General features: G+C 39.1%; 3 protein-coding genes and 2 pseudogenes across 3 annotated transcripts in view; 1 reads left to right on the plus strand and 4 right to left on the minus strand.

The window, feature by feature from the left end:
* Positions 1-123, minus strand: part of LOC140523360 (olfactory receptor 5B12-like) — a 954-nt gene extending 831 nt beyond the window's left edge. Inside the window, exon 1 of the mRNA XM_072638274.1 lies at positions 1-123. This exon is cut by the window's left edge and continues 831 nt beyond it. Within this exon, the coding sequence (XP_072494375.1) occupies positions 1-123 (123 nt within the window).
* Positions 124-20,431: 20,308 nt separating this feature from the next.
* LOC140523361 (olfactory receptor 5B21-like) lies at positions 20,432-21,468 on the minus strand. Its single transcript, XM_072638275.1, has one exon. It carries the CDS (start codon positions 21,433-21,435, stop codon positions 20,497-20,499), a length of 939 nt encoding a protein of 312 aa, XP_072494376.1. The 5' UTR covers positions 21,436-21,468; the 3' UTR covers positions 20,432-20,496.
* Positions 21,469-23,122: 1,654 nt separating this feature from the next.
* On the plus strand, positions 23,123-24,764 carry LOC140523362 (origin recognition complex subunit 4-like; annotated as a pseudogene).
* Positions 24,765-41,768: 17,004 nt separating this feature from the next.
* Positions 41,769-50,675, minus strand: LOC140523363 (olfactory receptor 5B21-like). Its single transcript, XM_072638276.1, has 2 exons — positions 50,666-50,675; positions 41,769-42,736 (listed from the first exon to the last, which is right to left on the minus strand). Exons 1-2 carry the CDS (start codon positions 50,673-50,675, stop codon positions 41,769-41,771), a joined length of 978 nt encoding a protein of 325 aa, XP_072494377.1.
* Positions 50,676-58,106: 7,431 nt separating this feature from the next.
* Positions 58,107-60,458, minus strand: LOC140522067 (OCIA domain-containing protein 1 pseudogene; annotated as a pseudogene).
* Between the last annotated feature and the right edge of the window lie 490 nt (positions 60,459-60,948).

Consider the following 60,948-nt stretch of genomic DNA (forward strand, 5'->3'; position numbering starts at 1 on the left):
CACCAAAGTGATGAGGTAGATAATAGTGAACATTATGAAGAGAGGGACCTGAAGCTCTGGAGTATCTGTTAATCCTACAAGGATGAATTCATTCACTTCTGATCTATTCTCCATAATATCCATTTGGAGTTGAATCATTGACCTGTGAAAAGAATGAAAGTATCAGAAGAATCAAATCTGTGAAATGAATCATGCCTAGACATAAACCATTGCCAGACACATGCTTTGAATGAAGAGTATGTGCATGTGTCTGAGGAATGAGGAGGATTGAAGTGGTTGCAAAAGTGACTCTCACATACTCCTCCCCATTTTTTATCTACTAGATTTAACCATTCAAAAACTGCTACATCACAGCTTAAGGTAGAGCTATGCCTTGTTTCTGGAGAAAGTTAACCTGGGGAGAAGTATGCTGATGGGTAGGATGAGAGGGCTATTTCTTTCTCATGAATGTGCTTCACATTGATGAAGAATGTTGTGACAAGGGCCTAAGCAATGAATCCCATCTTCATGAGCCTGGGCTGAAGGCTCATCTGATGAAATTTTTACATGAACTTTGGAGCATTCACAAATATTTTATAACTTGTTCTGGTTTGGTTTTCATGTGTGTTTGTGTTTGTGAGTGGTGTGTGTGTGTGTGTTGTATGTCTGGTGTGTGTGTGTGTGTGTGTGTTTAGCTATGGAACTGGAAGGGAAGTGAATTCTAAAGGTATTAGCCTTCCAGGATTAACCTCAGAGTGGGGTTTTGAAAGGTCAGGAGAGTGAGCCACCAGAAACCTGGGAAATCTGAGTTCATGCTACAATTTTTTTGGAAGCCAGATAGTGAAGAGAAAATTCCTGAATAATTTATGTGTCATGATTTGGAACAATGTCAGAAGAGACATAGATTTTTGCATTCTTCATCCACGTTGCATCAGGAAATAAACTTGGTGGAGTGAATACTGCTTATAAACTACATTAACCTGGAGCCCAGTCTCCCCAAAGACTGAGATGGTATAAAGGAGTGTTGCAAAGAGGGAAATGTTCTTACTACAGTTTCCAAGAAAATATGCTTTTGAAAAAGCCAATTGATGTTAATTCATTAAATGGAACTTGGAAACTCATTCCTGATGGATAACATCAGGAGGTAAATACTGGGATAGGGGCTTGAGCTGATAGAATTAAAGAATCACTCCATCATCCCTCTTGGGTACCTTGAGAATTCTGACCATGAGATATAGAGTGAATTTGGAGTATCATTTCTCATCTGACTGAACTACTTTGATACTTCTCTGACTTTTCCACCATGCCTCTGCCTTGAGGACCTTACCTGATGCATCCTCCTACCTCTGCTTTTCACCTTGCTTTTGTATTTTGCCTTCTCTCATTAGATTGTAAGCTTCTTGTGGTCAGGGACTGTCCTTTTTCATTGTTGTATCCTCAGCACTTAGCACAATGCCTGGCACTTAATAAAGGCTTATTGATGGAGTAGCAAAGCTGATATTGCCAGATGGGCTATAACTTTACTTCCTGTTAAATAAGCAAAATATTATTTGAATAACCAAATTACTCTCCCCACCTTATTGCTTTCTTCTTCAATTCATCCTACAATCATCTGACAGAGTGATAATCCTCAAGCACAGCTCAGGTCATGTCTCTCCTTTGTTCATGATGCTCCTCCTACTGCATCCAGGGTCATCTCCAGTCCTCCTGTTCTATATCTCACCATTGGATCCAGATGACTCTGAAGGAGGCAGAGAGACTGGTCTCTCTGCACTGCTCTCCCTCACTTAAATCCAGTTCACTTACAAGTCATGACATCACCACCCCACATGGGACTGGAGCCTAGTTTTCTGGACTGTTTTCACATCATGCTTACTCAAATATTCTGCCCTCTAGCTGAACTGTCTAGTTACACCCTCCCCTCCAATCATGCTGGGCAATTTGCTATCCCTTCAGCAGGACATTTCACCTCTCATGTCTATGTCTTAATAACAGCTCTTAGCCCCAGTGCCTGGAACCAATTCTCAACTCCTCTCCACCTCTTAGAACCTTTTTCTTTCCTCTTTTCAACTCCAGTGCCCTCCTTCCTCCATGCGGTCTTTCAGTATTTCTAGGACCTCTGTGGTTTCTCTAACACCAATTAAGTTGTATTGACTTCACATAATTCTGTATGAATTTAAGCAGGGTGCCCCAAAACTCTTAGTTTAGATTCAAGTTATCAAAGCTTAAAGTAGTTAAACAATTAAAAATTTAAGCTATTAAAGTTAAAAAATTTACTAAGACTTTTAGGGCACCATATGTATATATGGTGTCACAAATATATATATATATATATATATATATATACACACACACATATATATATACATATATATGTATATATATATACACACACACACGTAAACATATATATGTGTGTACATATATAAGCATACGTGTGTGCGTATGGAGAGAGGAGAGAGAGGGAGGGGGGAGATTTTGTGTTTGTGAGTTCTATTAAGAAAAGAAAAATTTAGTAGTGAATAGAAAGGTAACCTCAGAGATAAGACCGGAGTTCAATTTTCACTTCTCATACATGGCAATATAGGCATACAGCAACTTTAAGACAGTCAGTTGCAGATTCCTATATCAACAAAATGAAAGGTCCAATATCTAGTGTTAGTCCTGTCCCTAGTTCCTAGCAAAGTGTCTGTCACAAAGTAGATGTGCCTGACAAATAATTGTTGGTTGAGACAGATAGATAAATAGGTAGCTATTTCTACAAGTATATATTGTGTCTATAGAAATATAGATATTTCAAGGTAATTTCAAGGTTGAAGAGGCTTTAACAATTAAGGGAATGCAGAAAGGCCTTATGGACAGGGTTGGTTAAGATCTCTAACATCTCTTCTAGCTATAAATCTATTATCTTATTATGAATTTTTTAAAAAAGAATACACCAGAGGAATTTTGCAAACACTAACAGCAACACCATGATGATGATCAGCTATAAAAAAATTATTTCAGTCGATACAGTAATGCAAGACTATTCTGAAAGACTCGTGATGAAAAATGCTATCCACCTCCAGAGAGGAAAATGATGAACTCTGAGTGTAAAATGAAGTATACTTCTCACTTTATTTCCCTTCCTTTTAAAAAAATGACTAATATGGAAATAAAGTTTATAAAATCTGTTTTACATGATTTCATATGCATAATTGATATTTTTTGCCTTCTCAATGAGTGGGGAATGGACTGTAGAGAGGGAGAAATTTAGGAACTCAAAATGCTTTTAGATGAGTAATAAAAAATAATACAGTTCAAAAATGAAGTGTTTCCTCTATCCTTCAGTGTTAGAGAAGCCTAGGTAGCTTCCATTACCAAACAGAAGATTTTGGCCCTTGAGAAAGTTACTGGCTGAGAAGCAACAGCGTAAGGCTTGTCACAGTTATGGTATCAAGGATCCTTAACGTTCAGTGACCCAACCTAGTCTCATCTTCCTTATGCAATAATTATCCCAACAATCACCTGACAGAACTCTGCTTGCACATCTTCATAGGCAAAGCTTTCACTGCCTTGTTAGACAGTCCATTCCATTGTAGGACAGTAAATGGTCACCAATTATTTCTTTATGCCAAATTGACTCTGACTAATCACCATATTGGATCTTTGTCTTTGGATCCATCTTCCTTCCCACCATAACGTTGATATCTTCCAGTCCCTTAATTATACCAAGATTTCCTGAGTTCAATGTGTTGTTTTGGATCATCAACCATCCAAAACCTTAACCTGAGTCACCATCAATGCATGTCTATACCAAACCATGTGAAAGATCTATGAATCTTAAAAATTGAAAGGTAGATTAAATGAACTCGGAACATTCTTATCCAGGACCTCAGATGTCATCACAGTAGGAACTTTCTCAAGGAAAAATTTCCTCCATAGATGCAGGTCAGAAACTAATCTGTTGTTATCGAATATACTGAGACATTAAATATGGTCTATTATCACACAGCTAGTATGTGTCAGATATGAGGCATGAATCAGGGTCTTTATTACTCAAAGGACGAATAAGGATGTAAAGCAAATCATGGAAAGAATGTTGAATTTGGTTTGAGTCAAATAAATCAATTCACTCCTTTGAGCCCAAATGCCTTCTCTGTAAAATGACTGCTTTACACTCACTGACCTCTAAGGTCCCTTTCCAGTTCTAAATCTAAGATCTTAGCTTCTGCACCTACATCTAAGATTACTGTCAACCTACAATGGAGTGATTCTCAAATTCTTAGTCAGAAAGTGTCATCACTAATGGTAAATCTTGTGATTCATTGAAGAGTGACACTTAAGTTTCCATCTCTTTAGCCTCATAAGCCAGCTAAATAGAATTGTTATCATGGTGCTGGCCAATCCTTAAAGTCTTGGCTCTAAAATCAGCTCATCATATCTCCCAGTCTCCCCCTGTCTTGCCCTCTTCTCGTTTGGCTTCTCCTAGCTACTCCACATGCTCACTTTGTCTTTCCTCAATTTGCCCCTCTACTTTCTCTCTCTTACCCACATAATTTCTATCTTCTCTCCAGTTCACATCAGCCTGAAGCAGCCACCCCACTGGATTCATAATTGTTTGAATTAACAATAGAATCTATGTTGGTGGTGTCAACGTAGCCTTAAGAAAATGAGCTGTTATTTTGATCAGATGGAAAGATATATGTGACTTGAAAAGGAGACCTTTCTGTGGGTATGAAAAATACAAAGTCTCATTTTATTCTGTTTTGCTTTGAAAATGCCCTTTCTGGATAGAGCACTAGCCCTGGAGTCAGGAGGACCTGAGTTCAAATCTGTCCTCCCACCCTTGTTAGTTGTATGATCCTGAGCAAGTAATTTAATCGCAATTATGAAGAAGAAGATAATGATGATGATAATGATGATGAAAGTGAAGGTGAAAATGAAGATGAAGAAGATGAAGAAGAAAATATCCTCTCTGGAAAAAATTAAATAAAAATAGAAACAAGCTAGCAAGGTCATTGAAACTGCTAAAACTAATAATGGGTGGGGGAGAAATAATATATGCAAATGTGTGTAGGACTTTATTGTAAGCAACGAATATGTGCAAACACTGGGAATGCTGTCTGCCAGAGAAACCACAAGCTACTTTTTGTGTAGCCCTTGGCATCAAGTCTTTTTTTTTCCCCCAGAAAACTTCACTATAAACAAATCAAGTCCCTTTAGGCTTAATTATTAAGCAAATGAATAAGCCTATATCACCAAACTCAAGTAACATTGAGTAGAAAGATCATGTTGGCTTTGCAGAGGTAAAAATAAATGGCTGTGAGCTATTACAGATATTGTCAGACATCAATGACATATTGGTTGTTGTTCAGTCATTTCTGTTGTGTTCAATTCGTTGTGACCCCATTTGGGGTTTTCTTGGCAAAGATACTAGAGTAGTCCTTTCTCAGTTCATCTGATAGATGAAGAAACTGAGGCAAACAGAGTGAATGACTTGCTCAGGATCACATTGCTAGAAAGTGTCTGAGGTCAGATCTGAACTCAGGTCTTCCTATATCCAGGCCTGGCATTCTATCCTCTGTACCTTCTAGCTGCTTAATATGTTGCCAAGTTTTGCTGAACTGAACATTTTTGTCCTCCTTTTTTTTTATTCTTTGTTCCAACCATAGCCTTCTGGGGTGGAAAGAAGGGAACTATTTTGGAAAGGAAGATGACATCTAAAAGCTCAATTTTTTTTTAAGAAAAAAACAGGAAACACCTTATAATTTCTAATGGAGATGAATGATTTACACCAATGGTACTAGGAGATAGGTAGCAGGCTGTAACAGAAGACTTAGCAAGTTCTGAGTTGGGATATTTGGCCTTTGCCGCTAATTTGCTGTGTGGCCTTGGGCAGGTCACTCCCTCCTCTGTGCTTCTCCTCTGGGCATCCATAAAATGAGAGTATTAGACAAAATGATCTCCTCCATCTCTGACACTGGACAGTATGTAGACAGCTATGTAATCAAGTTGGGAATGACCTAAGGTGAGGTCTTCTACTGCTAAAACCAGAACAATACCACTTAAAGTAGCAGGAGAGGAGTCAAAGAATTCAGACTGCAAGATCCCTTATAAAACATTTTGAAAGACCTAAATGAGCGCATACCAATTGTGTGGATTAAACATTACTAGTCAAACACAAGACAATAGCATTGGGGATGAACATAGGTTCAAATGCTAGCTCAGCTCCCTGTTACTTGTGTAACCTTCGGTAGGTCACGTAGTATGCTCTAGGGCTCTGTTTTCTCATCTCTAAAATGAGGAGATAGGACTAGATGATCACTAAAGTTTCTTCCAGCTGTAAACACTATAAACTGGGGGTGGGGAACCTGTGGTCTTGAGGCAACATGTGGGCCTTCTAGGTCCTCAAGTTTGGCCATTTGACTGAATCCAAACTTCGCAGAACAAATCACCTTAATAAAAGGATTTGTTGGGTAAAACTTGAACTCAGTCAAAAAGCTTCACCCAAGGACTTAGAAGGTCACGTGTGGCCTCAAGGCAGCAGGTTCTCCACCTCTCATGCAATGATATCCACATGGTCCCAAAAGGATGTTGTACATGCAAGTTCAGATGCCTTCCTGAAGTCATGGCTACTTCCTTTGATCTCTTACTAGTATTATAAATATAGATAAGATCTACCACCTGTGTTCTGATCTATGGATAGAATATTACCAGGATTATAATAACTGAGACCTACCTGGGTCCTTTAAGGGAGGGAACAGGACTCCAAGGGAGAGAAATGCCATGACACCTTCACTTAGGGGTCCTGAATTTACAAGTCAGTCCAGGAAAGAGGAAAGAGGGCTTGTTGTATGAGGTCCACCCTAGCGACCAGACCAGAGCTAAATGCTGAAAATTCTCCAGGTCCTAGATTCTGATCCACAGCCACAGTTACTGCATGGCTTTTGGTCTGAGCAAAGTCATTAACCACACTGAGGTGTAAGGAAATTATTTCCAAATGAACAAATAAATGATCTATCAGAGACTTCTCATACCATAAAATTGAATCCAAATGGTGACATAATGAAATTTTCATGACTAGAGAACAGGGTTATGGCTACCATGGGAGAGTAGGTGCTCTGTAGGAACAATGGTTCCTTTGAGGACAACCCCTTTCCTTCCACTCTAGCTACTCTGCAGAAGTACTTACATGTCCTAGTCTAAGGGGACCCACCAATGATTGCTGAATGAAGGTATGGATATAGTCATAATTGTTATCATTAAATATTCTCCATGGTGCACAAGGATGCTGGCTATTCTGAGAAGAGTCAAGTAATAAAGGACATAAGCTAATTAGGTAGAGGAATGAGGTAGTCACCATATAGGCAACAGAAACAAAGGAAAGGGGACAAGTCTCATAAGCTAAGGTGGAGGCTCAACCTGGAATGTATCCTAAGAGTATGTGCCATTCAACATCAGGGCAGCTAACTGGTGCAGTGGATAGAGCACCAGTGCAGGAGTCAGAGGACCTGAGTTCAAATCTCATCTCAGACACTTGACATTCACTAGCTGTGTGACCTTGGGCAAGTCATTTAACCCCAATTGCCTCATCCTAGGTCATCTCCAGTCATCCTGATGAATATCAAGTCACTGGATTTAGATGGCTCTGGAGAAGAAGTGAGTATGGTGAACTGCACGGCCCTCCCTCACCCAAAACAAAGTCAAGTGCAACTCATGTCATTGTTTTTCTGATGGCATAGAGTTCTTCGGCAACGAAGGACAAACACACACATTCAATATCACTGACCTTCAGAACAAGAGATTCTCTAAGAGTTACAAGGAACATCAGGGTCCCTCTAGCTAGTCCAGTCCATAAATATATTACTATACCCTTAAAAATATGCCTAAATTACCATCCACTCTCTATTTGAAGACTTCCAATGAGATCTTTTTTAGGAAGGCTACCGCACAAAATATAAGCGATTGGCCCACTGCATTTTCTGGTCATACATGCCCTGATGTGAATTCAAAGAATTCTCAAAATTCTGTCAATTCAAACCTGGTCTTGATGTGAATATCACTTTCTCTTAATAGTGTTTACTGGCTAATTACTGGGTGATTAACATAGTTCCTACTGCCTAAGCTGTTTTGTTCTATATGACAAAAGACAATGTATTTCTGAAAGAGTTCACTATTACTAATAAGTAGGAACTTCCAGTTTAAAGAGAAACTAGGTGGTGACAGTGAATAAGAGTGCCAGTCCTAAAGTCAGGAAGACTCATCTTCCTAAGTTCAAATCTGGCCTCATACACTTGTTGTGTGACCCTGCCCAAGTCCCTTAAGCCTGTTTGCCTCCGTTTCTTCATCTATAAATTGAACTGGAGAAGGAAATGACAAACCACTAAAATATCTTTGCTAAGAAAAGTCTTCCCAACTCCACGCCCAAGACCCTCTCCACTGAGCCACCAAGTTGACTCAGGGAAAATTTTAGTGTCTAATAAAAGAGATAGTTAGCAAACAGTAACCACCAAAAATCACCATGGTTTCTTCAAGAACAATCATGCAAGACTAATTTCATTTCTTTTTGTCAAGGTTCCTAGATGCACAGATCAGAGGAATGTTACAAGATATAATTTACCTCCATATTTATAAAATATTTCATGAAATTTTATAAACAAAAAGAAAAGATATCATCTAGGGTTGATTGTGGGATATAATTGATTGAAAGCCATACAGAAAAAGTAAAAATTAATGTTTTAATGTCAACTTGGCAGATCTTTGTCAAAATGTCTCAAAAACTGCTCCACTGCTATTTAGTATTTTTTCAGACTTGAAAAAAGACAAATGGGGAATGTGTATCTCATGGAGTAATAGTGTTCTCTCAGTAATAAAAAGAAATGCTAGGGAAGATGGCCTTGCCGTACCAGTTATCAAAGCGTATTATAAAGCATCAATCATCAAAACCACTTGGTATGGGCTAAGGAACAGAATGGTAGACCAGTGGAGTATGTTACATACTCAAAACACAGTAGTCAATGAATATAGCAATCTACTGTTTGATAAACCCAAGGACCTCAGCTTCTGGGATAAAAATTCACTTTTTGACAAAAATTGCTGGGAAAACTGGATAGCAGTGTGGCAGAAACTGTGCATACACCAATGAATAACACCGTACACAAGAATAAAGTCCAAATAGATGCATGATCTAGGTATAAATATTGATACTATAAACAAATTAGGGGAGCAAGGAATAGTGTATTTGTCAGATTTATGGAGAATAGAAAAATTTTTGACCAAACAAGAAATAGAGGACATTATGAAGTGCAAAATGGATAATTTTGATTACATTAAATTAAAAAGGCTTTGCACAAATAAACCCAATGGAACCAAGATTAGGAGGGAAGCAGAAAACTGGGAAAGAATTTTTACAACTAGTGTCTGTGATAAAGTCCTCATTTCTAAAATCTATAGAAAACTGAGTCAAATGTACAAGAATATAAGTTATTCCCCAATTGATAAATGGTCAAAGGATATGAACAGGCAGTTTTCAGAGGAAGAAATTAAAGCTATCTATGGTCATATGAAAAAATGCTCTAAATCACTATGGATTAGACAGATGAAAATCAAAACAATTCTGAGGTATCACATCACAAGTATCAGATTGGCTAACACGACAAAACCAGAAGGTGATAAATGTTGGAGAAGATGTGGGAGAGTTGGAACAGTAATTCATTACTGGTGTAGCTGTGAGCTGATCCAGCCATTTTGGAGAGCAATTTGAAACAATACCCAAGGGGCTACAAAAATGTTCATGCCCTTTCTCCCAGCAACGTCACTTCTGGGACTGTATCCCCAAGAGATCATAAAAATGAGAAAGAGTCCCACATGTACAAAAATATTTATAGCAGCTGTCCTTGTGGTGGCCAAAAAGTGGAAATCAAGGGGATGCCCATCAACTGGAGAATGGCTGAATAAATTGTGGTATATTAATGTAATGGCATGCTATTGTGCTGTAAGAACTGATGAAGAGGAAGACTTCAGAGAGGCCTGGAAAGACTTAAATGGACTGATGCTGAGTGAAAGGAGCAGAATCAGGAGAACGTTGTACACAGCAACAACACAGTGTGTGAGGACTTTTTTCTGGTAGACTTAGAACTTCATTGCAATGCAAGGACTTAAAAACTTCCCAATGGACTCTTAAGACAAAATGGCTTCCAAATCCTGGGAAAGAACTATGGAATCTGATCACAGAACAAACCAGATCATTTTCTTTTGTATTATGTTTTCTTTGTTTTGTTTTATGATTTCTCTCATTCGTTTTAATTCTTCTATGCAATGTGACCAAGGTGAAAATGTATTTAATAGGAATGTATGTGTAGAACCTATATAAAATTGTATGCCGTCTCAGGGAGGGAGTGGTTAAGGAGGGGGAAGGAGGGAAAAACATCTAAGATACATGGAAGTGACTGCAGAACACTGAAAACAAATAAAATAATTTAATTAAAAAAGACATTAAAATCTGTCTAGACTCACCACTAGCACTATAATATGTAATGTAGAGTGTAATATTTAATATATAATATAATAAATACTATACATAATATGTAAAAAAAGAAATAAAAATAGTCATCTTAGTTCAAATAGCTTCTATCTCTTATTTTCCGAACCTTTCATTTTTATAGTTAGTATGCTTCGGTTTCTGACATCTGTTCTATTGTAAAGAACTCTAATTTTGGGGGGCAGAGCCAAGATGGCAGAGTAGAAAGACACACATATGCTAGCTCCGAACCCACAGCCCATAAAGTATCTGTAAAAAAAGAACTGCCAACAAATTCTGAAGCAGCAGAAGCCACAGAACCACGGAGCGGACCAGATTTCTGTTCCAGAGATCCTGAAAACCTCTCAGAAAAGGTCCATTGCACTGCAGACCTGGAGCCGAGCCCAGCCCTGCCTTGGCCGCACAGCGCCTAGAGGAGTGGATCCAAGCAGGCTTCAGGGACAGAATCTCCAGCAGCCAAGCCCATCCCTCCAGCCACAGGTGACAAGGGTTGGTGAGAGGGTCTCTTTGTCAGGTCAAGAGGGGAGTGGGGTGCCCCCATAACTCAAGCCCCCTCAGGAGGCAGCAGTAGAGGCAGCAGCAGACCAGGGCTCCCCAAGTAGGCAGGAGCTCAGATCCATTGTTGAAGGTCTCTGCATAAACCCCCTGAGGGAACTGAGCCCTGAGTGGTGGCCCTGCCCCGACCTGAGCACCTGAACTTGATCTCACACTGAATAGCAGCCCCACCCCCACCAAAAGCCCTGAGGCTGGGAAGCAGCATTTGAATCTCAGACCCTAAGTGCTGGCTGGGAGGATCTGGAGGCAAAGTGGGTGTGAGGAGAATATTCAGAGGTCAAGTCACTGGCTGGGAAAATGCCCAGAAAAGGGAAAAAAAATAAGACTATAGAAGGTTACTTTCTTGGTGAACGGGTATTTCCTCCCTTCCTTTCTGATGAGGAAGAACAATGCTTACCATCAGGGAAAGACACAGAAGTCAAGGCTTCTGTATCCCAGCCCACTCAATGGGCTCAGGTCATGGAAGAGCTCAAAAAGGATTTTGAAAATCAAGTTAGAGAGGTGGAGGAAAAACTGGGAAGAGCAATGAGAGACATGCAAGCAAAGCATGAAAAACAAGTAAACACGCTGCTAAAGGAGACCCAAAAAAATGCTGAAGAAAATGACACCCTGAAAAATAGGCTAACTCAATTGGCAAAAGAGGTTCAAAAAGCCAATGAGGACAAGAATGCTTTCAAAAGCAGAATTAGCCAAATGGAAAAGGAGGTTCAAAAACTCACTGAAGAAAATAGTTCTTTCAAAATTAGAATGGAACAGATGGAGGCTAACGACTTTATGAGAAACCAAGAAATCACAAAACAAGACCAAAAGAATGAAAAAATGGAAGATCATGTGAAATATCTCATTGGAAAAATAACTGACCTGGAAAATAGATCCAGGAGAGACAATTTAAAAATTATGGGACTACCTGAAAGCCATGATCAAAAAAAGAGCCTACACATCATCTTTCATGAAATTATCAAGGAAAACTGCCCTGAGATTCTAGAACCAGAGGGCAAAATAAGTATTCACGGAATCCACAGATCACTGCCTGAAAGAGATCCAAAAAGAGAAACTCCTAGGAACATTGTGGCCAAATTCCAGAGTTCCCAGGTCAAGGAGAAAATATTGCAAGCAGCTAGAAAGAAACAATTCAAGTATTGTGGAAATACAATCAGGATAACACAAGATCTAGCAGCTTCTACTTTAAGGGATCAAAGGGTGTGGAATAGGATATTCCAGAAGTTAAAGGAACTAGGACTAAAACCAAGAATCAACTACCCAGCAATACTGAGTATAATACTTCAGGGGAAAAATTGGTCTTTCAATGAAATAGAGGACTTTCAAGCATTCTTGATGAAAAGACCAGAGCTGAAAAGAAAATTTGACTTTCAAACACAAGAATGACGAGAAGCATGAAAAGGTAAACAGCAAAGAGAAGTCATAAGAGACTTATAAAAGTTGAACTGTTTACATTCCTACATGGAAAGACAATATTTGTAACTCTTGAAACTATTCAGTATCTCGGTACTGGGTGGGATTACACACACACACACACACACACACACACACATAGAGACAGAGTGCACAGAGTGAATTGAAGAAGATGGGATCATATCTTCAAAAAATGAAATCAAGCAGTGAGAGAGAAATATATGGGAGGAGAAACAGAGAAATGGAATGGGGCAAATTATCTCTCATAAAAGAGGCAAGCAAAAGACTTATTAGAGGAGGGAAAAAGAGGGGAGGTGAGAGAAAAACATGAAGTTTACTCTCATCACATTCCACTAAAGGAAGGAATAAAATGCACACTCATTTTGGTATGAAAACCTATCTTACAATACAGGAAAGTGGGGGATAAGGGGATAAACAGGGTGGGGGGGATGATGGAAGGGAGGCCATGGGGAGGAGGGAGAAATTTGAGGTCGACACTCATGGGGAGGGACAGGAAGCAAAACACTTTTGAGGAGGGACGTAGTAAAAGGGGAGAGAGAATAGATGGGGAGTAGGATGGAGGAAAATACACTTAGCAATAGCAACTATGAAAAAATTTCATCGGTTTTTTAATGTTTTTAATACTTTTAAAAATTAATTTCTCTGATAAAGGCCTCACTTCTCAAAAATAGAGAACTGAGTCAAATTCATAAAAATAAGATCCATTCCCCAAATGACAAATGGTGGAGGTGATATAGGAAAAATGAGATAATGCAATTGTTGTGGAGTTGTGAACTGATTCAATCATTCTGTAAAGCAATTTGCAACTAAGCCCGAAGGCTTATAAAAGCATGTATACCCTTTGACCTAGCAATATCCCTACTATGCCTGTATCCCAGAAGAGATAAAAAATCAAATAGGAAAAATGACCTATATGTACAAAAATATTTATGGCAGCTCTTTTTGGTGGCAAATAATTGAAAATTGAGGGGAGGATCAATTAGGGAATGATTGAACAAACTATGGTATGTGATTGTGATGAAATACGATTGTTCTATGAGAAATGATGAACAAAATGCTCTAAAAAACCTGGAGAGATTTGCATGAACTGATGGAAAGTGAAATGTATTGTGTACAAAAGAATAGCAGAAACCCATGATGAAGAAAAGAGTCTGGACAATATCTTCCAGGAAATCATCAAGGAAAACTGTCCAGAAGTACTAGACTCAGAGGGCAAAATAGTCATCGAAAGAATCCACCGTTCCCCTCCCGAAAGGGATCCCAAACTCAAAACCCCAAGAAATATAGTTGCCAAATTCCAGAGCTATCAAGTGAAGGAGAAAATAATACAAGCAGCCAGAAAGAAACAATTCAAATATCAAGGACACACAGTCAGGATCACACAGGACCTTGCAGCTTCTACATTAAAAGATCGAAAGAATTGGAACCCAATATTCCATAAGGCAAAGGAGTTGGGACTTCAACCAAGGATCAACTACCCAGCAAAGTTCAGCATAACATTTCAGGCAAGGAGAAAGTCATTCAACGAAATAAGGAATTTCCAGAGCTTCCTGACCAAAACACCAGAACTCAATAGACAATTTGATCTTCAAATGCAGGTCTCCAGAGAATCATAAAAAGGTAAACAGAGGGGAAAAAACAAAAACAAAAACTTGCTACTCAATTAGGGCAAACTGTTTACCTCCCTATAAGGGAAGATGATACCTGTTAATCTTGAGAACTGTGCAGCTATTATGATAAAAGGGATATATATAGAGGGAACGGGCATAAAGTAAATGATGTCATGTCAAAAATATGATTTAAGTATGAGAAGGGAATGTAATAGGAGGTGTGGAAAGGGGGAAGCAGAAAATGGCAAATTATATCACAGGAAGAAGTACAAAACTATAGTAGAGGGAAGGAGGGGAGGGAGATGAGCATTGTTTGAGAGGTACTCTCATCTGATTTGTTCAAAGGAGGGAACAATAATCTTAAGTAGATAAGCCTAACTAGCTCTATAGGTAGTAGGAGGGGAAGGGGGAAGAAAGGGGAGGGTGGCTAAAAGGGAGGAAAGAAGCAATAAGAGTAAAGGGAACTAAAAGGGAGGGGGGTCAAAAGAAGGAGGGGAAGGCTGCAGGAGGAGGGGGAGAAAAGTGAATACTATTGAGGAGGGGAAGGGAGACGGGAGAGCTAAAAGCACAAATGGTGGGAAAGAGGTTGGAGGGAAATACACAGATTGTAATCATAACTGTGAATGTGAATGGAATGAACTGTCCCATAAAACGGAGACGGATAGCAGAATGGATTAAAAGCCATAATCCAACAATATGCTGCTTACAAGAAACACATTTGAAACGGGGGGATACACATAGGATAAAGGTCAAAGGATGGAGCAGAATATATTGTGCTTCAGCTCATGTAAGAAAGGCAGGAGTAGCAATCCTAATCTCAGACAAAGCAAAAGCAGAAATAGATCTAATCAAAAGGGATAAGGATGGAAAGTATATCCTGCTAAAAGGCACCATAGACAATGAAACAATATCATTACTAAACATGTATGCTCCCAGTGGTATAGCATCCAGATTCTTAGAGGAGAGGTTGGGGGAGTTGAAGGAAGAAATTGATAGCAAAACTATACTAGTGGGGGACCTCAACCTCCCCCTCTCTGAACTCGATAAATCCAACCTCAAAATAAACAAGAAAGAGGTTAAGGAGGTAAATAAAACTCTGGATAAGGTAGATATGATAGATAGATCTTTGGAGAAAATTAAATGGGAATAGAAAGGAATATACTTTTTTCTCAGCGGTACATGGAACATTTACAAAAATTGACCATGTACTAGGACATAAAAATCTCACAATCCAGTGCAGAAAGGTAGAGGTAATCAATGCATCCTTTTCAGATCATAATGCATTAAAAATTACATGTAATAAAAGGCCATGGAAAGAGAAACCAAAAATCAATTGGAAACTAAATAATCTAATTCTAAAGAAGGGTTGGGTTAAAGAAGAAATCATAGAAACAATCAACAATTTCATTCGAGAGAATGACAATAGTGAGACAACATACCAAAACTTATGGGATACTGCAAAAGCAGTTATTAGGGGAAGTTTTATATCTCTGAATGCTTACATAAATAAAATAGAGAAAGAGGAGATCAATGACTTAGGCTTGCAGTTGAAAATGCTAGAAAAAGAACAAATTGAAAATCCCCAAGTAAATACCAAATTAGAAATACTGAAAACCAAAGGAGAGATTAATAAAATTGAAATTAAGAAAACTATTGAATTAATAAATAAAACCAATAGTTGGTTTTATGAAAAAACTAATAAAATTGATAAACCTTTGGTCAATCTGATTAAAAAAAAGAAAGAAGAAAACCAAATTACTAATATTAAAAATGAAAGGGGTGAACTCACCTCCAATGAGGAGGAAATTAAAACAATAATTAGAAACTACTTTGCCCAACTTTATGCCCACAAATTCGATAATCTAAATGAGATGGATGAATATTTTAAAAAATACAAATTGCCCAGATTAACAGAAGAGGAAGTTGATTACTTAAACAACCCCATCTCAGAAAAAGAAATTGAACAAGCCATCAATGAACTCCCTAGGAAAAAATCTCCAGGGCCAGATGGATTCACAAGTGAATTCTATCAAACATTTAAAGAACAGTTAATTCCAATACTACATACACTATTCTTGAAAATTGGGGAAGAAGGAGTCCTCCCAAATTCTTTCTATGATACAAATATGGTTTTGATACCCAAACCAGGAAGAGACAAAACAGAGAAAGAAAATTATAGACCAATTTCCCTAATGAATATAGATGCAAAAATTTTAAATAAGATTCTAGCAAAACGAATACAGCATCTTATCACGAGATTAATACATTATGATCAGGTAGGATTCATACCAGGACTACAGGGCTGGTTCAATATTAGGAAAACTATTAGCATTATCGATCACATCAACAACAAAGCTAACAAAAACCACATGATTATCTCAATAGATGCAGAAAAAGCTTTTGACAAAATACAACATCCATTCCTACTAAAAACATTGGAGAATGTAGGAATAAAGGGAACTTTCCATAAAATAATAAGCAGTATCTATCTAAAACCTTCAGCAAGCATTATATGCAATGGGGATAAGCTAGATGCATTCCCAATAAGATCAGGGGTGAAACAAGGTTGTCCATTATCACCACTATTATTTAATATGGTACTAGAAATGTTAGCTGTAGCAATTAGACAAGATAAAGATATCCAAGGAATTAAAATAGCCAAAGAAGAAACTAAGTTATCACTCTTTGCAGATGATATGATGATTTACCTAGAGAATCCCAGAGATTCAAGTAAAAAATTACTAGAATTAATAAACAACTTTGGCAAAGTTGCAGGGTACAAAATAAACCCACACAAATCTTCTGCGTTCCTATATATTAGCAACAAAGTCCAACAGCAAGAGATAGAAAGAGAAATCCCATTTAAAGTTAGGGTAGACAGTATAAAATACTTAGGAGTCTACCTGCCAAAACAAACCCAGGGATTATATGAACACAATTACAAGACACTTTTTGCACAAATAAAGTCAGATTTAAGTAAGTGGAAAAACATTAGTTGCTCATGGGTAGGCCGGGCTAATATAATAAAAATGACAATTCTACCCAAATTAATATACTTATTTAGTGCCATACCAATTAAACTATCAGACAATTACTTTCTAGAGCTGGACAAAATAATGTCAAAATTCATTTGGAAAAACAAAAGGTCCAGAATATCAAAGGGACTAATGAAAAGAAATGCTTGGGAAGGTGGCCTAGCGCTACCAGACCTCAAACTGTACTATAAAGCAGCAATTATCAAAACCACTTGGTATTGGCTAAGAAACAGAGAGGTAGACAAGTGGAATAGACTTGGCACTCAAGATGCAGTAGGCAAGGAATATAGCAACCTTCTGTTTGATAAACCCAAGGACCCCAGCCTCTGGGATAAGAACTCATTGTTTGACAAAAATTGCTGGGAAAACTGGATAACAGTGTGGCGGAAATTAGGCATAGACCCATACCTGACACCATACACAAGAATAAAGTCCAAATGGGTACATGATTTAGGTATAAAGATTGATACCATGAATAAACTGGAGAAGCAAGGAATAGTGTATTTATCAGATCTATGGAGAAGGGAAGAATTCTTTACTAAAGGAGAGATAGAATGCATTATGAAATGCAAAATGGATAACTTTGATTACATTAAACTGAGAAGTTTTTGCACAACCAAACCCAATGCAACCAAAATCCGGAGGGATGTAGTAAATTGGGAAAGAATTTTTACAGCTAAGCTCGGGGATAAAGGCCTCATTTCTAGAATATATAGAGAACTGATCCAAATGTACAATCATACAAGTCATTCCCCAATTGATAAATGGTCAAAGGATATGAACAGGCAATTTTCAGAGGAAGAAATTAAAGCTATCTATAATCATATGAAAAAATGCTCTAAATCACTATTGGTTAGAGAGATGCAAATCAAAACAACTCTGAGGTACCACATCACACCTATAAGATTGGCAAACATGACAGAACAAGAAAATGATAAATGCTGGAGAGGATGTGGGAAAGTTGGAACACTAATTCATTGTTGGTGGAGCTGCGAGCGCATCCAACCATTCTGGAGAGCAATTTGGAACTATGCCCAAAGGGCTACAAAAATGTGCATACCCTTTGACCCAGCAATATCGTTACTAGGACTATATCCCCAAGAGATCATAAAAATGGGAAAGGGTCCCACATGTACAAAAATATTTATAGCAGCACTCTATGTAGTTGCCAAAAACTGGAAGTCAAGGGGATGTCCATCAATTGGGGAATGGCTGAATAAATTATGGTATATGAATGTAATGGAGTACTATTGTGCCATAAGAAATGATGAACAAGAAGACTTCAGAGAGGCCTGGAAGGACTTATATGACCTGATGCTGAGTGAAAGGAGCAGAACCAGGAGAACTTTATGCACAGCAACAACCACAGTGTGTGAGAGTTTTTTCTGGTAGACTTAGATTTTTGTAATAACACAAGAACTTCTTACCAAAAAAAAAAAAAAAAAAAATCCCAATGGAGGATCTCAAGGCAAAATGCCTGCCACACTCAGAGAGAGAAATATGGAAGTCACTCACATATTGTAGCAGATCATGTTTGTGTATGTGCATGTGTTTGTGTATCATGTTCTGATTTGTTATACGATTTCTTTCATTTATCTTAGTCTGACTACATAGCATGACTATAGTGAAAATATACTCAATAGGAAAGTATATGTAGAATCTATACAGAATTGTATGCAGTCGTGGGGAGGGAGGGGGGCAGTGGGGGGTAGGTGGGGGGGATAAAATCACAATTGTATGGCAGTGATTGTTAAACATTACAAAATAAAAAAAAAAGAGTTCAAAAAAAAAAAAAGAAAAAAAAAAAAAGAAATGCTTGTTGGCTGACTGGCCATTTCTATTCCTGAATATAAGAGATACCCAGGCTAAACTTCACAGCTGTAATGAAATGGTTTCTGTGCACTCCAGGTGATGGACCATAGAGGATGAGGGGGGCTGTGCTGAACTGCAGAGGCATTAAAGTATACAAGGCCTCTTGTTGAAAGCTGTAGTCCCCATGAAAAGACTTGTAACAGGTTCTTAGGTGGTGGCAGAGGGATTAAAAAAAGCCCTGCTCCTGAACCTGCTGCTCAGTCCCATGGGGCTCCCTATACTCTCCTAGATATACCTTCACCATGCACAATGAGTCATCCTACCACAGAAGAGTTTTTGAAACACCACTACTGAAAGTGCATGTTGTAGTCCCAGACTTCTCAACAAGAAAAAAAAAAGGCAAAAAATGCTTCACTTGTATTTCTTTTATTTAACCTTTACACTGATCTTATGACATTGGTATGTAGGCCAGGCACCAACCTTGTTTGTCACTTTGGGAATACTAAGGCTCAGATGAGAATACTGAGTCTCAGAAGGATTAAAGGTCTTGCTAAAGACCATACAGCTACTAAGTGGAAGGGACAATACTCAAATGCATACCAGTCTTCTGATTCCTTTCTCTATGTCACTATGAACCTAAGTGGATTCTCATGGCTGTGTGCAGTTAAAAAAAATAGGAATTATTGTCTTATTCCTGTACTCTTAAAATGTCCAAATATTTGGGGTTAGAGATAAATTAGAACTCAAAGTTCCATCATCCAAGTTATTAATGACATACAAAATTCAGCATTCACACTCTTTCAAATATAAAACCAGAGCAGTACTGTAGCAGAACTTGGGAACTGAATCATCAAGTCATTACTATCTTAATAAGCAGGTGCTTTCCAAGCTGTCCTCTGACTCCCAGAAGCAGTAATTAGAGTGAGCAGATAATATCAAGATGTAGCAGGGATCCAGAAATGAACAGAGGTTTTGGTGGATGGGGCCAAAGAGAATCCCATAAGAGATTGTTTGTATATGGAATAGGGCTGGCTAATTCCATGTGGTGTGAGCTTTCAAGTTGTGTGAAAGATGTATTCTCAGGCATCTCCCTGGAGAATCATTCTTAAAGAGCATTTTCAAATCTGTTAGTGAAGACATAAAGACCTCTAAGAGTTTATATTTACTCAGCTTAAAATTTGGACTGAAAGTATGAATGGAAGAGCACATAGAAGGCAGGGCTTGGATTTCAGAACTGGAGTTTGTTTTTCTATGGGATGCTGAGAAAGTCGTTTGACCCCCGTGTTGCCCCAGGAAAATCATTAGGACTTAACTACTAAGTCTTAGACTGGTTATGATTTACAAATCTATGACAGTGGAGGGACTTCTCATTCTTGCTTCAGTGAGGTCACACATCAAGATTCATAGGACCATGATTCTAGAACTATGAGGGAACTCAGAGATCATCTAGTCTAATCTCACTTCAACTTAGAGATAAAGAAAATGAGGCCTATTCAATCAAAGGCAAGTAGGAGTGCCTTGGATGAAATTGCTGTATTTCCTGGAAAGTTTAAACATTTCTAGACAATCTCATCTGTTTGATCATTTTGATGAGGGCATTTTCGACTTCCTTGTTCCTCAGACTGTAGATAAATGGGTTCAACATGGGGATCACCACTGTATAAAAGACTGAGGCTATTTTGTCAGTGTCCATGGAGTGGCTTGATTCAGGTTGTAAGTACATGAAGATGATTGCCCCATAGAAGATGGAAACAGCAGTAAGGTGGGAGGCACAGGTGGAGAAGGCTTTCTGGCATCCCTTAGCTGAATGCATTTTTAGGATGGCAATGAAAATGAACAGGTAGGAGACCAAGATGACTAGGATAGTAAAGAAGACATTAAAACCAATAACAAAAAAGCTGATCAACTCAAGGACATGAGTGTCAGAGCAGGAGAGAGCCAAGAGTGGGGGAATATCACAGAAAAAGTGATGGACCACATTAGAGTTACAGAAAGAGAGGCTGAAAGTTTCTCCTGCATGGATGAAGGCGTTGAAAAAGCCAAAGGTGTAGCAGCCAATGACCAGGCAAATGCATACACCCCTTGTCATGGTGGTGGTATAGTGGAGGGGCTTACACACAGCTGCATGACGGTCATAGGCCATGGCAGCCAGGAGGTAGCATTCCGACGTGCCAAAGCCAACAAAGAAGAAGAACTGGGCAGCACATTCTGAGTAGGAGATAACCTTGTTCCCTGAGTAGAGGGCAGCTGCCACCTTGGGAGCTACAGCTGAGGAGTAGCCCACATCTACAAGAGAAAGATTACTTAGGAAAAAGTACATTGGAGTGTGGAGGCGGGAGTCAGAATGGATCAACACCATCATTCCCAAGTTCCCTACAAGGGTGAGAAGATAGATGAACAAAAACACCAGGAATAGTGGGAGATGAAGCTTGGAGTTATCTGTCAGACCCAAGAGAATGAACTCTGTTACTTCACTGCTGTTTCCCATGACCTGTGGCTCCTTGTTATTTCTCTTACCTAGTGGGAGAAAGGAAAGGAAGCCCATGAAACTGGGATGCAGTCATTCCTTCATTTGACAGGCAGTTACTGAACAGCCACTATATGTCACATGCTATGCTATGTGCTGGGGACACAGGAAGAAAAACTAAACAGCCCTTGTCCTCCTTAGTCTTAGCTTGCATTGTCCTGGAGACAAGTATACGTACACAAATAAATGAATACAAAATCTAGATAAAGTAGTTAAAATGTATAGGAGGAAGAGAGGTATAAACACCAGGTACCTTCATGTAGTAAGTGGTTGATATGGCTCTTCCTCTGTCTAGGTTCTGCCAATTTCGGGAATTATAAGGAAGAGCAAATACATTCATCAATTGACAATTGTCATTTAAGAGACAAGGAGTGGGAAGTTATTGGGCATAAAAAGGTATAAATGCAGGTAAAATCACATAGAAAATAAAATTCTGTCTAAAATATGTTTATTTTAAGAAGAAGGAGATCTTCTTTAAGAGGAAGATCTTTCCCAAACAAGGTAAGAACCTTTAGGGCTGAAGTGTTTTCAGCAGGGAGGTACCTCCTGTGAATAGAGAACCAGGCAAGCCTGAAGTCAGGAAGATCTGAGTTCAAATCTGGCTTAGATACTTTCTAGCTGTGTAACCCTGGATAAGTCACTGAACCTTTGTCTGTCTCAGTTTCTATATCTATAAAACGGGGATAATAATAGCACCTATCTCCTAGGATTCTTATAAGGATAAAATATCTGTTGTTATTTTTCTTTCTTCTCAAAGTGGGCCAAGGACATCAGGCAGGTGATGTTTTGACTTGCAAGTGAATTGGATGTAAGTGAGTCCAATCTGGGCAATCCACCTCACCCTCTCCACCAGAGTCATCAGAATCCAGGGATAAGATGTAGGTCAGGAAGACTGGTGATGTCCTGATCAAGTAGGAGACATTGGCCTTTTCAAATTATGGCCTTTCCCAGGTTTCTGTTTGTCTGAGGTAACACCCATTCAATGGTTAAAGGATACATGAGAATGAAGTTAAAAGATGATTTAGTTTTCTTTCGCAAAAGAATCTTTCTAGAAGGGGAAGATGCTCAGGCTTTCTGTCTAGAACAGAAACGATTACTATTTATACTCAACTCTGGCCAAACAAATCCCAAACAATGACTAAGTGAGGCTTGGACTGGGGCCTGTTTTTGGCCAATCACTGAGAGTCAGAGTGGTTTGGGTTTGAAGGCAAGTCCAGTAGCTACATTTGAATCCCAATGGGCTTGGTCATAACTGGGTTTTCTAGAGCTATATTTCAAGAAATTGTGAATGAAAAGTGAGGATAGAATGACAGAAGATTTGTAAAGCTCTTTGCCAAATTTCCTGGATTATATAAATGCTGGCTGTTACTCTCAAGTAGACCTCTTTGATTCTGGTCCATACTCTCTGCCTGGCTATTATTCTATGAAACATATAACAGGTGGATGGAAATTATCCGGAAAAGCCAGTACTCCAATCTCCACCATCAGGAGGTTAAATTGATAAGGGAAAGATGTAATTCCTAATTAAAACCAAAATACTTTTGACAGAATTTTATTTTCTGTGTGATTCTTTCTCTTGGATTTATGCCTTTCCTTTGACTATGGCTATGCTGATCCCTAGGTAGAGCACAAAGCATGCTGGAATCAGTGGCCGGGCATGGCAGAAGCAGAGGCTATACTGTCATCTTGAGGAGGAGCGAGGACTCTTCACTCATGGACCTGAATTGTCGTTAAGAACAGCTGTAAATCGAAAAACAGCAACCTAAAACACAAAGAAGGTATTTCCCAGGAACAAAGAATTTTAGGTGAAAGATTTTGCCATCAGATTCCGAAGGATAACCCGTTTGGGGTACAAGCGCATGAGCTGCTAAAATGAACCGCGCCCATGGAGAAAGTAATGGCACGAATTATTGGACCCAGAGGATGAGAAGAAACTACAGTATTAAATCAAGCTTTGGAAGAACTCATGGAAATAAGACAAGGGAGAGAAAATGTTTTGCAGATTCACCCAGATGAATTGCTGCACACCAATGATGAAATTGCTCTGAAAGAAATCACAAAGACGTTAGGACTGGAAAATGTAGTTGGAGATAAAATTTTTGGAACCTTTGCTGAAAATCTTTCTTTCCTTCTGGAAGCTTAAAAAAAAAGGTGACCGGACTAGCAGTTGCCCTGTGATCTTCATCCTGCCTGAATGTGATTTCTTTGCATATCATAAAAACCAAACTCTTTTCTATAACCTTTTTGGTATTTCTCAGTCAGCACAGACTCTTGTTACTGTTACTGGTCTTACATGTCGACAGCCCTCCCTCATTCAAATCAAAGCCAACTGCAAGTCATGTCATCATCTTGATATCATGGTCCTCTTCGGGAAGTAAGGAAAAACACAGGATTGGATGTGCTGGAACTCCTAGAAAAGAGAGTGAGCATCATCAGCAAATAAATTTAATGAATTCCTTTAGCTTCTCACAATATCTTACTGTATTTAAAGAATAATTAACACTACCTGAATAACTTCCAGACAAGCACTTTATTGAGAAATGGAATGAAACAGTTCAGTGTCTCTCAAAAGATAGGAATGTGAAAGAAGTTCTGCTGAAACATTTCCACGCAAGCAAAGACCTTAAATCATTGCATATGTTACTGATGCTTGCGGTAAGTCATATAACATTATCTCACCCATTTTTTATTCCAACAGACTGGGTAGAGGCAAACCATTTGTTCAATATGGACTCTAGAGGAAACATAGCACAAGATCTTTCAGAATTAGAAATCTGTCTTCTTATAGCAATGAAACATTTAAATGATATTTATCAGGATGAACCTTATAATTTTCAAATGGTCTATAATGAATTTCAGAAGTCTATACAAAGGAAAGTGCATTCAGTTTACAGTTTTGAAAAACATGTCATTATGAAGGCATTAGAATACTTACATCAACTAGAATTACTAAAAATTAGTAAAGAATTAGGAGAGAGAGAGAGAGAGAGAGAGAGAGAGAGAGAGAGAGAGAGAGAAGACCAACTGGTACAATTGCTTTTGGACAATAATCAAATTATGCACATTCTACAGAAGTATTCCATATGTCCTACAGATGTTATGCAGTAGGCAGCATCTTCATTGAGCTGGTTGTAATTTGACCAGCAGTTTAGATATCTGAATAAAATACAAAATTATGTCCCCTTTAGAGCACAGAGGTTCCAGGGTTGTAAAAGTTAACATTACAAATTCTAAAATTTCTTTTATGATAAAGCACTTTCTATTAGATTTATTCTGTATGTACTCTTTATCAAAGCCCTCCTTAAAATTTAAAAATAATAAAAACTTACATTTGCCTTCAATATTTACAAATGAGTTGATAGGTCATCTTTATGCATCACGAAACTGTTAAAAACAATTTTGGATTTTGTTGTCAGGTTTGCGTGATTTTTGTAATATTTAGATTTCAAAGTTTGCAATTCTGTTTGACCTGATGTTTGTTTATGTATCTGAGGAAAATGTGTTTAGTTAAAACATTAGAAAAGAAAAAAAATTAATCATTTTATTAAAAAAGTAACTCCTAATTAAAACCAAAGTGTATTAGACAGTTCTTTTTTCTAAGCAACTCTCTTGGATTCATGGCTTTTCTTGACTATAGTTATGTTGATCCCTAGGTAGAGCTAGAAAGTGGGGTGAGGTCAAGGTGGAAAAGTAAAAGGGACAAGGCAAGAACTTCCCAGAGAAAACTTCTTTCCCAGTCCTTCCTCAATCAACATGACTGAAGACTGCCAGGGCATGTTCCCTCTCCTTTTCTCAATGAAGAAGTCTCAGTGTCCTAGAATAGTGCTTCTCCTTGATAACTACAATTCTCTAACCCACCAACTCCCAGCTACCAAGAAAAAGTTTCAGAGAGAATGAGGAGGGAGCTTCCCCAATATCACACTCCAGGGGAACTCCAACCTCCTGCTGTCTGAGATACAACGATTGCTATTACTCACAGGATAAAATAATGTTGGGGGAAGTCCAGGCTAGAGTTGGTTCTGCTCTCAAAGAAAGAGATCCTTGAAAATACATTCCTTTGGACGTTAGGAAAGGAATGACAGTGGGATGGAAAAGAGAGTAGGATAGGTTCTTAAAGCTTTGCTGCTTCTGAAACTCTTATAGAAAGGGTGGAAGGTTGGAAATACTCAGTAACAGCCACAGTCTCCTTCTACCTTAAAATCTCCATTGAGTGGACTAGCATCAGGCAATTCTTTGTCTATTTCATGGAGGTTGTCAAAGCCATATCATTCTTAATAATAAAGGCTTACAAGATTTAGAACTAGAAAAGAATGCCAAAATATTGTAGGAAACAAGGATCACAAAAAAGAAACTTGGTAAGTATCCAGCCTAGAATTTGAATCTGGGTTCTCTAATTTTAAGACCTCTAGGAAAGACACAATGAAGGCCTTTGGTAGAAAAAGGGAAAGGAATCTGAAAGTGTATGGTATTATCTTGCTGGATTCTCACAATAGTTGTGAAGTAGGGAGGGTAGCTAACAAGATCTATATTTCACAGTTAAGGAAACTGAGGAAGAGACTGACTAGGGGATTTTTCCAAGGTCACACAGTTATAAGGAAGGGACAGGAATAAAGCCTCCCAACTGCCAACACAATGTTCTTTCCACATAATCACACTGTAATCAAGGTATCTCTGTGCCTAAAAAATGCTCAGAAGAGACATCCTGCCTCCTGACTCCACACAAGCAATGGACACCTCATGTAAATTTACCATAGTCACCATTCCCAAATGTGAGGCAAGAACACTGGGCTAATTTTGTATGCATTGTGAATGGGTTTCCAAGACTCTTCTCGACTCCTGATTGATCAATTGCCCTTTGCTGGAATTGATCACTTTCTCTTATTAAGTTGAAAAAACAGTCAGATTTATGGTGAGAAATCACCTTATGGAACAATCCCACTTCAGATTCTCATCATCACCCAAAAGCAATTAATTTTAAAGCTCCCTGATCCGTCATACTCTCTGTGCTTTCTTGATGTGAAATTATTTCCACTCTGTCTTACATTAATAACTGATCCCAAATGAAAGCCAGAAGAGGTAAATATGTAATGATAAGGTAGGATACAAGAGGTGGAGAAAGAAATGGCTTATCCAACTGGTAGTAACATTAAAAAAAAAAAAAAAGGTAAGTCCGTGAGTATATTTGCTAAGACTCTTAGATATCATTACAGGACACCAATAGGACATAAAGGTCCCGAATAGGACCAGCGTTTTTCATACCTGTGAAATTAATGGATATGAAAGTCTATCTTCAAAGGAAAAAGACTGAGAGTCATTCAGCCTGAAGTCAGTGAGTCAGTAAATATTTCATAAGGGTCTACTATGTTCCAGGCACATTGTGTGCTGAGCCCTGGGGACACAAAGATCAAAGCCAAAGCCTGTTCTCACAGTCTGGTGAAAGAGAAAACATGCAAACAGATATGTACAAGAAGGATTAATTGGAAATATTCAACAGAGAGAAGGCAATGGCATGAAGGGGAATCAGAAAAGGCTTCCTGTAGAAGGTGAGATTTTAGCTCAACGAGAGAAGCTAGGAAAGTCAGAAGTGAAGATGAGGAGCAGCTAAAATAGAACTTAGGGGAAAAGGTCTAAATATTTTATATATCCAAAGTCAGACACACAAACAGACAGAGAGACAGAAGCAGAACAGACAAATGAATTGGATGCGCAATTTTAAAAAAATAAGCACAAGAATAAAAATTCTGAATATTAAGGAAATAACAAAATTGAAAACAAGTATAGTGTAAGTAAAGTATCAATAATTCTTTTGAAAAAATTAAGAAAATATACAGAAATATGGGATATTAAAATATATCAATAGACAGACAGACGGACGGACAGAGAGACAGGCAGGCAGGCAGGCAAACATACGTACAGACAGACAGACAGACACAGACAGAGAGACAGATAGACAGATAGATAAGATAGATAGAATTTAAATTCACAGAACCCAGGATAATAAAGAACCCATTACAGAAGAGGGAAAGTGCAAGAAGCATCTGTCATACAGTGCCTTAGCTTTGAAGTCAAGAGACATGAGCTCTAATCCTGTCTCTGCCATGAACTTGGATTGTAACCATGGGCAAGTGATTTCTCCCTTAGTCTCAAACTTATCATCTCTAAAATTATGGGATTGGACCAATTCTATACATATTTATTGGGTGACTAAGTGCAGACACTGAAAGCAAAGAGAAAACGTCCCCTGTCACAAGTGCCCCCATCAGAGAAACCAACCCTTAGGTTTCTTAGTGCAAGCTGTCTCCCATGCTTCTAGTGGCAGGAGAGAGAAAGTGAGGATTGCCTCAGATCCCAGGATTTTGTGGGCATTAATTTACTTTGCCATAGCAACGATATTTCTGTACTTTGTTTAAGAATAGGTTGGGGATTTTTTGCTTCCATATATAAGCCTCTGTCTTCCAGAAAGTTTTACTACCTTGGTTGTGACTACTGTACACTAATAATTACTTATTAGGACCAACATAACTGGCTCCATGAGGATTCGAGAGATTTCTGTGATGGTTAATTTGCACATGCCTCCACCTGCTGGTCTTAACATGAAGGGATCTATGCACAGCAAAGAGTTAGAGTCATGCCTCTCAGATGGTAAATGTTTCGATTTTCCAGGATACTTCTGAGGTCAAAAAGAAGAAAGTGATCTTAAGAATATAATAATAATCTTTGCAAAAGGTACTTTCTTTGTCAGACCCTGAATTTGGATTTTTGGCCCAGGTAAGCCAATGTCTCTGATCTCAGGAGGTTTCAGATATCAAAGTATTTGCACAGGTTGTTCTAGGAAGATGCTCTGACCTAAATTCGATTGATTTCAAGGATAGGTGCCTGGTGGAACCTAAGATGGGTCTACCATGGATTTTCAGTGCAAGAGAGATGCGTCCCACTGATCAGAAGGGCTGAGATCAGACAAAAACTTGCATATGTCTATGTGCTCAAGTCCTCTGGGAGAGAGATCTCTTAGGGTTGAATCTCTAGGTTCTAAGTTTGGTTTAAAATTGAACAAGCAATTAAACTGTTATTTCTCAGGATATAGGATGATAGAGTCCTAATTATTGCAAAGGGAGGTTGAAAAGCATAGATGAAAGAGGGAGTATCATATGATCATAGTCATAGGATGTTAGAATCAACTGCGTCCTAAAATTTAAATGACGGAACTGTGAATGACCTTGAGAAATGGACCTTATAACTAGAAGGGACCTTTGACCTGCTATGGGTTATATTCTAAGGTCCCTTTCAACAACATTCTATGTCCTAAAGTCCCTCTCAGCTCACACACTCTGTATTCTAAGGTCTCTTTTCCCTCTGACATTTTATGTTCTGTGATTTGAGCTGGAAGGAAATTTTGATGTTGATTTAGTCCAGGTTTCTCAACTTACAAAAGAGAAATTGCAGTCCAGAACGAAGGGTTCAAAAGCACATGGTTTGTGTAGTGTTCTTCACACTCGAAAATTACAAATCAGGGTATATCAAAAAGGAAATATTTTAGCAACTGGTTTTCAGTTGTTTGGTAGAATTAACATCATCCCCAATAAAGGAAATGTCCAAGGAAGATGCCCAAGGTCCATCAGACTAAAATTATGCAGCACTTTATATCTAGAAAGCACTTTGAATGCAAAAGAGTCAAAGAATATTAAGAAGATCATTTAGTTCAAATCTCTAATTTTACAGATAAGGAAACTGAGACCCCGATAGATAACTGACCCAAAGTCACACAACCAGGTAGAGTTCCAAGACCCGGAATCTAGTCTCTGCCACTAAATCTAATCCTCTGTTCAATGCATCACACTTCCTCCTTTCATACCCCATGTCTTCATTTCTTGATTGTAATAACAACCCCAGGGCAGTTACGTGGCTCAGGGGATAGAGCACTGGGCTTGAAAACAGGAAGAAGGGAATCTACCATTTCCTGTTACTCCTTCATCATCAGATATCTCCAGAGAGATCTCAGACACTGCCCACCCCCTACAACATGAACTAGGACCGAGAGCCTTCTATCTCCTACTGTATGCAGCGTGTCCCTGAGCAAAGGCTGCTGGGGCTGCATCCCTCCCATCTCCTTCAAAGCAACCCTTCCCATCTTCACTAGTACAAGGCAATATCTATCCTCTCCTTCTAGCCCAATCTCTCAACTAGGATATGGAGAACTGCCTGTAAATTATATCTTATTCTGATCCCCTTGATAGTCCCCTCCCCTGCTCCAGGCAAAGGAGTAAGTTTATAAGTAGCCATTATAAAGAGGGAATTAGATTTAGAAAGGGTAATTTGGAGGTCACATACAAACTGTCCCCCAAATCAAAGAATCATAACTTACAAAGTGTATCATACATTACCCAAAGTTCACATCCCAGTAATATGTGTTGAATCAGCACAAAACATCTAGATGCTGCTCCTCAAGGTTTCTGGTCGTGTAATGTGTAAATTCCACACAAATTTCAGACCAGCAGAACACAAAAAAGTGCTAATAATTTTGAGATGGTGTAGACAATTAATTTTAAAGTTTTACCAACATCTTGGAGATGATTTCAACATATTAATGAACTAACCCCAAGATGGCATAGATAACAGTCTCTTCCCACTACCCTCCAAAACCATATAAAAATGAGACCTCAAACTCCTGTCTCCAAGCTCTCTTTCCTCCCCATCAGGTCCTTCCTGCCAAGTGCTCCCAGGTTATATGAGTAATATTGTTCACGTCTCCCCATACTGAACTTCTTTGCCATATCATCCCCGCACCCATCCCCTCACCACTGGGACCCAGAAGCTGCAGCTCCACTTCCCACAGCCATCGTGGGCTTTCTTGGCCAGTATCAAAAGAACTGGACATGCCTAATTCTCTTTCATAATTGCATTATCAATCCAAGAACCCTTCAGTCCGAAGAAAAGCAATTAACCCCTTGACTTCAAGCATACCGTCTCCTACTGTGCCTGTTTTTTGAGGACAGAAAAGGACCATTCTCTCACCTAGGAATAACTTTCATATCCCAGTGACCTCTGAACTCCTATGGATCATCATCTAAATGCTATGTCACACCCCCTACTACCTTATTCCTCATTGCCACCCTCCTCAACCCCTCCATCCCAAAGTTTAATCCTCAATCCACCCAGGCCTTTCACTGCCCTCTGGAACGCTTATTCCTTAGGTAACAAACTTCCCTTTGTCTTAAAACTTTTCCTTGCCCAATCCTACTGTCTACTCCATTTTACTGAAACCTGACTTCCCTCTTAATGACACAGCTTCCTTGTCTACCCTTCGCAGTACTGGCTGCACCTTCTCTCATTCTCCTCAGTTCACTAGCTGAAGAAAGGTAGTTAGAGTATTCTTTACTCCTCATTGCCACTTTCAGTTTCTTCTCCTTTCTCCAAACCTCAATAACTTCATTTCCTCTAGGGTTCATGATATCCAATTCCAAACTCAGTCAAAATCCTGGAATTATTGTCCACAAATTCCCAGCTCATTCCTCCTCCTCCCTCAAAGAGTTTGATGCCTGGCTTACAGTTTTTTCTTACCTCTTCAACTCTTACCTCATACCACCAAACTTGAACATTCATATTGATTCTCTTTCAATTATTTTAACCACCCAGTTTTTTCTCAACCTAATCACCTCCCATGACCAGTTCCATCACCCTGCCTCACAGAAAGATGGCTATACCATTGATTTGGATAAAACCTCAAATTTACCCCTCCATGTTCAAGCACTCTGAAATCCCCTTATCCAACCATAATCTATTGACTTTTTACTTCTCTCTCAATCTTCCTTTACATAATACTACTCTTCATTCACACCATGACCTCCAGTCACTTGACCTTTAATTTCTTTCCCCATTCATCTTCTCTACACTAATCAATCTCTCCTCCTATTCCCATGTTAACTCCTTGGTGAGACAATTCAATTCTGCATTGTCCTCCTCTCTTCAATCCCTATTTTTTTGTTATTGTTATATATCTAATTAACCCTCAGCCAAGGCTCAACCTTGGATCACTCTAACCATCTGTTGTCTTCATTCCTTCAGTCATTCACACTGGTACCTCTGTTGTGAAAGATAATCATCTTAGTTCAACTACTTTTTACGTCTCTTATTTTCTGTACCCTTCATTTGTATAGTTTGTATCACTCTGTTTCGGACATCTGTTTTATTGTATTGAACTATAATTTTTCTCATGCACGTAGCATGTGCTCAGAACTCTTATCCAAGTTCATACTCACCCTTACAAGTCAGGTTTTACAGTGTAGCTACTATGTATCCCCAGGGTTCTAGTGTTAGATCTGAAGGGCTGGTTTTTAAGGTTATTACTCACAAACCCTCATCAGTGCTCTTTCTCTAGTGATTATCATCTGATAACACTTAATCTCAATTAGCTTTTAGAAATGGATATTTTACTAATTTAGTATAGTAAGAATAGTTGGTACAAAATATTCCCTTCAAAGTCTGTGACATATTCTCAAACAGGTACTTAGAGAGTCCAGGGGGAAAGTAGGCTTAGGCTCAGGCTTGGGAACACATGAATCAAAGGGGCAACTCACAATTCTTCATTGCTAAAATTCCTTTTCTTCCTTTCACAGAATGCTCAGGAAGTTTTTTTAGATATGGCATAGACTTTTTTCATCTCAGTTTCCACTATAGTTTTGCCTCTAAAAAACACTGCTGCCAGCTGATGATTTCTCAGGGACAAATCTAAAAAACCAATTGAGAGATGGGGAGTCCAAAAGCCTCTTTTGAAAGTGACAAAGTGATCTGTGTAAATCTCTGGGAGACAAGATGGTGGAGTAAGAAATAAGTCACTATCAACCTCCCTCATAGACTTTGAAAAACCCAGAGAATATTGCCACAGGAAAAATCCTGGAATAGTGGAGCCAACACAAAGATGGGATATAATAGTCTTGCAGAACAGGTGGTTAGGGGAATTAGTAGGAGTGGTATAGGACCCACCTCATAGGACCAGCAAGAGATCATGAGTCCCAGGGCAGAGGTGCAGGCAAATGCCAACACCAGACACCTGCCACACACTAAAACCACCAGTTTCAGTTCAGTACCAAACTACCAGCACTAAGACATCCAGCAGCTAGTACCTTAGGCTACAGCAAAAACCAGTAATCCCCTTAATCCCTAGCACAATAAATCTAGGACAGTGCCCTCTGGGCCAGAGAAATAGAAATCAAATCTAAAAGCTGGAAAAAGACAAACAACAAGAGTTAGAAAAATCAAATGAAATCAATGACAATAGACAAATGTCTTAGTGACATGGAAGATCAAAACACAAATTCAGGAGATGATAATATGTTCAATATACCTACATCTGAAACCTCAGAGGGGGATATGAACTGGTCTCAGGTCCAAAAGACCTTCTTGTCAGAGCTCAAGAAGGATTTTAAAAGTCAAATAAGAGAGATGAAAAAAAAATTGAACAATTCCTTTGAAAATACAAGGGGGGAAAAGTGCACTGATCAAAACAATCCTTAAAAAGTAAAATTGACCAAATGGAAAAGGAGGCACAAAAATTAACTGAAGAAAACAATTTATTAAAAATTAGAATTGGTCAAGTGGAAGCTAATGGCTCTATAAAACATAAAGAATCAGTCAAAAATGGAAGAATGGAATAATAGAAGAAAACTAAAGTGACACAGTGTTTCTTTGGCTAAGTCAGGAAAAAGGAAGGCTGAGGAAGAGGAAGACCAACTTCTCTTCATCCTTCCCTCCCCACCTGTTAGGGGTGTAAGCTCAGTTTCATAAGGAAAGTGCCAGGCAGGTAAAAGTGAGGACCTCTAAATCTTAGAGTTCTCATGAGGCCCGCCAGGGAACAGCTGGGTATTGAGGCGAGAAACACAGGCTATCTTGTGTATTTCCACCTCTTCTCAGTTGGAAACTTGCTGGGGAGAGCATCCCACCCTTGAGATTGGCCTGTGGTCTGAGCACACCTGTTGTTGACTAGCTAGGGACTGAGAGCAGGCATGGTATTCACTTGCAAACTATGCGGCTGGGAGAGCTTAAATGGGGACAGGAAAGCCTGAAGGCGTTCTTTGCACTGAAGGGCCATTAGAGGGAAAAGGGTCCCTCCCCTCTTCCGCTCCCATCCTCTTGCTGTATGATCCTTGCCCCTTGAGAGGAGGAGGATTCCTCTCTCCTGAGGAAGAATTCACCCTGCACATGTAACCAAGACCCTGAACAAAGCCTAACCCTTGTTCGACTCTGGAAAGTCTATTCTCTCAATACGTTTATCTGGTTGGCCTCCGAAGACCTGCGAAAGGTGAGTAGACTCGAGTAGCCCATCGGCCTCTAGGCCAAACACCCACCCATTCCCTTGGGAAGGCGAGCAATTCAATATAGGCCATATCTGTGTAGTTTTCCAAATGATTTCCATAAGAGTTGTGTTGTGTAAGACTAACTATATTTCCCTCCATCCTATCCTGTCCCCCATTGTGTCTATTCTCTCTTTTGATCCTCTCCCTCCTCAAGAGTGTTGACTTCAAGTTGCTCCCTCCTCCCATTGCCCTCCCTTCCATCATCCCCCCACCCTGCTTGTCCCCTTCTCCCGCACTTTCCTGTATTGTAAGATAGGTTTTCATACAGAAATGAGTGTGCATTTTATTCCTTCCTTTAGTGGAACGTGATGAGAGTAAACTTCATGTTTTTCTCTCACCTCTCCTCTTTTTCTCTCCACTAAAAAGTTTTTTGCTTGCCTCTTTTATGAGAGATAATTTGCCCCATTCCAGGTCTCCCTTTCTCCTCCCAATATATTTCTCTCTCACCACTTAATTTCATTTTTTTAAGATATGATCCCATCCTATTCAATTCACTCTGTGCTCTCTGTCTGTGTGTGTGTGTGTGTTCATGTGCGCATAATCCCACCAACTACCCAGATACTGAAAAGTTTCAAGAGTTATAAATATTGTCTTTCCATGTAGGAATGTAAACAGTTCAACTTTAGTAAAGTCCCTTATGACTTCTCTTTGCTATTTACCTTTTCACGCTTCTCTTCATTCTCGTGTTTGAAAGTCAAATTTTCTTTTCAGCTCTGGTCTTTTCATCAAGAATGCTTGAAAGTCCTCTATTTCATTGAAAGACCATCTTTTCCCCTGAAGTATTATACTCAGTTTTGCTGGGTAGGTGATTCTTGGTTTTAGTCCTAGTTCCTTTGACTTCTGGAATATCCTATTCCACGCCTTTCAATCCCTTAAAGTAGAAGCTGCTAGATCTTGTGTTATCCTGATTGTATTTCCACAATACTTGAATTATTCCTTTCTAGCTGCTTGCAATATTTTCTCCTTGACCAGGGAACTCTGGAATTTGGCCACAATGTTCCTAGGAGTTTCTTTTTCTGGATCTCTTTCAGGAGGTGATTGGTGGATTCCTTGAATCCTTATTTTGCCCTCTGGTTCTAGAATCTCAGGGCAGTTTTCCTTGATAATTTCATGAAAGATGATGTCTAGGCTTTTTTTTTGATCTTGGCTTTCAGGTAGTCCCATAATTTTTAAATTGTCTCTCCTGGATCTATTCTCCAGGTCAGTTGTTTTTCCAATGAGATATTTCACATTCTCTTCCATTTTTTCATTCTTTTGGTTTTGTTTTGTGATTTCTGGGTTCCTCATAATGTCATTAGCCTCCATCTGTTTCATTCTAATTTTGAAAGAACTATTTTCATCAGTGAGCTTCTGAACCTCCTTTTCCATTTGGCTAATTCTGCTTTTGAAAACATTCTTGTCCTCATTGGCTTTTTGAACCTCTTTTGCCAATTGAGTTAGCCTATTTTTCAGGGTGTTATTTTCTTCAGCATTTTTTTTGGTCTCCTTTAGCAGGGTGTTTACTTATTTTACATGATTTGCTTGCACGTCTCTCATTGCTCTTCCCAGTTTTTCCTCCATCTCTCTAACTTGATTTTCAAAATCCTTTTTGAGCTCTTCCATGCCCTAATCCCATGGTATATTTATTTTGGATGTGTGGGATACAGAAGCCTTGACTTCTGTGTCTTTCCCTGGTGGTAAGCATTGTTCTTCCTCATCAGAAAGGAAGGGAGGAAATACCTGTTCACCAAGAAAGTAACCTTCTATAGTTTTATTTTTTCCCCTTTTTTGGACATTTTCCCAGCCAGTGACTTGACCTCTGAATATTCTCCTCACACCCACTTTGCCTCCAGATCCATCCAGCCAGCAATTGGGGTCTGAGATTCAAATGCTGCTTCCCAGCCTCAGGGCTTTGGGCGGGGGTGGGGCTGCTATTCAGTGTGAGATTAAGTTCAGGTGCTCAGGTGGGGGCAGGGCCGCCACTCAGGGCTCAGTTCCCTCAGGGGGTTTTATGCAGAGACCTTCAACAATGGATCCAGGCTCCTGCCTGCTCTGGGAGCCCCTGTCCACCACTGCCCCCGCTGCTGCCTCCCCAGGGGTCCCAAGTCACAGGAACACCCCACTCCCCTGTTGACCACCCAAAAGACTCTCTCACTGACCTTTGGTGTCTGTGGGTGGAGGGACTTGCATGGCCACTGGAGATTCTGTCCCTGAAGCCTGCTCAGATCTGTTCCTGCTGCGCAGCCAAGACAGGGCTGGGCTCTGCTCTGCTCTGGTCAGGTTTTAAGGGCTCTCTGGAACAGAAATCTCCTCCACTCCATTGTTCTGTGGCTTCTGCTGCTCCAGAATTTGTTGGGAGTTCTTCTTTATAGATATTTTATGGGCTGTGCGTTCGTAGCTAGCATATGTGTGTCTTTCTACTTCGCCATCTTGGCTCCTCCCCCCTTTTTCCTTTCTTTAGGATTTTATTCTTTCCCAGTTACATGTAAAAGACAATTTTTAACATTCATTTTTAAAACTTTAAGTTCTGAATTCTCTCCCTTCTTCCCTCCCTATTCTACATCATTGAGAAAACAAGCAATTTGATTTTTTCATACAAATGTCATCATGCAAAACATTTCCATAATAGTCATATTGTGAAAGAAAACAAAGAACAAAAACAAACAAAAAAATCTCAAGAAAAATAAAGTAAAATAATTATGTTTCAATCTATATTCAAATACCATCAACTCTTTTTCTGGGATTAGATGACATTTTTCATCATAAGTCCTTCAGAGTTCTCTTGGATCATTTTATTGCTAAGAATATCTAAGTCATTCATAGCTGATCATCTTACAATATAGCTGCTACTTTGTACATGGTACATTTCACTTTGCATCACTTCATGTAAGTCCATGTTTTTCTGAAAGCATTCTGCTCATCATTTCTTAAAGAAAAATAGTATTCCATCACAATCACATACCACATACCAATTTGTTCAGCCATTAATGGGCATCCCTTCAATTTCCACTTCTTTGCCACCAGAAAAGAGCTGCTATAAATATTTTTGTACATATAGGTCCTTTTCCTTTTTGATGTTTTATCTCTTTTAGGATACAGACCTGGTAATGATATTGCTATGTCAAAAGGTGTGCATGTTTTATAGCCCGCTGAGCTTAGTAATAAATTACTCTTCAAAATGATCTAATCATTTCACAACTTCAACACTAGTGCATTAAGGTCTCATTTTTTCCATATCCCCTCCACCATTCCTCATTTTTCTTTTCTGTCCTGTTAGCTAATTTAATAGGAGTGAGGTAGAACCTCAGAATTTCTTTTAGTTCTCATTTCTCCAATACATGGTGAATTAGAAAAGTTTTTGTATGGCTATGGACAGCTTCGATTACTTTGATTACTTCATCTGATATGAAGTAAAGGATATAGAAAATATATCTTTTCATCATTTACCAATTGGGGAGTGGTTCTTATTTTTATAAATTTGTTTCATTTCTCTATATGATTAAAAAATGAGACCTTTATCAGAGAAACTTGCTTCAAATTTTTTTTCAGTTACTCTTAATATTTCCCTCATCCTATTCCTCACCTCATTTCTTCTATTCTCTCTCTCCTTTTACCATATCGCTCCTCAAAAGTGTTTTGCCTCCTAATACCCCCTCTCTCAGTCTGCCCTTCCTTCTATTACACTCCTGCCTTTCTTCTCCCCTTCCCCTCCTACTCTCCTATAGGACAAGATAGATTTCTATACCCAATTGAGTGGGTAATTTATTCCCTCTTTAAACCATTTCTGCTAAGAGTAAGGTTCCCTCACTCTCTTTCATCTGTCACATCTTCCCCTCCACTAGAAAATCTTTCTCCTACTTCTTGTACATGAGATAATTTACCCCATTCTTGTCCTCCTTTCGCCCTTCTCCCAGTATATTCCTCTCTCAATCCTTATTTTATTTTTTTTATATTTTAGACAATCTGCCTGCATATTCAACTCACACCTTTACTTTCTGTCTATATATGCTTCTTCTCTCTGCCTCAATAATCAGAAAGTTCCTATGAGTTATAAGTATCATCTTCCCATCTATGAATGCAAAAAGTTTAACCTTACTTGTGATTTCCCTTTCCTGTTTACCATACTATGCTTCTCTTGAGTCTTGTATTTGAAATTTTAATTTCCTATTCAGCTCTGGTCTTTTCATGAGGAATATTTTAAAGTCCTTTATTTGATTTAATGACCATTTTTTTTCCCATAAAGCATTGTATTCTTTTGTGCTGGATAAGTTATTCTAGGTTGTAATCCTATTTCCTTTGCCATCCAGAACAACATATTCCAAGGCTTTAATGGAGAAGCTTTTATATCTTGTATTATCCTGACTGTGGCTCCATCATACTTGAAATATCTATTTCTGGCCGCTTGCTATATTTTCTCCTTGACCTGGGAGATTTGAAATTTGGCTATAATATTCCTGGTAGCTTACATTTTGTGGTCTCTTTCAAAAGGTAATTAGTGGATTCTTTTGATTTTCACTTTACTTATGATTCTAGCATATCAGGACAGTTTTCCTTGATAACTTCTTCAAAGATGATAGTTCTTTTTTTGATCATAATTTTCAGGTAGTACACCAACTTTGTGGTTTTACTTTCCAGGTCAGTTTTTTTCCAAATAAACATTTCACATTGTCTTCTACTTTTTTTCATTCTTTTGGCTTTATCTTATAGTTTCTTGATTTCTCATAAAGTCGCTAGCTTCCCTTTCCTCCAGTTTAACTTTTAAAAAATTATTTTCTTCAGTGAGCTTTTGTAAGTCCTTTCCTTTTTGGCCAATTCTGCTTTGTAAGGCCAATTTCTCCTCATTGGCTTTTTGGGCCTCTGTTGGCCATTTGGCCTAGCCTATTTTTCAATATATTATTTCTTCAGTATTTTTTTCTATCTCTTTTACCAGGCTATTAATTTTCCAGGCTACAATTAATTTACCAGGCTACAATTAGTTTACCAAGCTACAATTTTCATGATTTTCTTGTATCACTGCCATTTCTCTTCCTAATTTTGCTTCAGAATCTCTTCCTTGGTTTTTGAAATCCCTAATTGGCTCTTCCATGGCCTGAAACCAATTCATATTTATCTCTGAAGCATTGGATGTAGGAGCTTTAAATATTTTCTTCTGAGTAAGTGTTTTGGTGTTTCTTGTAGCTTTCTATGGTCAGAATTTTTTTCTGTTGGTTCCTAATTTCCCAGCTTATTACTAGACTGTTAACTCTGTTAAAGTGAAGCACTGCTTCCAGGGTGAAGGGCACACTGTCCCAGGCTTCAGGGTGTTTGTATAACTGTTTTCAGAGAAACTTCTAGAGACCTGTAAGTTTTGAGTTCTTCCAAGGTTTACGATCTAAGAGAGGTGTCTTTACTTCTGTCCTGTCTTATGCTCTAATCTGTGAGTGACCACAAGCACTCTTTTCTGCCCTGGAACTATGAAGAATGTCCTTCCCTCAACTGTCACAGCATGCTTTGCTATGCTAATACTCCTCCTTACCCTGGGACTGCCACCCAGGACTGTGACTCAGATCTGAGTAAGGGTAAAGTAATAAAGTCCTGCCTCAGTGCTAGCAAACAGAACCCTGTGATCTTCTTCTGACCATTTGTTCAAAGTCCACACTGTCTGTGGTCTGAGAGTTCTAGAAGCAGCTACTGGAACTGATAATTCAGTGGTTCCCAAGGCCTGATCTTGGTTTGCTGGTGCAACTGCAGCATGCACTGCAGTGCATTCCACTCTCACCCAGGGGCCACAGACCTTTCCTGCTAACATTTTAAGTAGTTCTTTATGTGTGGGGGTTAAGAAGTCTGGAAACCACTAGTTTTGCCATTGATTGAGTAGGTGAGACCTACTTCAGGTTTGCTGGCACACAGACTGCACTGGTGTGACCTCAGCTTGACTGAATTACTTTCTAAGCTGATGCAACAGAATTTCTTGCTGAACTTCCAAGTTGTCTAGCATTGGAGAATCGCTTCACTCTGTGTTTTGTGGGACCTATTGCTCTAGAAATTCTTTCGAGTCATTACGCAAAGGTAGTTAGAGGTTTTTTGGGGAGAGCTTGAGCAAGTACCTGCCTTTATTGCACCACCTTGGCTCCACCTATCTGGCTTTTTCTGACTATGCATTTTCATTAACTATTCACAAAACTGGGATGCTCTCTGTCTTCATCTCAGCTTCCTGCATGAACAGATGTCCTGCAAGACTCAATTCAAATTTTACCTTCCACAAGGGGCTTTTCCCCACTTTTTTCTAATGCTAGTACCTTACATCTGAAGTTATCACCCATTGACACTTTATATATCTTACATGTGCATATCTGCTTGTCTGTTGTCTTTCCCTTTGTAATGTGAGCACCTTTGAGGACATGGACATACTCTTATCTTCTTTGTCTTTCCAGTACTTATGCCTAGCATGTTTTCAATAAATTCTTGTGGGCTCACTCACCATTCCTCTTCCTAAATATGAGAGATACCCAGGCTAAACTTCACAGTTGTAGTGAAGTTGCTTCCTTGCACTCCAGGTGATGGACCTTAGAGAGTGAGGGAATCCATACTGGACAGCAGAGGCATCAAAATATGCAAGGTCCCTTGCTGAAAGCAGTTTTTCCCATGAAATTATTCCTTAGAGGTGCTTTGGTGGTGGCAGAGTGGATAACAAAAGTCTCCTTCTTAACCTGCTGTCCCATGGGGTTCTCTGTTTTCTTCTGGATGCACCTTCATCATGCACAATCAGTCTTCCTACCACAGAAGAGCTTTAAAAACCCCACTACTGAAAGTGCCAACTTGGAGTCTCAGTCTTCTTAACAAGAAGAAAAAAGCATAAAATGTTTCAAATATATTTGTTTTATTTAACCTTCACCCTGATCCTATGATTTTGGTATGTAGGGGAAGCATCATCCTTGTTTGTCACATTGGGAATACTAAGACTCAAATGAGAATATTCAGTCTCAGAGAAGTGTCTTGGAAAAGGACATATAGCTATTAAGTAGAATGGACAAGACTCAAACTCAAGCCAGTCTTCTTATACTTTCTTTTTGTCATTAGGCCTCTAAGTGATTTCTCATGGTTGTGTTGAATCAAAAATAAGAATTTTTTATTCACTTGCTAACAAAATCCCCAAATATTTGGGATTAGAGACAAATTGGAATTTCAAGGTGTCATCAGTCAATTTATTAATGAAATGCAAAATTCACTAATAATTCTCCCAAACCATATATTTATACTCGTTCAAGTATAAAATCAGAGTACTACAATAACAGGACTTAGGAATTCAATCACCAAGTTACTAATATTTTAATAAGCAGGTACTTTTTGAAGCTGTCCTCTGCTTCCCAGTATCAGCAAATTATAGTAAGCAGATAAAATTAGTATGCAGCAGGGATCCAGAAATGAATAAAATTATTGATGGATGGGATCAAAGAGAGTCCCACAAGCAGTTGTGTATATGTGAAATAGATCTGGGCTAATTTCAGGTGGTGTAAGCTCACAGGTTTGTGTGAACGGTATATTCTCAGGTGCCTACCTGGAGAATCATTCTTAGAGGGCATTGTCAAATCTGCTACTGAGGCATAAAGACCTGAAAGACTTTATACTTACCCAGCTTAAAATCTGAAGTGAAAGTGTGAATTGAAGAGCACATAGAGGGCAAGGCTTGGAATTTAGAAGATTTGAATTTGGTTTTGCTTTGGGATGCTGAGCAAGTCATTTAACTGCCATATTGCCCCAGGAAAATCATTAGGACTGAACTACTAAGTCTTAGACTGGTTATGATTTATAAATCTATAACAGTGAAGTCATACATCAAGATTCATAGGACCATACATCTAGAACTACAAGGGAACTCAGAAGTCATCTAGTCCAATGTCACTTCAATTTAGAGATGACTAAAGCCCATTCAGTCAAAGCCAGAAAGAAATGCCACAAATGAAATTCCTCTATTTGGTGCAAAATTTAAACATTCCTGGAAAACTTCACCTGTTTGATCATTTTGATGAGGGCATTTTTTACTTCCTTGTTCCTCAAGCTGTAAATCATGGGGTTCAACATAGAAATCACCACTGTGTAAAAGAGAGATGCTATTTTATCAGTATCCATGGAGTGGCTGGAGCCAGGTTGTAAGTACATGAAGACGATTGTCCCGTGGAAAATAGAGACAGCAATAAGGTGGGAGGCACAGGTGGAAAAAGCTTTTTGGCGTCCCTCAGCTGACTGTATCCTTAGGATGGCAATGAAAATGAACAGGTAGGAGATCAAGATGACCAAGAGAGTAAAGAAGACATTAAAACCAATAATAAAGAAGCTGATTAACTCAATGACATGGGTATCTGAGCAGGCGAGAGCCAAGAGTGGAGGGATATCACAGAAAAAGTGATGGACCACATTGGACCTACAGAAGGAGAGACTGAAGGTTTCTCCTGCATGGATGGAAGCATTCGCAAAGCCACAGATGTAGGAGCCAATGACCAGGCAAATGCATACACCCTTTGTCATGGTGGTGGTGTAGTGGAGGGGCTTACACACAGCTGCATAACGGTCATAGGCCATGGCAGCCAAGAGGTAGCATTCTGCTGTGCCAAAGCCAAAAAAGAAGAAGAACTGGGCAGCACATTCTGAGAAGGATATGACCTTATTCCCTGAGTTGAGGGCAGCTGCCACCTTGGGAGCTATAGTTGAGGAGTAGCCGAGATCTACAAAGGAAAGATTACTGAAGAAAAAGTACATTGGAGTGTGGAGGCGGGAGTCAGAATGGATCAACACCATCATTCCCAAGTTCCCTGCAACGGTGAGAAGATAAATGAACAAAAACACCAGGAATAGTGGGAGATGAAGCTTGGGGTTATCTGTAAGACCCAAGAGAATGAACTCTGTTACTTCATTGCTGTTTCCCATGACCTGTGACTCCTTCTTATTTCTCCTTCCTATTGGGAAAAGGAAAGGAAGCCCATTTAATTGGGATACAGTCATTCATTCGTTTGACAGGCATTTACTGAACAGCTACTACATGCCACATGCTATGCTATATGCTGGGGACACAGGAAGAAAAACTAAGCAGCCCTTGTCCTCCTTAGCCTTAGCTTGCATTCTATTCTTGCATGCATACACATGAATAAATACAAAATCTTAACAAAGAAGGTAAAATATATAGTAGGAAGAGGTACATAAACACCAGGTACCTTCATGTAATAAGTGGTTGATATGACTTTCCCTAGGTCTAGATTCTGGTCATTCCAGAAAGTCATTTAAGAATCAATGGAGTGGGGAATTACTAGACACAAAAAAGGCATGAATTCATGTGAAAAATCACATAGAAAATAAATCCTGTCTAAAATATGTTTGTTTTAGGAAGTTAGATCTTTCCCCAACAAGGTAAGAAGTTTAATCATTTATGGTTGAATTGTTTTCAGCAATGAGGTAGCACAGTGGATAGAGTACCAGCCAGGTCTGAAGTCAGGAAGATCTGAGTTCATATCTGGCTTAGATACTTCCTAGCTGTAACTCTGGGCAAGTCATTGAACCTTTGTCTGTCTCAGTCTCCATACCTATAAAATGGGGATAATAATAGCACCTGCCTGCCAGGATTATTAAGAGGATAAAATATCTGTGGTTACTGTTCCTCCTTCCTTCTCAAAGTAGACCAATGATATCAAGCAGGTGATGTCTTGACTTGCAAATGAATTGGATGTAAGTGAGTCCAATCTGGGCAGAGTTATCCACCTCACCCTCTCCACTAGAGTCATCAGAATCCAGGTATAAGATATAGGTCAGGAAGACTGGTGATGACCTGATGAAGTAGCCTTTTTAAACTATGGCCTTTCCTAGGTTTCAGTTTGTCTGAGGCAACACCTATTCAGTGGTTAAAGGATACATGAGAATGAAGTTAAAAGATGATTTAGTTTTCTTTCTCAAAAGAATCTTTCTAGAAGGAAGATGTTCAGGGTTTCTGTCCAGAACAGAAACAATTACTGTTTACACTCATTCTGAGCCAACAAATCCCAAACAATTACTAAGTGAGGCTTGGGCTGAGGCCTGTTTTTGGCCAATTACTGAGAGTCAGAATGGTTTGGGTTTGAAGACACAGTCCAGTAGCTACATCTGAATCCCAATGGGCTTGATCATAACTGGATTTTCTAGAGCTACATTTCAAGAAATCATAAATGAAAACTGAGGATAGATTGAGAGAACATTCATAAAGCTCTTAGTCAAACTTCAAGGGTTATATAAATATTAGCTATTATTCTCAAGCAGACCTCTTGGATTCTGGCACATGTGATGCCTGGCTGTTATTCTTTGGAACATATAACAGTTGAATGGAAGTTACTCAGAAAAGCCAGTGCTTTAAGCTCCACCAACAGAAGGAGGGTAAACTGATTGGGAAAGTTGTAACTCCTAATTAGAACCAAGGTATTTTAGATAGAGTTTTATTTTCTATGTGATTCTTTCTCTTGGATTTATGCCTTTTCTTTGACTATAGCTATGATGATCCCTAGGTAGACCTAAAAGCATGGTGGGGCAAAGGTGGAAAAGAAAAAGGGACAGGGTAATCTCCCTTCTTCCACAATCTTTACCTCAGTCAGAAGCAATGAAATCTGCCAGGACATGTTCCTTCTCCTTTGGTCAGTGAAGAAATCTAAATGTCCCAGAATAGTGCTTCTCCCTGATAACTACAATTGTCTTCCCACTCAACTAGCAAGAAGAAACTTCAGAGAGAATGAGAAGGAGGGAGCTTCCCCAGGATCACACTCCAGGTGAGCTCCACCCTCCTGCTGTCTGAGGCACAATGAAGTTGGGGGGTGCCAGGCTAGGAATGGATCTGCTCTCAAGAAAAGAGACCTTTGACAAATTCATTTCTCTGGACATTAGGAAAGGAATGACAATGGGATGGGAAGGAGAGCAGGAGATTTTTTAAAGCTTTGCTGGTTCTGAGACCCATAAAAAGGGCTGGAAGGTTGGAGGTGTTCAGAAGCAGCCACAGTCCCCTTCTAGCTTGAAAATCTCCACTTAGTGGACTGGCATGGGGAAATTTTTGTCTATTTTATGGACTTTGTACAAGCCACACTGTTCTTAATAATAAAGGCTTACAAGGATTTAGAGCTAGAAAAGAGGGCCAAGTGCAACTAGAAACTTCCTTCTATTTTGGAAAAAAAAACCCAAGAACCTGATAAAAATGACTTGGTTATAGCAAAACTGGATTTTGAATCCAGATTCTGTAATTTTAAGACCTCTGTGAAATGCACATTGCAAACTCTTTGGTGGAAAAAAAAAGGAAAGGAATCTGAAAGTACATGGTATTATCTTGCTGGATTCCCACAATAGTTGTGAGGTAGGTAGGGCAGTTGATAGCATTTTCATTTGACAGTTAAGGAAACTGAGGAACAGGCTGGCTAGGAGATGTGTCCAAGGTCACATAGCTTTAAAGCAATAGAGATGAGGCCTCCTGACTTCCAAGTCAGTGTTCTCTCTACATAACTACACTGTAACTTTTTTGATGAGGCAAGTAGGGGAAAAATAATTCACATTAATCGAGGCATCCTTGTGCCTAAAAAGGCTCAGGAGAAACATCCTGCCTTCTGTCTCCACACCAGCAATGATATTTCATGATAAATTTACCATAGTCATCATTCCCAAATATGAGGCAGGAATACTGGGCTAGAGATATTCCAAGAAAGCCAAAAATCTAATTTTGTATGTATTGTGAATGGGTTTCCAAGACTTTTTGACTCTTAATTGATCAATTTCCCTTTGCTGAAAGTGACCACTTTCTCTTATTAACTGAAGCTTCTCTGATCTAATCAATTGAAAAAAAGTCATATTTCTGCTATGGATTCACCTTATCGAATTACCCCACTTCAAACTCTCATCATTACCCAACAACAGTTAATATTATAGGTCCCTGATTCTTGATACTCTCTGTGCTTTCTTGATGTGAAATTATTTCCACTCTGTATTGCATTAATAAATGATCCCAAATGAAAGCCAGAAGAGGTAAATCTGTGTAGTGATTTAGTAGGATACTAGAGGAGGAGAAAGAAATGGCTTTGGTAATTGCTAGTAAGATTAAAAAAAAAAATGAGTCCATGTGTATACGGGCTAAGGCTCCTAGGGATCCTTATAGGACCCTAACAGTATTTAAAGGTCCTCAATCGGACCCATGATTTAATACCTGTGAAATTAACTTCATGGATGTAAAAGTCAGTCTTCAGAAGGAAAAGATATTGAGAGTCATTTAGCCTGAAGTCAGGGAGTCAGTAGATACTTCATAATTGCCTAGTACGTGCCAGATACTTTGTGTGCTAAGCCCAAGGGATACAAAAACCAAAGGCAAAGCATGTTCTCACAGTCTAGTGGAACAGAAAACATGCAAACAGGTATGTACAAACAGGATTAATTGGAAATACTCAACTGAGAGAAGGCATTAGCATTAAGAACGATCAGAAAAGGATTCCTATAGAAGGTGGGATTTAACTGAACTTGAAAGAAGCCAGGGAGATTAGGACGTGAAGTTGAGAAGCAGCGAAAACAGAACTGAAATAAAAATGTCTAAACATTTTACATATCCAAAGAGAGACAGACAAACAGACAGAGAGAGATAGAGACAAAGAACAGACAAATTTGGGTATGCAATTAAAAAAAATAAGAACAAGAACAAAATTCTGAATGTTGAAGAGATAACAAAAATGAAAACAAGTATAGAATGTGTAAATAAAATTATCAATAATTCTTTTGAAAAAATTAATAAAATAGTCAGTGTGAGCTCATTCCATAGAAAATATCAAATTAACAATATCAAAAAATTTTAATAAAATTCAAAAGAAGATGAGATAAAAGTAATTGTTTCAAGCTATCATGCTTAATTTTAAGTTTTACAACAACAAAAATCTTGATAATAATATTTAATGCATATTTCTAAAAACAATGTAAATTCAGGAAATGTTCAAAAGATATTGACAAAATACAGAATCTATAACTGACCTAGGAAAAAGAGCTTGATGATGCCATAAATGAACTAATAAAGTAGAGCTGGAAGTGGGATAAGGAATACACCTTGGTGGTTGAGGACTTAGTCTCTGAGTTCACATCTTCAACCAGTGAAATATGTTGTTTCTTTTTTTTTTCTTTAATTTATTTAACTTTTAACATTCATTTTCACAAAATTTTGGGTTCCAAATTTTCTCCCCTTTTGTCCCCTCCACCCACCCCAAAACACCGAGTGTTCTAATTGCCTCTGTCTGCCAATCTGCCCTCCCTCCCTCCCCACCCCTTCCCTTTGGAAGGCAAGCAATTCAATATAGGCCAAATCTGTGTAGTTTTGCAAATGACTTCCATAATGTCATGTTGTATAAGACTAACTATATTTCCCTCCATCCTATCCTGTCCCCCATTACTTCTATTCTCTCTTTTGATCCTGTCCCTCTCCATGAGTGTTGACCTCAAATTGCTCCCTCCTCCCCATGCTCTCCCTTCCATCATCCCCCCCACCCTGTTTATCCCCTTATCCCCCACTTTCCTGTATTGTAAGATAGGTTTTCATACCAAAATGAGTGTGCATTTTATTCCTTCCTTTAGTGGAATGTGATGAGAGTAAACTTCATGTTTTTCTCTCATCTCCCCTCTTTATCCCTCCACTAATAAGTCTTTTGCTTGCCTCTTTTATGAGAGATAATCTGCCCCATTCCATTTCTCCCTTTCTCCTCCCAATATATTTCTCTCTCACTGCTTGATTTCATTTTTTTAAGATATGATCCCATCCTCTTCAATTCACTCTGTGCACTCTGTCTCTATGTGTGTGTGTGTGTGCGTGTGCATGGGTGTGTGTGTAATCCCACCCAGTACCCAGATACTGAATAGTTTCAAGAGTTACAAATATTGTCTTTCCATGTAGGAATGTAAACAGTTCAACTTTAGTAAAGTCCCTTATGACTTCTCTTTGCTATTTACCTTTTCACGCTTCTCTTCATTCTCGTGTTTGAAAGTCAAATTTTCTTTTCAGCTCTGGTCTTTTCATCAAGAATGCTTGAAAGTCCTCTATTTCATTGAAAGACCAATTTTTCCCCTGAAGTAGTATACTCAGTTTTGCTGGGTAAGTGATTCTTGGTTTTAGTCCTAGTTCCTTTGACTTCTGGAATATCCTATTCCACACCTTTTGATCCCTTAATGTAGAAGCTGCTAGATCTTGTGTTATCCTGATTGTATTTCCACAATATTTGAATTGTTTCTTTCTAGCTGCTTGCAATATTTTCTCCTTGACCAGGGAACTCTGGAATTTGGCCACAATGTTCCTAGGAGCTTCTCTTTTTGGATCTCTTTCAGGCAGTGATCTGTGGATTCCTTGAATACTTATTTTGCCCTCTGGTTCTAGAATCTCAGGGCAATTTTCCTTGATAATTTCATGAAAGATAATGTCTAGGCTCTTTTTTTGATCATGGCTTTCAGGTAGGCCCATAACTTTTAAGTTGTCTCTCCTGGATCTATTCTCCAGGTCAGTTGTTTTTCCAATGAGATATTTCACATTCTCTTCCATTTTTTCATTCTTTTGGTTTTGTTTTGTGATTTCTGGGTTTCTCATAAAGTCATTAGCCTCCATCTGTTCCATTCTAATTTTGAAAGAACTATTTTCTTCAGTGAGCTTTTGAATCTCCTTTTCCATTTGACTAATTCTGCTTTTGAAAGCATTCTTCTCCTCATTGGCTTTTTGAACCTCTTTTGCCAATTGAGGTAGCCTATTTTTCAAGGTGTTATTTTCTTCAGAATTTTTTTTTGGTCTCCTTTAGCAGGGTGTTTACTTGTTTTTCATGCTTTGCTTGCATGTCACTCAATTCTCTTCCCAGTTTTTCCTTCATCTCTCTAACTTGATTTTCAAAATCCTTTTTGAGCTTTTCCATGGCCTGAGCCCATTGGATGGGCTGGGATACGGAAGCTTTGACTTCTGTGTCTTTCCCTGATGGTAAGCATTGTTCTTCCTCATTAGAAAGGAAGGGAGGAAATGCCTGTTCACCAAGAATGTAACCTTCTATAGTCTTATTTTTTTTTCCTTTTTCTGGACATTTTCCCAGCCAGTGACTTGACTTCTGAGTTTTCTTTCCACCCCCACCATGCCTCCAGATCTGCCCAGCCAGCACTTGGGGCCTGAGATTCAAATGCTGCTTCCCAGCCTCAGGGCTTTGGGCAGGAGCAGAGCTGCTGTTCAGTGTGGGATTAAGTTCAGGTGCTCAGGTCAGGGCAGGGCCGCCTCACGGGGCTCAGTTCCCTCAGGGGGTTTATGCAGAGACCTTCAACAATGGATCCAAACTCCTGCCTGCTTGGGGAGCCCTGGTCTGCTCCCACCTCCACTGCTGCCTCCCAAGGGGGCCTGAGTTATGGGGGCACCCCACTCCCTTCTCGACCCACAAAAGAGACCCTCTCACCGACCCTTGTCACCTGTGGGTGGAGGGACTCGCGCAGTTGCTGGAGATTCCATCCCTGAAGCCTGCTCAGATCTGCTCCTTTCAGCGCTGTGCCACCGAGGCAGGGTTGGGCTCTGCTCCAGGTCCAGGGCACGAGGGACCTTTTGAGAGAGGTTTTCAGGCTCTCAGGAGCAGAAATCTGGTCCACTCTGTTGTTCTGTGGCTTCTGCTGCTCCAGAATTCGCTGGTGGTTCTTTTTTTTTACAGGTATTTTATGGGCAGTGGGTTCGGAGGTAGCATATGTGTGTCTTTCTACTTTCATCTTGGCTCCACCTCCCCAAAATATGTTGTTTCTGATCAGAATTTGTTGGCAAATAAAAGCCCTGCAAGGTGTTAAATGAAATATAGAAAATCTGATGATATTATAATGTGAGACGGGGCCTAAATTCTCCAGAAATTCTTCCACCCTCTGTACTCCGACTTTATTTAAACCTGCTGCCATTCCAATGAGGGTGATGTCAGGAGTTTGATAGATGGCCTAAAGTTGAGCATTGGCTAAGCATTTGGAATGAGAGGGGACTGAGGAGGGGTGGGACCCTATAGACCAGAGATTCTTACTCTTTTTTGATGTCTTGGACACCTTTGAAAATATGATGAATCCTATGAAATCATATTCACAGAAATGTTTTCAAAAGTATAAAATAAAATGCATAAACCTACATAGAAAGCCAAATATATGGAAATATAGTTATTAAAATATATCTATAGATAGACATAGACATTTGATAGATAGATGCATAGATACACAGATAAATAGATAGATAGATAGATAGATAGATAGATAGATAGATAGATAGATAGATAGATAGATGGACAGAAAGATAGATAGATTTTAAATTCACAGAGCCCAAGATAATAAAAAACCAATTACAGAGGAAGGAAAGTCCAGGAAGCATCTGTGATACAGTGTCTAAGCTTTGAAGTAAAGCAACATGAGCTCTAATTCTATCTTTGCCATAAACTGGACGTGTAACCATGGGCAAGTGACTTCTTCTGGTCTCACAGTTATCATCTCTAAAATTATGGGACTGGACCAATTCTATACATATTTATTGGGTGACTGCTTAAGTGCAAGACACTGAAAGCAAAGACAAAAATTTCCCCATCACAGCTGCTTCTATCACAAAAACCAACCCTTAGGTCTCTTAGTGCAAGCTGAGAAAGTCATCTCCTTGTCTTCCCTGCTCCTAGTTGTCTGCCATAAACCTAGTGGCAGAAGAGGGACAATAAGGATTGCCCTAGATCCCAGGATTTTGTGGGCATCAATTTGCCTCTTTCTGTACTTTGTTTAAGAACGGATTAGGAACCTTTTTGTTCCCATATATAAACGCCTGTTTCTCAGAAAGTTTTCCACCTTTCCTACCTTGGTTGTGACTACTCTCCACTTGCTTATTAGGACCAACATACCTGGCTCCATGAGGATTTGGGAACCTTCTGTGATGGTTAATTTGCAGGCGGATCAACCTGCTGGTCTTAAAATGAAAGGACCTATGCCTAGCAAAGAGTTAGAGTCATGGCTCTCAGACGGTAAATGTCTCAATTTTCCAGGATGTTTCTGAGGTCAAGAAAAGAAAGTGGACTTTAAAATGTAAAAATAGTCTTTACAAAAGGTACATTCTTTGTCAGACCCTCAATCTGGATTTTTGGTGCAGAAGAGTCAGTATGTCTCTGATCTGCAGGAGGTTTCAGATGTCAAAGCATTTGCACAGGTTGTACTAAGAAGATGCTTTGACCTAAAACCAGTTGCTGTGAGGAGTAGGTGCATGATGGAAACTAAAATGGGCCTACCAGGGGTATATAGTGCAGGAGAGGCATATTCCACTGATCAGAGGGACTGAGATCAAACAGAAACTTGCACATGTCTATGTTTCTGAGTCCTCTGGGGCAGAGGTCTCTTGTGGTTGGATCTCCAGGTTCAAAGTTCTGTTAACAATTGAACAAGCAATTAAACAGCTATTTCTCAAGATATAGTATGATGGAACCCTAATTATTACAGAAGGAGACTGAAAAATATATATGAAGGAGGGAGTATCATATGATCATAGTCACAGAATGTTAGAATCAACTGTGTCCTAAAATTTAAATGACAGAACTGTGAAGAACCTTGGGGCATGGAACCTTAGAATTAGAAGGGACCTGTGACATGCTGTGTTTGATATTCTAATCTCCCTTCCAGCTTCAAAGTTCTATGTTCTTAGGTCCCCCAACCCAGCTCACACATTATATTCTAAGGTCTCTTCTATCTCTGATATTTTATGCTCTGTGATCTGAGCTGGAAGGGATATTTGATACTAGTTTAGTTGAGGCCTCTCAATTTTACAGAAGAGAAACTGAGGTCCAGAAAGAAGGGTTCAAGGGCACATAGTTTGTCCAGTGTTCTCCCTCCTCTAAAATGACAAATCAGGATATATCAAGAAGGAACTCTTTTACCAACTGGTTTTCAGATGTTTGTTAGAATTAACACTGTCCCCAACAAATGAAATGTGCAAGGAAGATGCCCGTATAGATTTCACATTAAAATAAAATTATACAGCACTTTACATCAAAAAAGTACTTTGAATGTGATATAGCCAGAAAATATCAAGAAGATAGATCATTTAGTCCAAACCTCTAATTTAACAGACAGGGCAACTGAGACCCAGACAGATGACTTACCTAAAGTCACACAAGCAGTGGAGTTTCAAGACCCTGATTCTAGTCTCTGCCATTAAACTCTGTCCAAATGCATCAAACTTCCTCCTTTAGTATCCCATTTCTTTATTTGTTGGTTGTAATAAAATTGCTAGGGCAGTCAGGTGGTTCAGTGCACAGAGCACTGGACTTGGAAAAAGGAAGAAAGGAAGCTACCATTTCATTTTGTCCCCTAATTGCCAGACTTCTCAGGTGAGAAGACCTCAGACACTGCTCCCCCACCCTCACCCAATGAAATAGAATCCAGGGCCTTCTGTCTCCTGCCATATGCAGTGTGTCCATGAGCAAAGGATGCTGGGGGCTGACTCCCTCCCATCTCCCCCAAAGCAACCCTTCCCATATTCACTAGTACAAGGCAATATCTGTCCTCTCCCTTCCAGTCCAATCTCTCACCTGTGATATGGAGAACTTCCTGTTAATTGTATCTTATTCTGATCACTCAGTCCCCTCCCCTGCCCCAGGCAATGGAGTAAGTTTGTAAGTAGCCATTATAAAAAGGAAATTGGATTTACAAAGGAAGGAGCTGCTATAAATATTTTTATACATATAGGCCCTTTTCTGTTTTGATTTTTTTATCTCTTTTGGGATAGACACCTAGTAGTGATATTGCTATGTCAAATGCTGTTCATGTTTTACAGCCCGTTGAGCATAGTAATAAATTACTCTACAAAAATGATTGAATCAGTTCACAACTCCCACAGAAGAGCATTAGTGTCTCATTTTTTTCCACATTCCCTCCACCATCGCTCATTTTTTCTTTTCTGTCCTGTTAGCTAATTTAATTGGCATGAGGTAGAAATGCAGAAGTGTATTTAGTTTTCATTTCTCCAACCAATAGTGAATTAGAGAATGTTTTCATATGCCTATAGACAGTTTTGATTACTTTGATTACTTCATCAGACATGAAGTAAAAGATATAGGAAATACCACTTTTCATCATTTATCAGTTAGGGAGTGGCTCTTATTTTTATAAATTTAACTCAGTTCTCTATATGATTAAGAAATGAGGTCTTTATCAGAGAAACTTGCTTCAAATTTTTTTTCAGTTACTCTTACTAACTGTATTTCCCTCCATCCTATTCCCTACCCCATTTCTTCTGTTCTCTCTCTCCTTTTACCCTATCCCTCCTCAAAAGTGTTTTGCTTCTGACTACCCCCTCTTCCAATCTGTCCTTCCTTCAAGACCCTCCCACTTCTCTTCTCCCCTTCTCCTTCTACTTTCCTGTAGGATAAGATAGATTTCACTTCGCAATTGAGTATGTAATTTATTCCCTCTTCGAACCAATACTGATAAGAGTAAAGTTCCTTCAGTCTCCTTCACCTCCCCCATCTTCCCCTCCACTCAAAAAGCTTTTTCTTGCTTCTTTTATGTGAAATAATTTATCCCATTCCAGTCTCCCTTCCCCCCTCCCAGTGCATTCCTCTCTTGATCACTAATGTTTTTTTATATTGTAGATAATATTCCTTCATATTCAACTCACAACTTTAACGTCTGTCTATAGTCTTCCTCAATAACTAGAAAGTTCCTATGAGTTATAAGTATCATGTTCCCATGTAGGAATGCAAACAGTTTAAGCTTTTTAAGTCCCTTATGATTTCCCTTTCCTGTTTACCATTTTATGCTTCTCTTGAGTCTTCTATTTGAAAGTTTAATTTTATATTCATCTCTGGTCTTTTCAAGAGGAATAATTTAAAGTTCTTGATTTGATTGAATGGTCATTTTTTCTCATGAAGGATTATATTCAGTTGGACTGGACAGGTGATTCTTGGTTGTGATCCTAGTTCCTTTGCCATCCAGAATATTACATTCCAAGCCTTTAATGGAGAAGCTACTAAATCTTGTGTTATCCTGACTGTGGCTCCATAATACTTGAATTGTTTCTTTCTGACTACTTGCTATGTTTTCTCCTTGACCTGGGAGCTCTGGAATTTGGCTATAATATTCCTGGCAATTGTCTTTTCAGTCTCTTTCAAATCTCTTTCAGGTTGTTTCTTTCAATTTTTATTTTACTTCTGATTCTAGAAAATCAGGGCAGTTTTCCTTTATACTTTCTAGAAAGTTGATATTTAGGCCCCCTTTCTGATCATGACTTTCAGGTAGTCCAATAATTTCCTGGTTCTGTTTTCCAGGTCAGTTGCTTTTTTCCAATTAGATTTTGCATATTGTCTCCTTTTTTTTTTTCACTCCTTTGGCTTCATTTTATTGATTCTCGATTTCTCATAAAGTCATTAGCCTCCATTTGCTACATTTTAACTTTTAAAAAAGTATTTTCTTCAGTGAACTTTTGTAGGTCCTTTTCCATTTGGCCAATTCTGCTTTTTAAGGTATACTTTTCCGCATTGGTTTTTTGGACATCCTTTGCCATTTGGTCTAGTGTGTTTTGCAAAATGTTATTTTCTTCAATATTTTTTTCTGTTTCTTTTATCAGATGGTTGATGCAGTTTTCATGATTTCTTGTATCACTGCCATTTCTTTCCCAAATTTGCCACTCCATCTCCTGCTTGGTTTTCTAAATCCTTTTTGAGCTCTTCCTTGTCCTGAAACCAATTCACATTTATCTCTGAGGCATTAGATGTAGGAACTTTAATTTTGTTGTCTTCTTCTGAGTGTTTTGATCTTCCTAGTAACCATATTAACTTTCTATAGTCAGAATTTATTTCTGCTTGTTTCTCTTTCCCAGATTATTACAATTTTTAACTCACTGTAAAGTAATACTCTGCTTCCAGGGTAAAAAACACACTGTTCCAAGCTTCAGGGTGTTTGTGTACCTTTTTTCAGAGAAACTTCTAGGGACCTGTAAGTTTTGAGTTCTTCCAAGGATTATAATCCAAGGAAAGTGTCTTTTTTTGCATATTATTTTCAACTTTAATTGACAAAATGTACATGAAGACAAGGCAAACATTTTAGGGAAAAGAAAACAAATTTTTCTTTTGTTTCTTTATTTAAAATTTATTTACTTAACTTTTAAAATTCATTTTCACAAAATTTTGGGTTCCAAATTTTCTCTCCATTTGTCCCCTCCCTGCACCCCAAAACACTGAGTTTTCTAATTGCTCCTATTACCAATCTGCCCCCTCTTCTATCATCCCTCCCTTCCCTTGTCCCCATCTTCTCTTTTGTCCTGTAGGGCCAGACAACTTTCTATACCCCATTACCTGTATTTCTTATTTCCTACTAACAAGAACAGTACTCGACAGTTTTTCCTGAAATTTTGAGTTCTAACTTCTCTTCATCCCTCCCTCCCCACCCATTCCATTCGGGAAGGCAAGCAAGTCAATGTATGCCATATCTGTGCAGTTTTGCAAATGATTTCCATAATAGTCGTGTTGTGTAAGACTAACTATATTTCCCTCCATCCTATTCTGCCCCCCATTGCTTCTATTCTCTCTTTTGATCCTCTCCCTCCCCAAGAGTGTTGACTTCAAGTTGCTCCCTCCTCCCATTGCCCTCCCTTCCATCATCCCCCCACCCTGTTTATCCCCTTGTCCCCCACTTTCCTGTATTGTAAGATACATTTTCATACCAAAATGAGTGCATTTTATTCCTTCCTTTAGTCAAATGTGATGAGTAAACTTCATATTTTTCTCTCACCTCCCCTGTTTTTCCCTCCATTAAAAAGTCTTTTGCATGCCTCTTTCATGAGAGATAATTTGCCCCATTCCAGTTCTCCCTTTCTCCTCCCAATATATTTCTCTCTCACCACTTAATTTCATGTTTTTAAGATATGATCCCATCCTATTCAATACACTCTGTGCTTTGCGTGTGTGTGTGTGTGTATGTGTAATCTCACGTACTACCTAGATACTGAAAAGTTTCAAGAGTTACAAATATTGTCTTTCCATGTAGGAATGTAAACAGTTCAACTTTAGTAAGTCCCTTATGACTTCTCTTTGCTGTTTACCTTTTCATGCTTCTCTTCATTCTTGTGTTTGAAAGTCAAATTTTCTTTTCAGCCCTGGTCTTTCATCAAGAATGCTTGAAAGTCCCCAATTTCATTGAAAGACCATTTTTTCCCTTGAAGTATTATACTCAGTTTTGCTGGGTAGGTGATTCTTGGTTTTAGTCCTAGTTCGTTTGACTTCTGGAATATGATATTCCACGCCCTTCGATCCCTTAATGTAGAAGCTGCTAGATCTTGTGTTATCCTAATTGTATTTCCACAATGCTTGAATTGTTTCTTTCAAGCTGCTTGCAATATTTTCTCCTTGACCTGGGAACTCTGGAATTTGGCCACAATGTTCCTAGGAGTTTCTCTTTTTGGATCTCTTTCAGGAGGTGATCTGTGGATTCCTTGAATATTTATTTTGCCCTCTGGTTCTAGAATCTCAGGGTAGTTTTCTTTGAAAATTTCATGAAAGATGATGTCTAGGCTCTTTTTTTGATCATGGCTTTCAGGTAGTCCCATAATTTTTCAATTGTCTCTGCTGGATCTATTTTCCAGGTCAGTTGTTTTTCCAATGAGATATTTCACATGATCTTCCATTTTTTCATTCTTTTGGTTTTGTTTTGTGATTTCTTGGTTTCTCATAAAGTCATTAGCCTCCATCTGTTCCATTCTAATTTTGAAAGAACTATTTTCTTCAGTGAGCTTCTGAACCTCCTTTTCCATTTGGCTAATTCTGCTTTTGAAAGCATTCTTGTCCTCATTGGCTTTTTGAACCTCTTTTGCCAATTGAGTTAGCCTATTTTTCAAGGTGTTGTTTTCTTCAGCATTTTTTGGGGTCTCCTTTAGCAGGGTGTTGACCTGCTTTTCATGCTTTTCTTGCATCTCTCTCATTTCTCTTCCCAGTTTTTCCTCCACCTCTCTAACTTGATTTTCAAAATCCTTTTTGAGCTCTTCCATGGCCTGTGCCCATTGAATATTAATTATGGATGTTTGGGATACAGAAGCTTTGACATTTATGTCTTTCCCTGATGGTAAGCATTGTTCTTCTTCATCAGAAAGGATGAGAGGAAATATCTGTTCACCAAGAAAGTAACCTTCTATGGTCTTATTTTTTTCCCCTTTCCTGGGCATTTTCCCAGCCAGTGACTTGACTTCTGAGTTTCCTTTCCACACCTACCATGCCTCTAGATTGGCCCAGCTAGCACTTAGGGACTGAGATTCAAATGCTGCTTCCCAGCCTCAGGGCTTTTGGTGGGGGTGGGGCTGTTACTCAGTGTGTGATTAAGTTCAGGTGCTCAGGTGGGGGCAGGGCCGCCACTCAGGGCTCAGTTCCCTTAGGGGGTTTATGTGGAGACCTTCAACAACGGATCTGAGCTCCTGCCTGCTTTGGGAGCCCCTATCTGCTGCTGCCTCTGCTGCTGCCTCCCAAGGGGGCCTGAGTTATGGGGACACCCCGCTTCCCTCTCGACCAGCCAAAGAGACCCTCTCACTGACCTTCAGCACCTGTGGGTGGAGGGACCTGCGTGGCTGCTGGAGATTCTATCCCCGAAGCCTGCTTGGATCTGCTCCTCTTGGCTCCACATGGCCAAAGCAGGGCTGGGCTCTGCTCCCAGTCTGGTGCATGATGGACCTTTGGTGTCTGTTTTCAGGGCTCTCTGGAATAGAAATCTCCTCCACTCTGTTGTTCTGTGGCTTCTGCTTCTCCAGAATTTGTTGGGAGTTCTTCTTTACAGGTATTTTATGGGCTGTGGGTTCGGAGCTAGCATATGTGTATCTTTCTACTCTGCCATCTTGGCTCCTCCACAAATTTTTCACATGGGGTTTTAATACTTAACATTTTGGTTGTTTTGCCCATATATGCACATACACTCATATAGTACTTGATCTGTTGATGTCTATTCCAATTGATCAGAGTCTTTTGATGATACATTTTAAGAGCAGTTGAACCATTTTTTGTAAATTATTTTATAAAATCCATAAAATTATAGTCCAGTACCTTCATTCATCCACTTGCTCAAGCAGTATACATCCACTGATACAATATTAACCATAAAGTCCATAATCAAATTCAAACCTTCCATTAAGCCATACTACTAAAACCCAAGTTTCTTTTAAATATGCTTTTGGAGACTGCTTCTGTACATTCCTGCAAATGCTCATGACCAGCTAAATGATGCTGGTTACCTGAAATTCTCTCCAGTAGACTCAACACAAATTCTCTTAAGTAGATGACAAAATTTTTCACTCATTTCGAGTATCTCCATGTTGATTTACTTTCCCTTGTTTTTTTTTGTTGTTTTCTTTTTGTGTGTGTGTGTGTGTGTTCCTTCCAGCATAGAGCTGAGTGGGGCCTCACCTTTTTGTGACAAGGCTACTTCATATATTTCTCTATTCTTGTTTCTTAATTATTCATATGTAATAACTTTTCTTTTAAGACTTTCTTCTACAATTTTATCACATCCTTATGCTTTATAATCAGTAATGCTAGTAGGAGTTGATTCATTCATGGACTGAAGGGGATTAGTTCATAAGGAGGAATAGGAACTTCTTTTGCACTGCTTTCAGATGTGAGAGATGTTCCAAAAGATGACTGCTCAGTTATTTTTGACTCAAATCCTGGCTTTGGTGAAAAATATCCAGGTGATGCAAAGTTGACTTTCCTGTCCCAGGCACAGACGTTCTCCAGGAGACGAATTTTTAAGTCTTTAAACTTCTCTTGGTAGGTTTTCACATAGGAAAATTTTCCAACAAAGTATCCCATTACACAAGCAAATGTATGTTTAGGGACAGAATTATATTTAGGGTGACTGGAAATAGTTCCTTTATCAATTAATCTCTGAATAACCAACCTGCTTCATGCAGAAAGGGGGACAGATCTGTATGAGAAGCTCTTTCAGTTACATTCACCAAAGATTCTTTTTTCTCTTCTGTTGGAATGTAATTGATTCCTGTGTTGAGGAGTGGTGTTCAGACTTATGCATTCTGCTCTGTCCCAAAATCAGTTCTTCTGCTCTTTCTTCCTGGCAGTGATGGCAGTGGCAGCACGGGCACACACGAGCCTCCCCACGCCTTCCACAAGCTGTGGGAGGGAAGGCAGGGCAGGAAGATGTCTTTACTACTGACCTGTTTTGTGCTCTGGTCTGTGAGTAACCACAACCACTCTTTTCTGCCCTGGAACTGTGAGGAAGTGTCCCCCCTCTACAGTAGCAGCATGCTTCACTGTGCTAGTACTCCTCCTTGTCCTAGTCCCAAGACTGTGACTCAGATCTGAGTATGGGCAAAACATTAGAGTCCTGCTTCAGTGTTAGCAAACAGACCCTCATGATCTCCTTCTGACAATTTGTTCAGCCTCATTACTGTCTGTGGGCTGAGAGCTCTAGAAACAGCTGCTGCAAGTGCTAATTCAGTGGTTCCCAAGGCCTCATCCTGCTTTGCAGGTGTAGGTGTGGCATGCACTGCATTGCACTCTACTCTCACTCAGGTACCACAGACCTTAACCGCTAACATTCAAAGTTGTTTTTGGTGTGTGGAGGCTAAGAATTCTGGAAACCGTTACTGTTGCCATTGATTCAGTAGCTGAGACCTGCTACTGGGTTTACTGGGACATAGCCTGCACAGGTATGGCCTCAGCTTGATTGCATTCCTCTCTCAGCTGGTGCAACAGATTTTTCTTGCTGAACTTCCAAGTTATCTAGGGCTAGAAAATTGCTTCACTCTTTGTTTTTGTGGGGACAACTCTTCTAGAATTTCTCTAGACTCATTATGCAAAGGTATTTAGCGGTGTTTAGGGGAAAGCTTGAGCAAGTTCTTGCCTTTACTGTGCCATCTTGGCTCCACCTCTCTGGTTTCTTCTGACTATACATTTTCATGGGCTATTCCCCAACACTGGAATGCTCTATCTCTTCATCTCTGCTTCCTACCTACCTGAGCAGGTGTCCTACAAGACTCAATTCAAATCTTATGTAACACACAGGGTTTCTTTTCAGTTTCTTCTACTACTATTAACTTCCTTCTGACATTACCTCCCATTGATACTGTATGTTTCTTGTATGTGCATATCTGCTGTCTATAGCCTTCTCCTTTTTAGAGTGAGTTCCTTTGAGGACATCAATGTATTTTTATCTTCTTTGTCATCCCAGTACTGATGCCTAGCATGTGTTTAGTAAATGATTGTTGACTGACTGGCCCCTTCTTGAATATAGGAGGTACCCAGGTCAAACTTCACAGCTGTAATGAAGTGGCTTCTTTGCATACCAGGTGATAGACCTTAGAGTGTGAGGGGGACTGTTTGCAGAGGGATCAAAATAGGCAAGACCATTTGCTGAAAGCTGTAGCCTTAGAGGTTTTGGGGTGGCAGCAGAAGGGATAATAATGCCTCCTTCCTAAACCTGCTGCTCAGTCCCAGGGAGCTCTCTATTCTCTCCTGGATTCACTCACCTTCACCACGCACAATCTGTCATCCTAACAGAGAAGAATTTTTCAAAACCCTACTACTGAATGTGCCAACTTGGAGTCTCAGCCTTCTTAACAGGAAGAAAAAAAGCTTAAAATGCTTCACATGTATTTGTTTTATTTAACCTTTACCTTGATCCTATGACATTAGTAGGTAAGGCAGGTATCATCCTTGTTTGTCACAGTGGGAAAATTAAAGGTCAAATGAGAATATTGAATCTCAGAGAGGTTAAGGGTCTTGTTAGGACAAAACGATACTAAGTGGAAGGAACAAGATCCAAACACAAGCCAGTATACTGACTCCTATCTTATTATGCCATTAGGCCCCTAAGTGTTTTCTTATGGTTGTGTGTAGATAAAAATAAAAATTAACCTCTTATTCCTCAACTATTCAAATCCCTAAATATCTGGGGTTAGAGATAAATTGAAACTCAAAGTTCCATCAGCCAAGTCAATAATGAAATGCAAAATTCAACATTAATTCTCCCAACATATATATTCACACTCTTTCAAGTATAAAACCAGAGCAATACAGCACTAAGATTTGGGAATTGAATCACCAAGTCATTATTATCTTAATAAGCAGGTAATTTTCCAAGCTGTCCTCAGCTTCCTGGTAGCAGCTAATTACAATGAGCAGATAACATCAGGATGCAGCAG

This window comes from Notamacropus eugenii, chromosome 2 (assembly GCF_028372415.1).
Source record: "Notamacropus eugenii isolate mMacEug1 chromosome 2, mMacEug1.pri_v2, whole genome shotgun sequence".
Taxonomy (NCBI): domain Eukaryota; kingdom Metazoa; phylum Chordata; class Mammalia; order Diprotodontia; family Macropodidae; genus Notamacropus; species Notamacropus eugenii.

Excerpts from the sequence above, each read along its gene's own strand:
- LOC140523361 (XM_072638275.1), bottom strand. The coding sequence starts at position 21,435 with ATGGGAAACAGCAGTGAAGTAACAGAGTTCATTCTCTTGGGTCTGACA.